Here is a 71,265-nt window from a genome sequence, read left to right as displayed (position 1 = left end):
GAGGTTGCAGGAAAAAAATGCTTTTAAAAGCCTCTGACGATCCCAGCTGAGCTGCACGATCATCAGAGGCTTTTTTTTTTTTTACTTTTAAAAGCATTTTTTTCGGCCGAAGAGGTTGTAGAAAAAATGCTTTTAAAAGTTAAAAAAAAGCCTCTGATGACCGCGTGGCTCAGCTGGGCATGGGGTGGGGGGGGGCAGGGATTTTTGCTACCGGTTCCCTGAACCACCTGCCGCCATCACTACTGGATCGGTAGCGTCATCAAAGAAAAGTCATCAAAGAAACATCATCAAAAAAAAGTCCAGTTGCCTCCTGAAAAAGCACCTTTGGGATGACTGTGAATCTCTACAGACTTTCTTCTGTTTAAGACATGATATTGTAAGAAAGAGGCCTATAAAAGGACAGGGAAGCGGATTTGGGTTCTGGACAGCTGTGCTAGCAACTTTCAGCAATGCTTGATCTAAAATAGGAGTCCTCACCACCACCACTCCCACGGGCTGTGAGCCATTTGGAACTGGGCTGTGGAAGCAGCCAGCAAGCACGTATGCATATCCCCATTTGTGCGAGCAGCGGGCGAGCGCATATGTGCAAGCTCCATTTGTGTGAGCGGTGGGCACACTTGCCTGATGCTCGTGCAAATGGAGCTGCGTGCGCACACGCTTGCCAGCCACTCGCGCGGAATCATCCTCTCTCCCCCAGTGGTGGGATTCAAAATGTTTTACTACCGGTTCTGTGGGCGTGGCTTGGTGGGCGTGGCATGGCTTGGTGGCATGGCTTGGTGGGTGTGGTAGGGGAAGGTTACTGCAAAATCCCCATTTCCTCCCGATCAGCTGGGACTCGGGAGGCAGAGAATAGATGGGGGCGGGGCCAGCCAGAGGTGGTATTTACCGGTTCTCCGAACTACTCAAAATTTCTGCTACTGGTTCTCCAGAACTGGTCAGAACCTGCTGAATACCACCTCTGCTCTCCCCCCACAACCCTCTCGGTCCACAAATCCTGAAAGGTTGGGGAACTCTGATCTAAAACAAATCTTAACTTACAGGTGGTCCCGGAGCTCCTGGTGATCCAGAAAAACCCGGAAGCCCAGACGGTCCCTAAATAGAAGAAGAAATAAAATCAGTTCCAAAGCAGACACTTTCAACTGACATTATATTTAATGATTTATGGAAAGCATCTTTATCTAGTTTACTGACTGGCAGAATGGGAGTTGTGTCTATTTACCGGTATATTTTACTTATTATATCTGAGCAAATTTGGCTTTCACCCCCTTCCCATATATGGTTTAGTAGTAAGGTAGTCCTCGACTTATGACTATATTTGGAACTGGAAAAAATTCATTGTTAAGTGGTGTGGTTGTTAAGTGAGACGTGATATGGCCAGATCTGATTTTGCAATCTTTTTAGCCATGGTCATTAAGCGAGACATCAAATGATAGCAATAGCACTTAAGACTTATATACAGCTTCACAGTGCTTTTACAGCCCTCTCTAAGAGGTTTACAGACTCAGCCTATTGCCCCCAACAATCTGGGTCCTCATTTGACTGACCTCGGACGGATGGAAGGCTGAATCAACCTTGACCCGGTAAGGATTGGACTCCAGACTGTGGGCAGAGTTAGCCTGCAATACTGCATTCTAACCACTGCGCCAACACGGCTCATGATTTATGACCTTCCCTAACAGCATCCCATGCTGTGGTTGTCGGAAGTCAGCCAGGAAGGTCGGAAATAGCAATCATGTGTCCCTGGAACACTGCACCTATCTTAAATACATGCCAATTGCCATGCACCTGAATCGTAATCATATGGTCATGGGGATGCTGCGATGGTCATAAGTGTGATTGTCACTTTGTAACATTGAAAACTCGTTAAATGAATGGTCGTATCTCGAGAACTACCTGTAGCAATTTCCAGTAGTGCAAATAAAAGCTGAATAAATGTAATCTTAGCCTACCAAGAGCCTTGGTGGCGCAGCAGACTAAAGCGCTGTTAAGTAACACCAGCTGCCTGCAATTACTGCAAGTTCAAATCTCACCAGGTTCAAGGTTGACTCAGCCTTCCATCCTTCCGAGGTAGGTAAAATGAGGACCCGGATTGTGGGGGCAATAAGCTGACTTTGTATAAAAAAGAACACCGCTTGTGGGGGCCGAAAGCCCTACTAAGCAGGTATATACAAAAGTATGAAGGCTTAATGCATTGTAAGCTTAATGCATTGTAAGCCGCCCTGAGTCTCCGGAGAAGGGCGGCATATAAATCGAACCAATAAATAAACAATAAATAAACTCTTTTAAAGGACACCACGATCTACAAGCCAGCATATTAAATTATAATTATTTATTAAATGTATAGGCCTCTCGTCTTGCGGTTTGAGGTGACTCTGAAATGTCTCAGCTTTAGTCCAAAGAACCAGCTGCCAGCCTCTAATGGAGGACAATTTTTGGGAAAATTTTTGGTCCTTGGTGCTCTCTGAACTTGGTTGTTTTCTTGCAGATGTTTCAATACCAAACTAGGTAACATCATCAGTGCTAGAAGGAAATGGGGATTGCTGTCTGTTTATATACAGACAAGTGGCTCGCCCTTACTGTAAACACAGCCTAATAACCCAACCACCAAGAGCACTATCACCAACAACTGCATGTAAACAGAGAACCAAATCCTACTGTCTTCTAGCACTGATGATGTTACCTAGTTGGGTAATGAAACGTCTGCCAAAAAACAACCAACTCAGAGACTACCAAGGACCCCACAGTTCAACCTTGAGATACAAATATTCTCTTCTATCGAGATCACAAGCAGTTCTTGGAAGACCTTAAATCTCCATTCTGTATTGTTCAGATGCTCCCCAAATGGCAAGGGGGTAGGAAGAAATTGCATGGTAATAATATCCTAGATGGAAGTTTATCCAGTAATGGGATTCAAATAATTTAACAACCAGCTCGCCTAGGGTCATGTTGGCTGTCATGGGAGGCATGGCTCATCCCCATCCTCCAGCTCCGCCGCACAAGCAGGACAAGCCTCCCGCGACAGCCAACCTGATCCTGGATGAATTGGTTGTTAAATTACCCACCCCTATCAAAGTGGATCCTGGGTGCTGCGCTGCAATGGAGAAACGGGCAATGGAGCAGCCGGCATGAGGGAAGGAGGAGGAACAGGGAGAAGAAAGAGGGAAAGTGGCCTTTTCCTTCCCTCGTGCCGGCTGCTCTGTTGCCTGTTTCTCCATTACAGCACAGCGCAGTGCCCAGGATCCACTTTGATAGCTGGAAGTTGGCAATTTAACAACCGGTTTGCTTGAACTGGTGCGAACCGGCTGAATCCCACCACTGAGTTTATCCCATTATGAAATTCTGTCCTGGATACATCAGAACAAGAAAAAGAAAGAAACTTACCGGTGAGCCTTTCTGTCCCCTTCCTCCTGGAAGACCACTGGAGCCCGGAGATCCCTGATAAAAGGGAGAAGACAAATAAATGTTATTGTTTATTCTTTTCTTTAAAAAAAAAAAGAGGAAAGAACTCCAAACTTGCTCTCCCCCCAAGTTCTTTGTCTGGTCACTCCAGCCTTTAAGGACAGCAGAGAATGGCTTCAGAACTCACTTTGAAGGACCCAAATCCAATCACATTTATTCTTTTTCCTAAAATTTTTTAAAAAATGATTTACCGGTGGCCCTGCCGGTCCTTTGCCCTGAAAACGAAAAGGAAAACACATAGTTAAATTGGCACAATTCTAGAAGAACTGGTCATTTGGAAATCTGCTCCTCCTGCTCATTCTTCTTCCCTTACAGGCAGTCCTTAACTTATAACCATTCACTTAGTGACCGTTCAAAGTTAAAACGGCGCTGAAAAAAGTGACTTAGGACCATTTTTCACACTTTTTAGTTCTAGGTTATAAGAAGCAACGGATGGAAATTAATCAAGGAGAGAAGCAAACTAGAACTCAGGAGAAATTTCCTGACAGTGAGAACAATTAATCAGTGGAACAACTTGCCTCCAGAAGTTGTGAATGCTCCAACACTGGAAGTTTTTAAGAAGAGATTGGATAACCATTTGTCTGAAGTGGTGTAGGGTTTCCTGCCTAAGCAGGGGGTTGGACTAGAAGACCTCCAAGGTCCCTTCCAACTCTTCTATTCTATTCTATTCTATTCTATTCTATTCTATTCTATTCTATTCTATTCTATTCTATTCTATTCTATTCTATTCTATTCTATTCTTAACTATAAGTGGATTTTCACCACAATGGGATTTTTCCCATATAATTTTTTACTAGATTGCTTAATGGGAGAAACAGACATGGATCTCTTCACTTACCGCTGGCCCAACAGATCCCGCTGCTCCTACACTTCCCTAAGAGAGCAAAACACAAAAATTAGTACTCTACGTCTTAAAAAGACTGCTGATACAAGAATAATCCTTCAGCTCTCAGAAGAAAAGTAGGATAGATTAAGAAAAAAATTAATACACACAGAGAAATGGTTGAGGTACATGGAAAGAGATCTTATTTATGCCAGTAAACATAATTGTTGAACTACATGATGCGGCTTTATCAGATCAATATATATGCTGCTGTGTTCACACCGCAACTCCAGACCAGATGCGAACATATCTTATCTTAAAAGAGAAATTTAAAACACACAAAAAAAGCCGTGGTTACAGAAACGTATTTTAACTGGAAAAATCACTCGTAAAAACATTTATACTAGTTCAGTGATGGCTAACCTTTTTGCCATCGCGTGCCAAAAGCAGGGGGAATGCAGGGGGGGAGGTCGCCCATAATTCAATGCGCCTGCACGTGCAATCCCCCCACGCTCCCCACACTTTTGGCATGCATATCACGGTGGGCCCAATAGGCCTGTTTTTTGCCCTCCCCAGGCTCCAGAGGCTGATATTGTCAGGTTTCATTGCTATCTTAAATAAACTTCATTCTCAAACGCAAGGTCTCTAATGAATCTTTTTTTTTTTTTAAGAATAGGAGAACGACATCCCTGAACTCTGTGTGCAGCCAAAACTGGCACCTCCTTCCAAACCCCTCCCTTTCCGTTCCTCAACCCCAATGTCTCATTGGCCATCGTGCAGATCCATCTCTTCGTCCCAAGCACTTTCTTTTCACAGGAATTTCCCCCCTCCCTCTGTCACCCAGGTAACGCTATCTACTGAAGAGCAGGGAACTAGGTAAAAGTTCATCTCAGCATTAAAGCAAAGCTTCTCCCTCTTTCATTCATTCATGTCAGCGCTGAAGGAGATCATAATTTGGAACGCTGACAGATATGAGGTTGGCTCCAAACTTCCCATCCTTTCATAAGGGCCTAAAGACTTGGTTCTGCCAGTTGGCTTGGAGCTCCAATGAGAGAGCAACAGCAGTGGAGATAGTTGATAGATTAACAACAGATCCCACCTTACCCCCACCCTGTTCCCGCCCTTCCCATCTTTTCATTGGGCTGCAGTGTTTGGCTTTTTGTATTAATTTATTTATGTCTTTTCGCTTCATCAACATCTTCATCATTTCAGGCATTGTCTATCTGCTGCAGGATGAAGGTCCCTTCCGCATGTTTCCAACCTGTCCTGAACTTTCTTTTGCCAATTGGGCCAGCCATACTTGCTGATGTCTTCCATCTTGTTTCAAGTGTCAGCCCTGGAGGCCATCTTTTTCTTTGGATCTTCAGGGCTGCCACATTTAGTGCTGTGGGAAACTGGGAGTGGGGATTGCATAGAGTTGAAGAGATATTTAGCCAAAACAACATTCTTTTCTCTGGGAGTCAAGGACGTTCAGCCTGCACCTGGAGTGGCTTGAGTAGGAGGCATCTGCAGTTGGGACGGTGCATTGATTGGGCCATATGATGGACATGTGGGTGCAGGGGAAGGACTTGGACTTTCACTTGGGTGGGGAAAACCTGGAAGCTTTCAGATTCGGGTTTTCCCAGATGTGCTAATATGACATCTCCAATAAAATGGACTTTGAGGAACTTCTAGCCTTGGAGTCTTCTTTCGTTGGGGGTGTTACTTGGAACCCTGACATGAAGTCTCTTTCATGGACGCTTTTGATCAAGTGGGATCCATTCTATGACTGCCTCGGTCCACCTGCCATCAGTTCTTCTTGCTATGTGACCAGCCCATTTCCATTTCAGTTCTTTTACTTTCTTGATGATATTGTATAATTTTGTTTGTTCTCTAATCCATGCGCAGGTCTTTCTATCTTGTCTTGTAATGCCAAGCATGTTTCTTTCCATGGCTCTTTGTGTCACTTGTAGCTTTTGTATCGATTGTGAGGTTAGTGTCCATGTTCCACTGGCATATATTAAGAGCCTTGGTGGCGCAGCAGACTTACCCTGAAGTAAGCTGGGCAGCCACTAAATGTTGAATGAATGAATGAATGAGAGGATTAATGGGAGAAAATGCTTTGAAATGGAGTCAAAACAAGTTTGTGTTTGGGCACACAAAGAATGGCCAAATTATAAGTGACTGATTTCTCCCGTTCAGACTGAATTGATAAAACCACTGGCTGCACCACTGAAGCCATCTTGTTTTCTACCTCAAGTGATTTTTCACATTTCACATCTACTGCAATTTTCCTTGCTTCCTCCCCCTTCTGCTGTATAACCAGGTATTTTTCTTCCTTTCCACCTTACCAAATTCTCGGAGTCTGAATTTCAACTTGGGAGAATATGTTGACATGCTTGCCTTTAATTGTGCACTTGAATATCCATCAAAGTCCATTCAATTTTGCTAATTAAAACCTTTAAGAGTGTGCTTGGGGCACAAAAGCCTATATTGAAACTTGGGGGCTGAATGAAATAGGTGTGCTTTTAGAAAACAACTAAATAAGGACAAATTCCTTATTTGTCTAATCACACTTGGTCAAGTAAAGTATTCAATTCAATTCAGTTCAGTTTAATCCAATTCCATTCAATTTGGATAGCAAAAGTTTGGCATTTATTTAGCAAGACTAGCAATATTTTTATTTATTAAAGCAAGACTAGCAATATTTTTATTTATTAAAGGTGATCTTTTATGTAGAAGTGCATGTACAGGAGGCAAAAAATGGTAATTAGCTCCCACCTACCTTCAAAAATCAGGCTGCAATTGTTTTTAAAGTTCACATCCTTTCACAAATGCCAGGTTATTTTTTTTTCTTTTAAATCATTTTATGTTTTTTCCAGTCTGTGGAATGTCCCCCATGACCTTGGCTGGTTAGAAAATAATTGTTTGTGTTGCTTTCCTTTGTAATAGCTTCTGGAGGAGAACATTTCACTTTCTAACTAGAAAGTTGCTAAACAGGGCTGTCAGTTCTCATAAGAAGTCATCCACCCAATCCTAACCCTTTCTGAGCTCAGTCCCCTAATTTGCAGAAATTTAATTAATGTTCAATCTTCCCCCATGAAAATCCTATTAGGGGATCTTGGGAGAACTGTCAATTAAATAAAAACTAAACAAGTTCCTTCACACAAGTATTTTTTAAACTTGGCATCTTTAAGATGTGTGGACTTCAATTCCCCAAATTATCCCAGAATTGTCCAGTCAGCATATGTGAACTTCAACTCCCAGAATTCCCCAGCCAGCCTTATTTCAACTCCCAAAATTCTCCAGCTGGCATGTGTGAATTTCAACTCGCAGAATTCCCCAGTCGGTTTGTGTGTATTTCAACTCCCAGAATTCCTCAGCCACCCTGGATGAACATCACTCCCAGAATTCCCTAGCCAGCATGGGTGAACTTCAACTCCCAGAATTCCCCAGCCAGCCTGTGTGAACATCAACTCCCAGAATTCTCTAGCCAGCATGCTGACATAGGGAATGCTGGGAGTTGAAGTCCACACCTGTCAAGTTGGAAAAATCTTGTTTCAGATCTTAATAATAACAACAACAATGTGTTTCAATGTGTTCATGCTGGACACAGCTTGGGATAACTCATCCTTAGTTGAAGAGCTGCACAATAATGAGCTTCAGTACCAATAAAATGATTACTTACTCGGTCTCCTGGGGATCCTATTGGTCCAGGCGGGCCATCCGAACCTGTTAAACCCTGAGAATGAATGAGAAGAAGATATTAGAAAGAATATTAGAATGTATTAGAGCAAGGGTCTCCAACCTTGGCAACTTTAAGACTTGTGGACTTCAAGACTTGTGGCAACTTTCAGACTTGTGGACTTCAACTCCCAGAGACTTCAACTCCCAGAGTTCCTCAGCCAGCTTTGTTGGCTGAGGAACTCTGGGAGTTGAAGTCCACAAGTCTTAAAGTTGCCAAGGTTGGAGACCCCTGTATTAGACAGAATAGGAATCGGGAGAAAATTGAAAATAGAAGAACCATCATTCTCCTTAAACCAAAATGTGACCACTTTTTAATGTTTGGATGGAAGACAACAAGAAACTCTTAATGGTCTAAGTCAGATTGAAAACTTGGCAAACCGTTTGTTTGGCACTGATCAGGTGCCACGGTACTTTTGGATCCGGAGATAATAAACACCCCGGTGGATAAAGAAATTTATCTCCTGTGGATGATGGGACGAGGAGACGATAAAACACGGGAAAGCTTGAATACTTACATCTACCCCAGGAAGGCCTGGTAAACCAGCATCCCCTTTCTTCCCAGGTTTCCCTCGTGATCCTTTGAGGCCCTGAAACCAGGTAAATAGACAAGGCATAAGACCACACTTGGAATATTGTGTCCAGTTTTGGTCATCCTGATATAAAAACGGTGTTCAGAGAGACTCTAAAAAGAGTGTGTCAGGGTTCCAAGTAATGCACCCATAGAAAACAAACTCCGAGGCACTTGAGCGCCTCCAAGAATGGTTTATTGGATACATCGTATTGGCACAAACTGGTGAAAGCCGACTCTGAGATTCCCTGCGACTTTCACTTATTGTACTTTTCGTGGGTATAAGACACATTTCCCCCCCCCTAAAAGAGTGGAAATGTTGATGCATCTTATACACCAAATACAGCCATTTTTTGCCTCCCAAAACCCTGCCCCACGCATCCTGTTTTTGCTAAAAACAGGCCCATTTTTAAAAACGGGATGCCTAGAGGGTTTGGGAGACCTGCAGAGTGCTCCTGGGGGCTGGGGAGGGCAAAAACGCAATGCATGAGGGGTTTGGGAAGCCAAAAACAGGCCCGTTTTTCACAAAAATGGGACACACAGAGGGTTTGGGAGGCCTGCAGAATGCTCCTGGGGGCCGGGAAGGGCAAAACCTTGACACACGGAGGCTAAAAACTATTTTTTTTCTTGTTTTCCTGCCACAAAGAAGAGAGGGGTTAACCTATTCTCCAGAGGACCTGAAGGCAGGACAAGAAGCAACGGATGGAAACTAATCAAGGAGAGAAGAACCAACCTAGAACAGGGGTCTCCAAACTTGGCAACTTTAAGACTTGTGGACGTCAACTCCCAGAATTCCTCAGCCAGCAAAGCAAAGCTTCTTCTTGAAAACTGGCTGAGGAATTCTGGGAGTTGACGTCCACAAGTCTTAAAGTTGCCAAGGTTGGAGACTCCTGACCTAGAACTAATGACAAATTTCCTGATGTGAGAACAATTGATCAGTTTGCCTTCAGAAGTTGTGGGTGCTCCATCGCTGGAGGTTTTAAAGAAGAGATTGGACAACCCTTTGACTGAAATGGTATAGGGTTTCCTGCTGGAGCAGGAGGTTGGACTAGAAGACCTCCAAGGTCCCTTCCAACTCTGTTATTCTTGTCAATATAACAATCACAGACTTGTAACAACATGATGACGGAATACCCAGCTTTAATAAGTGATTTACCAACTGGTGTGTGGGCTGCAGGCTCAAATGTTTGGTTGGCTTCTCATTCATTCCCATATCTCTCAATCTTGAAGGTTCTCTAGGTTTAACTCTCTTTCTTCCTTTAGAAGTTCTAAAGTAGTAATAGAAAATGGTCTGGAGATGTTCCTTTACTTCAAAAACTGGCCAGATATTTAGCAGTTTTTCTTGCAGTCCTTTTTGTTTCCATGCTTGGATCTCCTTCCTATCAAAAATTATTTCTGCCTATTTCTTGAAGATCGTCCCAACAAAATAATATTGTCCCAACAGAATAATACTTACTGGTGTTCCTGGCAAACCTGGGGGCCCAGGTTCTCCCTAAACAGGTAAGGAAAAAGAGAGAAATGTTAACAATGAACGGTTGCAGGAACTGGGCATAGCTAGTCTAATGAAGAGAAGGACCAGGGGAAACATAATAGCAGTATTCCAATTTTTGAGGGGCTGCTACAGAGAGGAAGGGGGTCAAGCTATTTTCCAAAACCCCTGAAGGCCAGACAAGGAATAATGGATGGAAACTGATCAAAGAGAAATTCAACCTGGATATAAGGAGAAATTTTCTGACAGTGAGAACAATCAATCAATGGAACAGAAGTTGCTTTTGGAAGTTGTGGGAGCTTCATCACTGGAGGCTTTCAAGAAGAGATTGGACTGCCATCTGTCAGAAATGGTGTAGTGTCTGCTTGGACAGGGGGTTGGACTAGATGACCTACAAGGTCCCTTCCAACCCTGTTAATCTGTATCTCTGTAATGCTGAGGTGGACCCATGTTAAAATAGCAGAAAATAATTATTTTCTCCAAAGTGTGGCGTGTTGTTTTGCTAGAATAAATAAATGTATTACTGTGATTTTTTCCCCCCTCTCCCACAGGGATACAAAAACTTGATGGATGCCAGTTTTCCTAACATTTCATTAATTCACGTTAATGCTGATCACAGGGCGAAACAAGCCTTTTCCAACGAAGCATGTATTTAAACATTCATCTTAGTAATTCGTGATTAAGCTTTTGTTTTTGCCTTAATTTAAGTGAATCGGGGCTTGAATTTGTCTCAGAGAAGCAATTGTGGGCTTTTTATTTTTTCCTCAGGAAGAAGCCTTAATTGACTTTTCTTGGTGCCTCCTCAAGAAAGGTAGACTGAGGTAATCTCATAAAGGAGAAAGGAAGGATTCTAGGCTACGTCGAACTTCATAAAATCCACTGCAAATCATCCAGTTTAGCTGAATGTAGCTGACCGCAGAAACCTTCTATCCTTTTCTCCTTCTAGTCTGAACTTATTTATATTTATTGATTGATTAGCCTATAGGCCATATCAACGTGCAGGTTCAAACACATATTACCAATAAAATTCTAAGCAAACAATTTAAAATGAGCGTAGGGTAAACTACAACACAGTAGTGGCCAAAATTGTGGAAACCTTTTGGGAAATGAGTATTTTCTAAAACTATCTAAAGGCACCACTTTTTTGGGCGTAGGACCAATGGAATCAATGGAAAGATAATTTAATCAAGAATGTAATGCAATAACTTTTATGAAGGATTTGCTATTAGAATAGCAGTTACAGGATAAAGAAGAAAAGTGAAACACGTAGAAAAAAATGAGATATACAAAAATGATCACCATAGAAAAAGCGAGATATACAAAAATGATCACCATGTCAGTTAATACTTAGTTGGGTAACCTTTAGCATGAATTATGGTCTTACAACATCTTCCCATGGAGGGAACCAAGTCTTTTAGTTCTGCAGCTGTGATAATGTGAAACCAAGGTTGAATGATTGCTTCTATTAACTGGGTTTTATTGCTGAGTCGCTTCTGACTAACAAGTTTCTTTAGTCGGCTCCATAGATTTTCAATTGGGTTAAGGTCTGAGCTATTCCCAGGCCATTCCAGCAGTGGAATAGGATTATCTTGAAACTCTCCAAAAAAGTGGTGATATTAGCCATCAAACCTCAAAAATACACTTTTCCCAAAAAGGTTTCCACAATTTTGGCCATCACTGTAGTTATAGGATAAAATACCATTATTTAATACATAAACATGTAAAATAGAATAAAACAACATAAAATTGTATTTCTGTATCACCCCCTGGAATCTACCCCATTCAGGTTCTAGTCTGAACTAACTCTGGCCTCCTTGATACTTACATCAATGCCATCCTTGCCAGGTGACCCTGGAGGTCCCCGCGGTCCAGGCAAGCCTCGTGATCCTGGCCTCTGGAGAGAGGAAAATTGAAGCCTCACATCAGAAGAAAGCTACTGTTTGAACGTAGTGCACGACAAAGCAAAATAGTCAGACTCTTCAAATTCCAATAGAAATTGAAATTCATTGCAACCCCTTCTCCCTCCTTCTGGTGAATTGGGTATTCTTTGGGGCTGTCTCATTTTGGAAATAAACCTCCTGCTTCAAATAGCAATAGCACTTATATACCGCTTCACAGGGCTTTACAGCCCTCTCTAAGCGGTTTACAGAGTCAGTCTATTGCCCCCCCCCCAATAATCTGGGTCCTCATTTTACCAACCTCGGAAAGACATAAGGCTGAGTTAACCTTAAACTGGTCAGAATCGAACTGCTGGCAGTCGGCAGAATGAGCTTGCCATCCTGCATTCTAACCATGGCTCTTTTTAAAATGCTCTGTCCACCTACTACAGGTAGTCCTCAACTTACGACCGCCACGGAGACCAAGGATTTCCATTGCTAAGCAAAGCGGTCGTTAAGGGAACCGTGCCCCATTTTACAACCTTTTTTTTTTTTTTGCCACAGTTAAGTGAATCACATGGTCAATACATGAATCCAGCCTCCTGCATTGACTTTGCTTGGGAAGAGCGCAGATGGAAATCACATCAATCTGGGACACTGCAACCATCATAAATATGTGCCAGTATTTATACGTGCCACCCAAATATTGATCACATGACCATAGGGATGCTGCAATGGTTGTTAAGTGTGAAAAATGATCATAAGTTCCTTTTTTCAGCACCGTTGTAAACTTGGTTACAAACAAACGGTTGTAAGTCGAGGACTATCTATATTCATTTAGTACAGCGTTCTTCACTTGTGGGGGCGGGACGGACATGGCTGTCATTCCCCTATCAAGAGATCTATTTGAACATACTTGAAAGATGCCCAATTGGGAGGATTCAATGCCGCTGTCTTTAGCTTATTTATTTTTATTTATTAAACAGATTTATATAGCCTCCCATCTTGCAGCTTGCAGACAGTGGTTCCAGGCGGCGTACAACATTAAAAACCCAGAGTTAAAAATCCACAGTTTAAACCCCCCCTCGCTCACACCCCATGGAGGCAACAACACAACCAGATACACAACTTATTCCTCTTCGAATGGGGTTCTCAGCAGTGGTGGGTTCCAACCGGCGTTACCACCAGTTCTCTTAGTGCACGCACTTTGCATGTGATCACCATGCGCTTTCTCGCTTCTCTTGCACATGCGCCAAACTTGCGCTCTGCGTAAGCGCATTAGATTTCTGCCTAGCTGAGGCCAGCAATCCACTCTGCCGCACCTATCAGCTGGGCTAAAAAACAACAAATAAAGGTAGGTATAACGCGGGGCAGGCGGGCGGGCCCAGCTCACAGTCATAGAGAACGGTTTGCTGACGTCACATCATCACCACTACCGGCTCGCCCGAACCGGGCCGAACCGGGAGAAACCCACCACTGGTTCTCAGGACTGCTGACAAAACCATGTCTTTGAGGCCTTGCAGACAAGTAACAGAGTTGGAGCTAGTATAATAATAATAATAATAATAATAATAATAATAATAATAATAATAATAATAATAATAATAATAATTTTATTTCTATACCGCCCTTCTCCCGAAGGACTCAGGGCGGTGTACAGCCAATTTAAAAACACAGGACACAACAATGATTAAAAATTAAAATAATTAAATAAAATTGGCGGATTTAAAACCCCAAAAATTAAAATACCCCAATTTAAAAGTATTATATTGATAGCCCTGCCTGGCGGAACAACAGGGTCTTCAGTGCGCAGCAAAACACCCAGAGGTCGGAGATCTTACGTATTTCTGGGGGCAGTTCATTCCACAGGGCTGGGGAAATGATGTTCCAGAGGAAAGGAGCCGCCACAGAGAAGGTCCTTCTTCCCGGGAATTAAGGAATGCCAAACTTCAAAGTATCCTAACCCATTAAAATTTATCTTATTTGCATCTCAGTGCAAATAAGTCCTCGACTTACAACCACAGTGGAGCACAAAATTGCTAACTTTTGCTAACTGAGACAGTTTTTTAAAATAAATTTTATTTGTAAACTGAGACAATTGTTAAATGAGTTTTTCCCCATTTTACGATCTTTCTTGCTACTGTTGTTAAGCGAATCACTGTCGTTGTTAAGTTAGTAACACAGTTGTTAAGTTAGTAACACAGTTGTTAAGTGAACAACTTTATTACAGGGTTGTGGGTACTAGCATATCTTTAATTCCCAATGAATTTCACAGTTCAGTCCGATGGCACTACTTTCTAAATACCGGCAGTGTTTTATTTTCAGCTCTAGGTATGCAGGGGGAAAAAAGATGCTATAAAAGGTTTCTTTATGTGGGGAAAAAAAAACCTTGGTCCCAGAAAGAAACTTTCAACCAATTTGTACCTACAAAGGTTTCATTGTATAGCAGGATTTGCTCACATCTGAGGAGAGATTCCCGATTTCTGAATTTGGCTGCAAAAAGCATTCTGTGCACTTCATTTTGCTAATTAAGAAAGCGATATTTTCTCCATTATTCAGCCACATTAACCTGTTTTAGGTTCTTTTTTAAAATAGATTTTTTAACGTGGTAAATGCCTTGACTTACATTTGCCTCAAATGCACTGCAAGTAGAGAACTAAACTAAATTGTGAATGCAGCTGAAAGTACAGAACTGAGGAAATTTTGTACCTTGTGAAACTTAATCCTTGCACCTGAAGCATTTTTTTTTCCAAACTGACTTTTTGCCTTTTTTTTTAAATCCTCCCTATTTTTTTTTACTAAAGAAGGAAAAAGGGAATTGAAAATATTTTAACTACAATGTGGCTACTGGGTGACAGGGCCTGTGACTTAAAACTTTCTATTATCTGATCCTGATGTGATTTGGAAGCCCAGCTCAGTAAAACTAGTCCAGTTTTTACTCTAAGTTCCCAATTATGAAATTGGCTTAGAAAAATAGTCTCCTTCATATGTTCCTCTATGAAAAGGTCAGGACATACACGGGGATGACAAAGATTAATTGCACATAAGTGAAACCTTCCTTTGGTGTTCTAAAAAAGTCCCAACATTATTTAAAGAAAAAAATTCTCACCCATTTCTGCATGGAATTTGGTTTTAAGTAGCTGGAGACCAATTTTTAGGATAATATTTATTGTCTTATTTTTGTGGAAGTTGTCACCAGAAAATGGATCTTGAGTAAATTATTCCCCAGTGCCAATTAGTTGTATAACTAATTTTATGAGGGATCCTTAGTGCTCTCTGAGCTTGGTTGTTTTTTTGCAGAAGTTTCATTATCAAACTAGATAATGTCCTTGATTAATGCACTGATGATGTTACCTAGTTTGGTAATAAAACATCTGCAGGAAAACAACGAAGATCAGAGAGCACCAAGGACCCCTCATTTCAACTACAAATTGAACTACAAATATTCTTATCAGAACTAAATTTATTTCTGTAAGCTGCCTGGAGTCACTATGAGTGAGTTGGGGTGACCATATAATTTTTTTATTGATAAATAAAAAATAAAAGAGATGTTATAGGTCAGGAGTCAGCAACCTGTGGCTCTGGAGCCACATGTGGCTCTTTCATCCCTCTGCTGTGGCTCCCTGTCACTCAAAATATGTGTCACAACTGCCAATGTGCGACACCCGCCAGCACATGATTTATTGAGCTTTTCAACCCCCGGTAGGCCAACCATGGATAAATCCAAGAAAAGAAAAGTTTCATTTCTGCACGGATATTCAGATAAATTAACCTTAAAATTAAAAGACAAGGAAGACTCAAAATATTTTGAAGTATGGAATAGATGGTATAAGTGGATAAATCAAAAGAAAAAAGGGTAAAGACTAAATTTAGGAAAAATCAAAGGTAACAAATGAGCACTGTAAGGTAGATAGAATAAGAAATAAATAACTGTTTATATATGTATGTATATATGTACACACAGGTACATATATTTAGCTTGTCGGTGGAGTTGTGTATTGTATATGCAATTTTACGATTGAGAAAAATTTGTATAATTTTGTATTTTTAAATTTTTAAATTCAATAAAGTTTGTTTTTTAAAATTAAAAAAAGAAAGAAAGAAAAGTTTCAAAAGAAAAGAGAACGTTTAATTCAACTACATATACTAGTTTTGTGGTTGTTCTAGAAATAGTCAGGCACGGGAAGGGTTTTGTGGCTCCCGGTGTTTTCTTTTCTCTGGGAAACGGGTCCAAATGGCTCTTTGAGTGTTTAAGGTTGCAGATCCCTGTTATAGGTTTATGCAACTTTAGACACATACACACATGAAAAGAAGGAGTGAGGGTGATATGATAGCAATGTTCCAAAATCGAAAGGGCTGCCACAAAGAAGCGGGGGTCAACCTATTCTCTAAAGAATCTGAAGGCAGAAAAAGAAGCAAAGGATGGAAACTAATCAAGGAGAGAACCAATCTAGAACTAAGGAGAAACTTTCTGACAGTTAGAACAATTGGAACAGCTTGCCTCTGGAAGTTGTGAGTGCTCCAACATTGGAGGTTTTGAAGAAGAGATTGGACAACCATTTGTCTGAAATGTTAGAGGGGTTCCTACCTGAGCAGAAAGTTGGACTAGAAGACCTCCTACCTGCCTTCCAATTCTGTTATTCTGTAATATATTAGCAAGGCAGCATCATCATTAATTATTTTAAAGGAGGATATTGGATCCATAAGTATAACAATCATTTTAGCTCTCTCAATGCTATAGGTTTGAAGTTCTGGCCTTCCAAAAGGGAAAGAGACTCTTACCTGAGCAGAAGTGATGGCTAAAAGTTGAGATAAAAATATTCCAAGGAAAAATAAACCAGCCATAGTTGTCTCTGTCCCAGTCCCAAGGCACAAGAGAAGTTTTCTTCTTCCTTCCAAGTTTAATTAACTCCTTCCCCGCTGACCCAATCCACCTTTTCCTTCAGAACAAACCCACCTTCCTTCTAGAGTTTTCGGAAGGACAAGGGGAGACAGATCGATCAACCAGGGGCAGCATTCAGTGAGAGGTGGAAAAAAAAAAAAAACCCAGGTTCTCCAGAAAGGTGGGGGAGAAAGAAGGAGGGGCAGAAGGGCTGGTCCAACTTTAAAGTTGGACATGAGGCATTGCATTCACAGCTCAAGATTTCTTAGAGCGTGCTGTGTGCTTTCAGCTACAGAGCGCAGGAAAAGAGGCCCATTGTACACACAAAAAAGGGCTCGGTTTAGCAGCCGATGTATCTCGTCTATTTGCTCAAGAGAGCCTATTTCCCCTTGCAAAATGTGCTGATCTTTCCTTAGGGTTTTGGGGGACAAATATTAAGCTACGGTCTGGAGAATCTCCTGAACACAGCAGCCCATCAGAGCAGTTAATGGTGGCCAAAAATATCCATGGATATTTTCTAGCCCAATCGCTTGTAGTCTGGAGGTTTGTGGGATGAGGAATAAATTGTCCAAATTGGTAGCAAAAGATTGCGGATACGTCTCTTGTGGGGTGGTGGGGATGATGATAATAATTTTTTGACAAATGGGATACGACACACAACAGATTCTGCAAGGACCCAATGACCTTGTGGCTTTTACCTCCATTTCATGTAAGTATTAGGCAGTGGTGAAATCCAATTTTTTTTTTACTACCGGTTCTGTGGGCGTGGCTTGATGGGCGTGGTGTGGCTTGGTGGGCGTGGCTTGGTGGGCGTGGCAGGGGAAGGATACTGCAAAATCTCCATTCCCACGCCATTCTGGGGCTAGCCAGAGGTGGTATTTGCCAGTTTTCCAATCTACTCAAAATTTCCGCTACCGGTTCTCCGAACTGCTCAAAATGTCCGCTACCGGTTCTCCAGAACCTGTCAGAACCTGCTGGATTTCACCCCTGGTATTAGGGTGTGGTGGAAGGAGTGGTGCGGTGGTCTAGAGGTGGAGCTCTTGCCTCACAATCAGAAGGCTGTGAGTTCGACCCTAGGTAGAGGCAGATATTTCTCTCTCTGGGCACATTGAGAATATATCTGCTGAACAAAACTCCGCATTGGCAACAAGAAGGGCATCCGGCCATTAAAACATTCTGCTAGCTCCATTCAGTTGCCCAGACTCCACCCTGCTAGGGATTATGGGGTCGTTAAATGATGATGATGATTAGGGTGTGGTGGAAGCTCAAAGGGGCGCGGTAGCTTAGTGGTTAAAGATGCTGAGCTTGTCAATTCGAAAGCTGATAGTCCAGGTTCGAGACCCGGGCACTGCGCAACAGGGTGAGCTCCTGTTCCGTTGCTCCAGTTCTTGCAAAGCTAACAGTTCAGAAGCATGTAAATACGAGTAGATAGAGCAGTATGCTTTGGTGGGAAGTAACAGCGTTCCATGCTCTTTGGCGTATTGTCATGGTGGTCACATGATGATGGAAATGTCTTTGGACAGTGCTGGCTAAGAAACAGAAATGAACACCACCCGCTAGAGTTGGATACGACTGGACAGGGGAAACATTTACTTTTACGTCTGATGGAATCTCCAGTTAGACTGGAAGATGGTGTCAAGAGGGAGACAAGCTGTGCTGCTTTATGCAATGCAAGGATTCTAAGCTTGTTAGAATCCTTGCATTGCAGAAAGCGGCACAGGCCTCCCATCCCCTCGAATCCTTATCTTGCCCTTCCCAAGGGAATGCAGTCAGTCTGATGAGATTCATGCAAAATAGTTGAACAGTAAAACTACTATTGAGACTTTCCAGGAATTGTTCTGGTTGCTTTCTCATGAGTCAATCAGTTCTTCCATCTTTGCCGAATGACTGCTAAAGGCAGAAAAGTTGGAGCTGCATGAACCTCTTTGGGGTTATTGTATCAAACACAAAAACAGAGAGGAGATATCTCCTGGGTCCCATAAGGTGGCGTTGTTTATATTGTGGTCCGCCAGCAGCCTGCAGAGCTGGCAGTGGAGTTGGACAGGGAGGAGGCTGGGGAGGAACATAGGCCAGGGCCATCTGGGAGTGATGCACAGACTCTGGAGCCTCCAGAGTCGGACAGCAGAGAGGAAGAGGAACAGGAGGAGCCTGTTCCTAGTGTGTGCATATGCAGAGCTGCCAGAAGGCACAAACAGTTAAAACAAAAGGGGCGACTTGGAAGTAAGGCCTGGAGATGATTGGCTCCTCCCATAAGGCTTAAAAGAGGAGCAAAGGCACGTAGGCGTTTTGCAGGAAAGCAACATTGTTAATTCTGTTTCCAGTCGGCATCTCTGTTTTTCTGGAATCCATGTGGCTTTGCCAAGTAGGTCTTTGGCAGTGTCAAGGGAGATAAAGGTTGGTGATTATCTCGAAGGATTTCTCCCAAAGGACTTTTTGCAACTAATTGGGACTCAGTTGTGAATGGACATAATTCACAGCTGTTGCAATAAAAGAGGTTTTTGGGACTACTTGTGTGTTTAAATGACTCAGGAAGCCTAGGTCACAACATAACCCTCTCTTGCAAAGTAGCAGAGTTAATGGGTGTACTGAGATGTGCTTGTAACATATTCTGGGCCAAAGGGTCTTCAAGGGCAGCCCCATCTAAAATGCATTATAGTAATCCAGCTGTGAAGTGATTAGTACTGTGAGAAGGGCCTCCACATCCAGAAATGGAAGCAAAGTCACGGCTGCCACCTGCTCTTCCAACAGGAGCCGTGGATCCAGAAGGACCAGCAAATTACACTCTCATTCTGTCTGATAAAATATCATCCTATCTAGAACTAAAATGGGAAGGAAAAATCTAGAGTCTATAGATCTAGAGTCCTATGGCTGGCTGGGGAGTTGAAGTCCATATATTTTAAAGTAGTCAAGGTTGACAAACATTGCTACAGCCTTTCACCCAGGGGTGAAATGCTACCAGTTCAGACCGGTTCTGTTGAACCTGTAGCGATGGCGGCGGGTGGTTCAGAGAATCGGTAGCAATGGCGGCGCAAGGCACCACCCACCTGCCCAGACATCGTTACTTCCTGATTTTAACCAGGAAGTAACCTGTTTTTTACCCTCTGCACATGTGCAGAAGGATTTGCGCATGCGCAGAGGGTCCGAGCGTGCATGTGATGCGCGCACACAAAGCGAGAGTCCGCATGTGACACATGCACTTCCGAACACATGCACTGTAGGGAAGGTAAGTAGATTTCACCCCTGCTTTCAGCCCTATATGAATTCCTTCACATGCCTACAGTATTGGTCGAGTTTCTCTGTTCATCCAATTAAGAACCTAGATTATTCATTAAATAACTATGGTGGTGCAGTGGTTAGAATGCAGTATTGCAGGCTGACTCTGCCCACTGTCAGCAGTTCGATCCAGACTGGCTCAAGGTTGACTCAGCCTTCCCTCCTTCCGAGGTCGGTAAAATGAGGACCCAGATTGTTGGGGGGCAATAGGCTGACTCTGTAAACCGCTTAGAGAGGGCTATAAAAGCACTGTGAAGCAGTATAGAAGTCTAAGTGCTATTGCTATCAAAGCTAGGTTCTATAATGCTGACTGTGATAACTGATTATGTGACAGTAAATACCACATAATTCATGACGAAGAAGTCCACAAAACATGCCAGATAATGGCTGATAATTGATCTTCCTTTAGTAAGGTTGATTTGTTTCAACCAAGGAGCCGTTTATTCAGTACATGCTGTGTTATTATCTGAACTGTGGAAGGTTTAAAGATGTAAAACGAGCCCATTCATCCTTTCTGGTAACCCAGATCAATGACAGAGCCCTCCTGTTGCCCCATAATTCTTCCCCTATTACTGGCATAATCTTTTCTTGAGCAGGGTGAAACTAAGAAAAGGATCATGGATGGACTAGAAGTTACTTCCGTCAGCCTAATCAATGCTTAAAACAAGAATAACTCTTGAAGAGGGTCCCATCATGAATGCCAATTGAAGAGATCCTGTATTTTTTGGACCGGCCAGGTGGGTTGGGATTGGGAAACCAAAAGAATTACCGTATTTTTCGGAGTATAAGACGCTCCGGACTATAAGATGCATCTACCTTTTTGGGTGAGGAAAACAAGAAAAAGAAATCTGCCTCTGCCTCCCAGCAATTTTGCCTCGTTGCAGCAAACAGCAAATAGCCTGCTTTACTTTCATTTTCGTTTTCAGCATAGCATGATTAGCACAAGGGGAAAAAAAAAACTGCTCCCAGCAATTTACCTCCTTGCAGCAAGCAGCAGAGGCCCGCACAGCAATAGGCAATGGCAATCACTGCAGCCTGAAACAGCTGAGAGTCGGGAGGCTGATTCAAGGGACAATCAACTTGTGCTAATTAGGCTGTGCTGAAGCTGAAACGGGCTGTTTCTTCTTGCTGCAAGGAGGTAAATTGCTGGGCGGCAGAGGCCAAAGGGAGGGGGCCAGTGGTGGGCAGGGCTACATTCAATGTATAAGACGCACCTAAATTTTCACCCCCTTTTAGGGAGGAAAAAGGTGTGTCTTATACTCCGAAAAATACGGTTGTTTCTCAATTCAGTTTGCATGCAAGGTAGCAGAATCCTAGCAGAGTCATCTATGAAAGGAGTCAAAAAAAAAAGTCAGAGGCAGCTGCCACTGTGCAATCCAAGGCCAGCCCCATTTTGACATGCATTGTATCAAGAGGTGCTATTCAGCCAGTTCTGACTGGCTTTTTGAGTTCAGACAACCTGTAAATACCACCTCTGGTTGGCCCCGGCCTCATCTATTTGCTGCCTCCCGAATCCCAGCTGGTCAGAGTCCCAGCTGATCTGCTGGGTCTTCTTTTATGGCCCTGCTCAGGATAACGGAGCTGGAAAGCAGGTTAGTAGGGTGGGGAGGGAATGGGGATTTTACAGTATCCTTCCTCTGGAGTGGGGTCTGAATGGAGATTTTACACTATATCCTTCCCCTGGAGTGGGGTGGAAATGGGGATTTTACAGTATCCTTCTCCTGAAGTGGGGTGGAAATGGAGATTTTACAGTATCCTTCCCCTGGAGTGGGGTGGAAATGGAGATTTTGCAGTATATCCTTCCCTTGGAGTGGGGTGGAAATGGAGATTTTACAGTATCCTTCCCCTGGAGTGGGGTGGAAATGGAGATTTTACAGTATCCTTCCCCTGGAGTGGGGTGGAAATGGAGATTTTACAGTATCCTTCCCCTGGAGTGGGGTGGAAATGGAGAGTTTACAGTATCCTTCCCCTGGTGCGGGGTGGAAATGGGGATTTTACAGTATCCTTCCCCTGGAGTGGGGTGGAAATGGGGATTTTACAGTATACTTCCCCTGGAGTGGGGTGGAAATGGAGATTTTGCAGTATATCCTTCCCCTGGAGTGGGGTGGAAATGGGGATTTTACAGTATCCTTCCCTTGTCACACCCACCAAGCCACACCACGCCCATCAAGCCACGCCCACAGAACCAGTAGTAAAAAAATTTGAATATCACTATTGCATTGTATGTACAAACACATATACAAACGGGGCAGGGTTTCAAATGCACAGGGCCGGCCCGGAAGCCATCTTGATTTTTTTTTCACCCTTTCCTTGCTGACATCCTTAAACCGAAAGCAACGTTTATCAACCTTGGCAGCCTGAAGATGTGTGGGTTTCAACTCCGAGCATTCTCCAGCCAGCATGAAGGGAGAATTCACCATTATCCAAGGTAGTGAGGTTGCCTGGCAATTGGTAGCACCGCCCTCCTAGAGGGTGACATGATAGGGAGTCTTTCAAAATCCGATACCTTGCCACAAAGAACAGCATCTGAAAGCAGTCCAAGAACAATGGATGGAAACTAATCAAAGAGAGATCCTTTCTTGGAATTGGTGCGCATTTCGGCCTGTCTTGAGTTGGGTGGCCATTTGAATGGTAAGAGTTGGAGAGCAACGATCCCAGGTGGGAATTAGCCTAGACCCGTGATGGCGAACCTATGGCACGCGTGCCACTGGTGGCACGCGGAGCCATATTGGTGGGCACACGAGTGTTGCCGTAGCTCAGCTCCAGAACATATGTGCATGCTGGTCAGCTGATTTTCGGGCCTTCTGGGCCCACCGGAAGTTGGCAAATGGGCTGTTTCCGGCCTCTGGAGGGCTTCCGAGGGTGTGTGGGGAAGGCTGTTTTCGCCCTCCTCAGGCTCCTAAAAAGCCTCTGGAGCCTGGGGAGGGCAAAAAACGGGCCCACTGGGCCATCGCATGCCAAAAGCAGGGGGACATGGGGGGAATCACACGTGCTTGCGTGGGGGGGCAGGGTGCATAGAATTATGGGTGTGAGCACGCATGTGCGCAACCACCCCGCACTCCCCCCGCTTTTGGCACTCGATGGCAAAAAGGTTAGCCATCATTGGCCCAGACTCACTAGGTAAACACAAGAGTGCTAGATCTGACACCAGCTGCCCCTTGAAATGCCTTTGAGCCTTATCTAGTCTTTCCCAGGCAAAAGCTGCTAGTGTGGGGACGGAATGGGACTTTTCGCCTCGGTCTCTTCCCCTTGCCTGTTTCACCTTCTGGTTTTTGCCTCTGTGTTATTAGCCACAACCTTTTCTCCTCGGCTGACCCGCCCCCCAGTCTTTCGCCCCGGCATATCCGCCCCGGCCTCTACGTCCCAGTCCCTTTGCCGGGGCCCATTTGTCAAAGTAGATTTCACACCGGGCTTTTAGCCTCCCAGGACAATTTGTAGCCAGCCAATCGGTGCAGGGGCTCAGGGGCTTTGGGAATGGAAAAGCGGGGGCTGCAGTTCAGAGGGAGGCTCAGGAGGGCCAACAACACCCCCCCCCCTTGTCCAAAGTGCCTGAGACAAGGGCTGGTTCGCATTGCCACGAACTGCTCGCCTGTCAGTTCGGAGCCTCCCGAGGCTGCCGAGAACAGCGCGGGGAGGGGGGGGACTGTAAAGGATGAGGGATCCATCACCCCAAATGGGAAGAGAAGAGCGGGGGGGGGGGGGAGAGAAAGAAAAAGAAAGAAAATAAAGGAGAGCGAAAAAGAGAAAAAGAAAAAGAAAGAAAAAGAAAGAAAGAAAGAAAGAAAGAAAGAAAGAAAGAAAGAAAGAAAGAAAGAAAGAAAGAAAGAAAAAAAGACAGACAGATCCCTCCCCCCCTTGTCCAAAGTGCCTGAGACAAGGGCTGATTCGCATCTCTTTACCACAGAAAGGAATCTTCTGTGGGGAAGATTCCTGTATTATAGGCAGGGAACAAGACTGAACTTTACATGTATGGATCTGGTTGTTTGCGTCTAATAGGTAGGGTGGATGGGTGCGTGGATGGGTAAGGAGGGAGAGACAGGTAGGTAAGTAGATACAAATAGTCCTCAGCTTACAAACGTCGTTAAGCAACCACTTGAAGTTACAATAGCACTGAAAAAACTGACTTATGACCAGTTCCCACACTTAAGGAGCATCACTAATTCTTGAGGTCATATGATTGCGATTCGGGTGATTCACAACTAGCATATATTTATAGGGGTTGTAACACCCTCAGGACTACGTATTCATCATTTGCAACCTTCCTAGCCCGCTTCCAACAAGCAAAGCCAATGGGGGAAGCCAGGTTCACTTAATGACTCAGTGATTCGCTTAATGACCACAGCAAAAAAGGTGATAAAATGAGGTGGTTACATGACTTACATAGCGACATCATGGCTTAGTGATAGGTCTGGTCCCAATTATGGTCATAAATTGAGGACTACTGTTAGATAGATGAAAACTAGCTTACACCATTGCCTTTGGTTCTGTATAAAATAGTAATCTTATTGCTTTGGCATAGGGTCTGTTTTTGTAACTGGTTTTATTTTGTAGCTGGCAACCCTCAGGACTACCAGATTAAGATTCACAGATCCAATCAATGGCCTCTTATGTTTTTGGGGAAAAGGCTCAAAAGCCTGAGCCCTTTTAGCATGCACTATGACGCCAAATTTAATGTCATTCCTTCTAACTGCCTTCTCTGCTCCATTTGGGTTATAATGAATGAAATTTGGCTCCTGGTTTCTATCATCCTCCCTTTTTACAACTCTGTAATCCTTTAATTTGGGGTAGAGTCAAAACGACTGGATGGAACTGAGCGTTTACTTGCTGGATGCCCTTCCTGACACTACGCAGAGTTCACAGCAGACATTTTTTTTTTCTTCATGCCCTAGCAGAGAAACATCTGCTACTACCTAGGTTTGAACTCTCAACCTACTGAGTGGAAGGCAAGTGTATTCATCACTTAGCCACTACTAAACTGCCGCTCTACTTCTGCTTTCTATCATGATCCATATTAACTTAGTTTGTCTACTTAAATGCAATTTTCTCATTTCGTGTTACTTTCCGGAAAGCTTTTATGCTAACTCGCGCCTTTAGAAAAATGCCTGGGCTTCTGGGTTTCTTCTAAAGTGTTGACAGTGATCTAGGTGGGAAAGTAAAACTTCCTAGTGCTTTGGGTCAACGTGTTCCATTCTTCTAAAACACATGTTGATTTTTTCCTTTATATGTACCAGGTTAATCATAAGCTCAGATGTCAAGGTCAAGGATGCAAGAATTAAACTCCACAGATTTTAGTAATGCCAGTCTTTGAGGTGGTGAAAAATACAGTAGCTCTAAATTCGCAAGTGGGACCAGAACTTCTGTTGCTAAGCGATGCAGTTGTTAGGTGAGTCACACCCAGTCTTACAAATTTTTTTGCGGTGAACTGGTGTTAAAGTGAATCACAAGGTCCTTAAGCAAATCCAGCTTTCCCCATCGACTTTGCTTGTTTGAAGCTGCTTTGAGGTTGGCAGGTAGCAATCCTTGTGACGCTCGGGCAGTGGTAGAATGCTGCTGTTTTAACGATCAGCTTGGTAAGCGAGCGCTTCATGCTGAAAATGGAGCATTTAGAAGCTCAGCTGCTTACCTTCCAAGTCAGCAATGGTAAGAACAATGAGGGAGGTGGAATAAGCTGTGCTACATGGTTGAGATAAGCTAGAAAGCAGGAAATAAAGGACAGGATAGGGCGGGTGGGTGGGGCCAGATGATCATCGGAGCTACCGGTTTGCCCGAACCGGCTGAATTGCCAAGTGAAAGAATTGTGATCACTTGACCATGGGAATGCTACATTCCGTTTAAGTGTGAGGAGTGATCGTAAGGCACTTTTTTCGGCACGATTATAACTTCGAATGGTCACTAAAAGTTTGTAAAGTCTACCTGTATAGAATCTTGGAAACTATCGGAATTTCCAATCCTCATCTATTTGTGGATTGATAAAGTAGAGATTCCTTGAGTGATTTGAAATGCTTCTTTCCAAATTTCTCTGCACCTGGGATAAATTCATGAGATAAAACATCAATAGATTTGGCTGCCATCTCTTGATTAAATCTCTTTTATTCCTTTCCTACCTATCAGGCGTGAAAGACCCAGGGCCATTTGTAAAAGTTCAATTAAACTGATTTATTGCTAGAAGTCTATGCACAGGAATCTTCTCAACTAACAGTTGGTACCTGCATAGAGTATCTAATGACACTCAAAGGGGGTTGGACTTAGTTCTCTTGTGGCTATGTAGGGATCCTAGGCTGAGTCCCCTTTTCACTCCATCTCCAGGTTCTACCATTTTTCCTCACATCAACCTCTCATAAAGGTAAAGGTTCCCCTCGCACATATGTGATAGTCGTTCCCGACTCTAGAGGGCAGTGCTCATCTCAGTTTCAAAGCCGAAGAGCCAGCGCTGTCTAAAGACATCTCCATGGTCGTGTGGCCGGCATGACTAAACGCCAAAGGCGCACGGAACGCTGTTCTCTTCCCACCAAAGGTGGTCCCTATTTTTCTACTTGCATTTTTTACGTGCTTTCGAACTGCTAGGTTGGCAGAAGCTGGGACAAGTAACGGGAGCTCACCCCATTACGCGGCACTAGGGATTCGAACTGCTGAACTGCCGACCTTTTGATCGACAAGCTCAGCGTCTTAGCCACTGAGCTACCGTGTCCCTGTATCTCTCATAGGAACTCCATAAAGATTAATACGAGGCTATCGATACAATAAGAGAAGAAACAAATTAAGTTCAATTTTAGTCAATATTTACAAGCTTTTTGCCTGTGTTTTCAGAAGTCTGTGCCACCAGTCCTCAAGCACCACTGGGAATAGTTAAGATACAGGTATAGGCATTGCTGAACTTACGTTTCATTTAGTGACCGTTCAATAGCTTTGAAAAAGCGACTGATGTCCTGTTTTCACACTTATGACCGTTGCGGCATCCCTATAGTCATGTGATCAAAATTCAGGCATTTGGCAACTGGCTCATATTCCTGATGAGTGCAGTGTCCCAAGGGTCATGCGATTTATTATTTGTTAGTCCGATTTATATGCCGCCCTTCTCCGTAGACTCAGGGCGGCTTACAATGCATTATAGCAATAGCCTGCATACTTTTTTTGTATATACCTGCTTATTAGGGCTTTCGGGCCCCCCTAAGCGGTGTTGTTCTATACAAAGTTGGCTTATTGCCCCCACAATCCGGGTCCTCAATTTATCTACCTCAAAAGGATGGAAGGCTGAGCCAACCTTGAGCCTGGTGAGATTCGAACTTGCACTAATTGCAGGCAGCTGGCAGCTAAGTGCTAGCACTTAACAGCACTTTAGTCCGCTGCACCATGGAGGCTCCCCCTTTTGCGACCTTCTGTGAAGCAAAGTCAACGGGGAAGCCGGATTCACTTACCGTGTTACTAACCTAATAACTGCAATGACTCACTTAACAACCGTGGCAAGAAAGGTTATAAAACGAGGCAAAATTCGCTTAACCACTGTCCCGCTTAGCCACAGAAGTTTTGGGCTCAATTGTGGTTGTGATTCGAGGACTACCTGTAATGCTCTGGGTCCCTATTCCAGAGTGGCTGACATACACAGAACTATGGAAGACCGTTTAATTCGGGGGTCTCCAACCTTGGCAACTTTACGACTTGGGGACTCCAACTCCCAGAATTCCTCAGCCAGTCCCCAAGTCTTAAAGTTGCCAAGGTTGGAGACCCCTGGTTTAATTCATTCCTTCCCCCTTCCTTAACAAGAATCCAGAAACGTCACCTCCAAAAGTTAAAGATCTTTATTTAACAAACACAAACTTAATTTAGCAAATAACATTCTGGTGGCTCATCTAGCAAACCCTAGAAAACACCCCTGTAAGGTGGCATATACCTTGTACTGAGAACAGGTGAGTGTTTTCTGTTAAAAAAGAACACAGCTCTCTGGCAATTAATTAAAAGATAAAAGACTTCTAGAAATCGGATAATCAGATACGCAAGTTACCAACCAAGCCTGGTAACTTGTCATCCCAAAGATTTACCCTTAGGTGTCAACTACCGTGTTTCCCCGAAAATAAGACCCTGTCTTATATTTTTTTTTTGAACCCCGAAATAAGCACTTGGCCTTATTTTCGGGGAGGTTTTATTATTTTGGGGCGTGTGGAGGAAGACGGGACTCTTCTTGCCGTCTTACATAATTTCCAGCTCTGTCTCCCTAACCCTAACTAGAGGAAATGGCAGGGACTGGCTGTGCATGTGCCTAAATATTTTCTGGGAGGGCTTATTTTCTGGGAAACACAGTAGGTGTCATGTTTATAAAAACCTGGCGATACCAAACCACAAACCAAGCAACGGGTTATTTTGATCTGCTTCTGAAAAAATACATCCCGTTTTGACCTAATATTTCTAGGATGGCTTCATCCAATCTGAGTACTGACTACTCTTCTTCTGGCCCAGCCGTGCTGTTTTCATGTTCCTTTATTTTGGAGATTTCATTCCCTTCTAGGGAACCATCAGAAGTTTCTTCAAAGTCCTGCTCTTTCCATTCTGCATTGTTTCTTACACCCCTTTCATGAGCTGTTGTGGGTTCAGACAAGTATGGGACCTCACTTTCTGTTGGAGCTTCTTGTTCATTCACTTTCTCCAGCAGACAGCCATCTCCAGGGAGGTCATTCTTGTTGGAATCAACCAACACATCCACCCCTCCAGCCTTGTGTCCTGTCAGAGTGTCTACAGAAGGATCAGCCGCCATTTTGGTTTCTTCTTGGCAGACAAGATCTTTCTCCTTAACATCGTGAGTACTACAGCTTGCTCCTTGTTCCTCAGATGGGATCACCTCACAGTCCACTTCTGAAGATCCACCTTTGGGTACAATGTCTACTTTCCGTTTCTTGATCACCGTATCAAGGGATTCAATCTCCTTCCCATCTGGGAAGTCCTCATTGCTGCCTTCAGGGGCCAAGATGCTAATTTCCTCCTTCGTAATTACCACCTCGCCAAGATTATGGGAGATCCTCTCAATATCATTGGGGCTTTTAGAGGCCCCAGGGATTTCTCCACTTAATCTGCTCAGCTCCAACTTCCTCTTCTTGGATTCCTTGAGGTTTTCTCCCTCAGCTTCCCCTGTGCACTCATCAGCATCGTCCTGTCTTTCCAATGGACAATCGGAAGGTACTTGGACTCCTTTGCTGTCTTCCTTCTCTGCCTTGGCTAGCGTCACCAATGCAAGTTGAGTTTGGTTTGTGTTTTTGGAAGTCTTACATTCATCCGCAGGCTCCATCTGAGGTTCTACAACCTCCCCATCTTGTAACAGGTCACCATCTTCTACAGAGTTGGTTCTCTTCCCAATACCTTGGTCCTGCACAGAATTACTGTCTGAAAGGTTTAACGTGGCACTAATGCTGGACACAGGCTGCTCCATGTGGTTATGTTGTATTGTTGTATCTAAATCATGGTGATCAACACAACTCTCTTCTGACAACCCACGTTTCTCTTTTTCCAGAGTTTCTCTAGCTTCCTCCTGCCCAGGTTTTTCTGTAAGTCTCTGAAGGTTATTTTGGGGGGACTCAACACCGTCCTTCTCCACAACCTCTCCTTCTTCTTCCTTAGCCTGTTCTTGCTCTTCTGGGTTACTCAGAAGTTTGAGGGACCGAAGTTTGAACCGCCGGAGTTTCTTGTGAGGGCCCCAGACAAATTCATGCTTCGGCTTGAAGTGTTGCCAGGCAAAATAGACCAACTCCCTTCGTTTGGGTTTGTTTCGGATGGTGAACATGAAGTAGTCTAAGACACTTCTCAGCACCCGAGGTAGCACCTGGTGGACCAGCGTCTCTGACAGGAAGAACTTCACCAGCTGCACTTGGTAGTTCTCATAGCCCATCTCGCCCAAGCATTTCAGGATGCGAGTGATCCGTAAATTGTTATGGCTGTACCTGAACAACAACAACAAAAAATTGTGTGACAAAATGTGGAGGGGAAAAGAAGAGGACAATTAAATACAATTGAGACATTGTACTACAGACAGTTCTCAACTTACGAACAGTTGCTTAGCAACTCTTCAAAATTATGTGGGAGAAAAAAAAGAGGACAATTAAGTACATTTGAGACATTAAAAATAGAATTTAAAATCTGTAATACAGGTGGGCCTCGTCTTATGACCAGTTGCTTAGCAACCATTCGAAGTTATTTTTTGGGGGGGGGGAAGAGAAGGACAATTAAGTACAACTGAAGGCTAAAACATATGAAGAATGGTTGCAGGAATTGGGTCTAGTTTAATGAAAAGAAGGACTAGGGGAGACATTATAGCAGTGTTCCAATATCTCAGGGGTTGCCACAAAGAAGAGGGAGTCAAGCTATTCTCCAAAGCACCTGAGGGCAGGACAAGAAGCAATGGATGGAAACTAATCAAGGAGAGAAGCAACCTAGAACTAAGGAGAAATTTCCTGAGAGAAGAATTCATCAATGGAACGATTTGCCTCCAGAAGTTGCTCCAACACTGGAGGTTTTTAAGAAGAGATTGGACAACCATTTGTTTGAAATGGCATAGTGTCTCTTGCGTAAGTGGAAGCTGGACTAGAAGATCTCCAAGGTCCCTTCTAACCTTATTACAGGAGTGTGACTTGATGTTGTCCTAACTAACCTAACCTAACCAAACTCAGGATGGGATGCTTTGAGCTAGACACTTTTTCACACAAGAGCTACAGCCTGAAGGTTTCACAAAGAACCACTTCCAAAGGATTGCTTATTATATCCAAGGGAGTTTATGCTTGTATGAAATGAGAATTTACTCATCAGGTGATCATGGTCTGATCGAAGAGAATTTTTGTAGCTCAGGGTTGAACAGTGGGGTCCTTGGTGAAGGGGTGAAATGCTCCTGGTTCGGGCAAACCAGTAGCGATGGTGGCACGAGGCTCCACCCACCTGCCTGGTCGCCGTTACTTTGCTTTAACTTTGTTTTTTACCCTTTGGGCATGCGCAGAAAGGGTCTGTGCGTGCACTTCTGAACCAGTTGGGAAGGTAAGTAGATTTCACCCCTGCCTTGGTGCTCTCTGAGTTGTTGATTTTCGTGTAGACATTGCATTACCCAACTAGGTAACTTCACCAGGGCTGGAAGGGAGTGGAACTGATACTCAAACAAATCAGCCATCAATAGGCACATAAAATATCAGAATATTCATGACTGGGAAGACACGGTAACAAGGTTAGCCAATGAATAGGCATAGCAACTAAATCAGCCAATTGGGAGCTCAGACAGACTGGAGCCAGGGCGTGTCTTAGTCTGCAGCTTCTGATTCTGTGCAGAGAAAAGAGAAACTAAAAGCAGTGTGTGTGTGTGTGTGTGTGTGTGTGTGTGTGTGTGTGTGTTAAGCTCTGAGCTGTGAAGCTGCGTGTGTGAAGTTGTCTGCTGATCTGAGCTGAAATTAAACTGTGAATCTGCTGTTGGTATTGTCAATTTACTTCATGTGTTATTATGAATATAAAGAAGTTAATGAATCCAGCTGATTCAGTTATCTGTGTGTGCTTCTGGATTTAATTTTTGCAAGAAACTCTGACATAAAACAACATCTACATGTCACTCAAAAGAGACAATGAAAGCCCCATAGGAAAGAAAAAATCTAAAACACCTCCTTACCAGCAATTGATACCCATATGAGCATGAGCTGTCGAGACTAACACTGGACCAAAAATGAAGCAAGCAATACACAAATCAAAACAAATACTAATGCAGAAAAATGATCCAATAGCAAATAAGAGCCTAATCAAGGAACCGCCAAGGACACTCCCACCAACATTGATACAATGTAAAAACAAGAGCAAAACCCACTCCCTTCTAGCACTGATGACGTTACCTAGTTGGGTGATGAAACGTCTGCAAGAAAACAACCAAGCTCAGTGAGCCCCAAGGACCCCGAAATCAAAGCATATGCTGACCATTGGGTTCAATTCAGGGGTGAAATGTCAAATTTGTTACTACCGGTTTTGTGGGCGTGGTTTGGTGGGGGGGGTAATGTGACTGGGTGGGCGTGGCCAACTTTTTTTTTTTTTTTTAACTTTTCAAAGCATTTTTTCTAATGCTTTGAAAAGCCTCTGCCGATCAGGCAACTCAGCTGGGATCTTCAGAGAGGCTTTTTAAAAAATACCTCTCTGCTGATCAGGAAACAGCTGGGATTGTCAGTGACTTTTCAAAGCATTTTTTTTACCACCTCTTCGGCCAAGAGGTTGCAGAAAAAAATGCTTTGAAAAGCCTCTGATGATCCCAGCTGAGCCGCGCGATCATCAGAGGCTTTTTTTTTTTTTTACTTTTAAAAGCATTTTTTCATCGGAAGAGGTTGTAGAAAAAATGCTTTTAAAAGTTAAAAAAAAAAGCTTCTGATGATCCTGCGGCTCAGCTGGCATGGTGGGGGGGGCGGGCGCAGGGATTTTTGCTACCGGTTCTCCGAACCACCTGCCGCCATTGCTACCGGACCAGGAGATCCGGTCCGAACCGGGAGCATTTCACCCCTGATTCAATTCATATACAGCAATTCTGATAAGGTGCCAGTTATGAAGTTCACCAACCAAGCATGTGGGTGAAAGCAGGCCAAGAGATAATCTCTGAAGAAACTCACCGGTTGAGATTCCCGAATCGCTCGCACCAGTTTTCCGCTTTACTCAATTCTCCCGTTTCCTCATCGATTAAGTTGATGCCGTAAAATTTCAACATGAGTTTATAAGCCCGGACGAACCTCTCCATGACTTCTTTAGATTTTTTGAAGGCCTGAGATGTCAAAGGAGATATCAAATATCAAAATCACACCCCAGTGCATTTAGGCATGTAAGAAAATATCATTTCAAATATCGAGCAATACCAATACCATAGCAATTAGACTTATATACCGCTTTACAGCCCTCTCTAAGCAGTTTATAGAGTCAGCCTATTGCCCCCAACCATCTGGGCCTTCATTTTACCCACCTCGGAAGGTTGGAAGGGTGAGTTAACCTTGAGCCTGGTGAGATTTGAACTGCCAAATTGCAGGCAGTCGGCAGTCAGCAGAAGGAGCTTGCAGTACTGCATTCTACCACTGCGCCACCATGTCTCTACCCCATCATCTACCCCAATTCTATCTTGCTATTTCATCTCATTTTTGCTATTTGGCATTATATTTCTAGTTTAATTGGGTGGATGTAACGTTTAATGGCATAACTGCCAATTAATGTTTGCGATAAACCTTTATTCTAAAGTATTGCAATATAAAAAGCACTAACTGGAATCTCCTTTGCAGGTGGTCCTCGAGTTACAACAATCCATTTAGTGACTGTTTGAAGTTACTATGGCACTGACAAAAGTGACTTATGACCATTTTTCACACTTATCCCGGGGTCATATGGTCTCCTTTCGCAATCTTCTGACAAGCAAAGTCAACGGGGAAGTCAGATTCACTTAACAACCCTGTTCCTGACTTAACAACTGCAGTGATCCACTTAACAACGGTGGCAAGAAAGGTTGTAAAATGGGGCAAAACTCACTTAACCAAAGTTTCACTCAGCAACAGAAATTTTAGGCTCAATTGTGGTCGTAAGTCAAGGACTACCTATATTGCTTCATTCAGGGAAAGAACGGATCAAAAAATTGTGAAGGAAGGAAGGAAATGTTCGGCCATAAAATATTCTGGTCCTGTTGACTGACCCAATTGGATCCTGGAAAAAAAGCTTCTCCTAAACACTCAGCCTAAATCATAGCCTAGTCCCGTGATGGCAAACTTATGGCACGCATGCCAGCCATATCGGTTGGCATGCGAACATTGTCCTAGTTCAGTTCTGGCACGCATATGCCTGCCAGCCAGCCAGCTGATTTTCAGGCCTTCTGGGCCCACCAGAAGTCGGGAAACAGGCTGTTTCTGGTCTCCGGAGGGCGTCCGGGGGTGGGGGAGAAGGCCGTTTTAGCCCTCCCCAGGTTCCTAGAAAGGCTCTGGAGCCTGGGGACAGCAAAAAACAGGCCTATTGGGCCATTGCGTGCCAAAAGTGGAGGGAGCGGGGGAGGGGGGCACGCATGCATGCACGCTGCGGGCAGGACACACTGAATTATGGGTGTGGGCATGCGTGTGCGTCCCCCCCGTGCTCCCCCCGCTTTTGGCATGTGACGGCAAAAAGGTTTGCCATCACTGTCCTAGTCCCTCGCTCCTTTACATTTTAAAAATCGGTAACACGTATTAATGACTTCCAAAATGTGATGCTCTCAGCTGGGCTAAATACTGTGCATGCAATCAGACGAAGCATCAACACTTCAATTTCATGGATGAGATGGCGTAGGAGGCTAATGCCTCCTACTAAGGCAGCATTTAACATCCAGCTGCCTGCAATTACTGCGAGTTCAATTCACACCAGGCTCAAGGTCGACTCAGCCTTCCATCCTTTCTAAGGTGGGTAAAATGAGGACCCGGTTTGTGGGGGCAATAAGCTGACTTCGTATAAAAATATACAAAAGTATGAAGGCTATTGCTTAACGTATTGTAAGCCGCCCTGAGTCTCCGGAGAAGGGTGGCATATAAAAATAAATAAATAAATAAATTTAAAAAAAAATGAGAAAAGATCTTCCTACCTCAATTTCTTGGCACGTGAGCCGTTTGGCATGAAAATTCATCCCTTGTTCACGCAAAGGAAACAGCCTGGAAGGAACAAAACATTTGCCGCTCAGATATTTTTTTAAAAAAATATCAGAAACAAACACTTGTTTTAAAGATGTTGAGACTCTAGAAAGAGTGCAGAGAAGAGCAACAAAGATGATTAGGGGACTGAAGGCTAAAACATATGAAGAACATTTGCAGGAACCGGGTATGTCTAGTTTAATGAAAAGAAGGACTAGGGGAGACATGATAGCAGTCTTCCAATATCTCAGGGGCTGCCATAAAGAAGAGGGAGTCTAGTCCAACCCCATGCTGGAGCAGGAGACATATACCATTCCAGTCAAACGTAAGACTGAAATTCAGACATTTCACTTGCACTTCAGCACAGAAGTGATTAACAATTGGGCACTTAAAAGCCAGCATGTATTTACAATGGTTGCAGTATCCCAGGGATATGTGATTGCAGTTTGCAAGCTTCCTGTCCGGCTTCAACAGGGGAAGCCAGATTCACTTAACAACCATGCAATTCACTTACGAACTGTGGCAAAAAAGATTGTAAAATTGGTCTGCGACTCAATTAGCAACCGCCTTGTTAGCAAATTCTGGTCGTAAGTCGAGGTGTACCTTTAGCTCAGAGGTGAAATGCTCCCGGTTCGGAACGGATCGCCCGATCCGGTAGCAATGGAGGCAGGTGGTTCGGAGAACCGGTAGCAAAAATCCCTGCCCCCCCTCCACGCCCAGCTGAGCCGCACAATCATCAGAGGCTTTTTTTTTTTAACTTTTAAAAGTATTTTTTCTACAACTACGGCCGAAAAAATGCTTTTAAAAGTAAAAAAAAAAAAAAAAAAAAAGCCTCTGATGATTGCGCTGCTCATCAAAGGCATTTAAAAGAAAAAAAAGCCTTGTTTTCTTTTAAATGCTCTGACGATCCCAGCTGAGTTTTAAAAAAGCCTCTGCCGATCAGCTGGGATCGTCAGAGCCTTTTGAAAACATTTTTTTACAACCTCTTAGCCGAAGAGGTTATAGAAAAAATGATTTTAAAAGAAAAAAAAAAAGCCACGCCCACCTAGTCACATTACTCCCCCCACTAAGCCACGCCCACAGAACCGGTAGTAAGAAATTTTAGATTTCACCCCTGCTTTAGCTGGGAAAACTTACACGTCATACAAGCTATGTGCCAGTTTCTAGCAATTTTTTTTATTTCTAAGACCTTTTCTGGATCCCATTATGTATTTAAACGAAAGTACATAATTTTACCACTGAATATATGAATGGTTTTCTTCCAAAACACTGTAGTTATCTTGCCACGTCTCAAGGAGATCTTCGATGTGCAGACCTTGAAAGAAACAGGAAAAGAAAAAGGCACTGATTATGAATGACTGTGGAGGAGGAGGAAGGAGTAGAGAAGTTGAGATGAGTTACAAAATGGGGAATATGGGGAGTCCTCAACTTACAACCGCAACTGAACCCACCAAGCAAGACACTTGAGTTTTCCCCCCTTTTTTTAACGATCTTTCTTGCCACCGTTGTTAAATGAATCCCTGCAGCGGTTATCTCAATAACATAATTATTAAGCGAATCTGGTTTCCCTATGCACTTTGCTTGTCAGAAGGTCACAAAATGACCCCCAGGACTCTGCAACCATCATAACTATGAGCATCCGAATTTTGATGACGTGAGCATGGGGGTGTTGCAATGGTCGTAAGTGTGAGAACTGGTCATCAGTCATTTTTTTCAGTGCCATGGTAACTTTGAACCATCCCTGAATGAATGGTTGTTAAGTCAAAGACTAACTTGTAAGACATGAAAAAGCATGATTTTTTCTTCGACTGATGGAGAACTCTGATTTTGGCAGCCGTTCAAGGCAGATCAGGTCAAAAAGCAAATTCTACTGGGGAGAAATGGGCATTTTAAGGGCTCCAGGCTATGTATGGCCCTTTGGCTCCCTCTCTGGCTGGCCTGCATGGATTGCTTTTACTTTGAAGGCAAACCACTATTTCTTTTTTTCAATTTACATATATGCAGGTGTGCATTCCTACACACCTTCGTAGCCTTATTGGTTCGGACCTTCATAACAATCCCGGTTGGGAAAATTAATTGCCCACCTCTGTTACAGCGATTCCAGAAATGGCACTTTATTGTAGCATGGTGAAATCCTATCCAAATTTCTGTCTTGACACCAAGCAAAATCAAGGTGAGATTATCTTGAGTTTCTTTCTCACGCTCGCTTCTGTTCTGACCTAGGCTTCCCAAGAGCATGAAGGAGACTCCTTGTCCTGACAAAAAACCCTTTTTATTAAGTTACTGTGAATTCCTCTCATTCACATCCAGGAACGTCTTTCAAGGGAGAATTTGTAGTCACAGACCTTATCTGGCTTGGAGAGCTGCCAGGCCCATATCTTCAAAACTTGGCAAGGAGTCTCGAGAGAGTCAGAAACCAATTAGTCGAACTAATTGTCTCCTGCAACCTCCACTCCCCTTTCGCTCCTCTTTTATTCCCTCTGGGAGGGGCCATTCATCGTCCACCTGTGGCCTTACTCCCAAGTCAACCCTTGTTCTTTAGCTGTTCCCTTCGTCTGGCAACTCTGCACATGCACACATCGGGAACAGGCTCCAGCTGTTCGTCTGCCTCACTGATGTCTGACTCAAAAGGCAGCTGATAACTGGCATATGGCTCTGGCCTCCTCTCTGCCTCCGATGCAGAGCCCTCATCAGAGCCTTCCCCAGACTCCAGGACTGGCCCATGTTCCTCCCCAACCTCCTCACTGTCTAAATCTGCTACCAGCTCTGCTGGCTCTTGGGGGGCCACAACAATTGTGAATCTAAGTCGAGGACCACTTGTATAAGAGAAATTCAAATAAGATCTTGGTTTTACAACTCTCGGTATGGAATTTACCACAGAAGCCTTGCCAGGCCTAATTTCCCCATAGAAGTTCAATGCTTCCTCTGAGTAAGGGTAAATTGAGCCTGGGAATTTGGCTTACTGCAATTATTTTCTATTGCTGCCATGCTGACTTTCGGAGGCCAAATGAGATTTAAAAATCTTTTTGCAAAACTCACTTGAACCACAAACACTCGGAGGGAACACTGTCAGGTGCAATTATTTCTACTAATCATTTGTTTTCCAGTTACAGAAAGAAAGTTATGCGCATGAATCTGCAGGTGTGAAAAAGGGAAAGAAAATTATGTTCTGAATTCTATCTCTGGGTCAAGTGATCCTCGACTTACAACCCCAATTAGAGCAAAATTTATTTTGCTAAGCGAGACAGTTGTTAAGTGAATTTTGCCCCATTTTCCTGACCTTTCTTGCTATCGTTGTTAAGTGAATCACTGCAGTTATTATGTTAGTAACACGGTTGTTAAGCGAATCTGGCTTCCCCATTGTCTTTGCTTCTCAGAAGGTCATAAATACAGACCAGTTGCCAAGCGTCCAACTGTTGATCAGATGGACCGTGGGAATGCTGCCACAATTGTTAAGTATGAAAACAGTCATAAGTCATTTTTTTCAGTGCTGTTGTATCTTTGCACAGTCACAATACAAACTGTTTTAAGTCAAGAGGAGAGGAAGGAAAGTGTTGTGGCCCGCCAGCAGAGCTGGCAGCAGATTCGGACAGTGAGGAGGTTGGGGAGGAACATGGGCCAGTCCTGGAGTCTGGGGAAGGCTCTGATGAGGGCTCTGCGTCAGAGGCAGAGAGGGGGCCGTATGCCAGTTATCAGCTGCCTTCGGAGTCAAACATCAGTGAGGCAGATGAACAGCTGGAACCTGTTCCCAGTGTGCACATGCGCAGAGTTGCCCGACAAAGGGAACAGCTAAAGAACAAGGGTCGACTTGGGAGTAAGGCCACAGGTGGACAATGAATGGACCCTCCCAGAGGGAATAAAAGAGAAGCGAGTGGAGTTTGCAGAAGACAATAAGTTCGCCTAATTGGTTTGTGACTCTCTCCGATTTGAAGATATTGGCCTGGCAGCTCTCCAAACCAGATAAGGTCTGTGACTGTAAATTCTCTTTTGAAAGACTTTGCTGAAGGTGAATGAGAGGAATAAAAGGGGTTTTGTTGGGACCAGGATTCTGCTTAATGCTTTTGGGGAAGCCTAGGTCAGAACAGAAAGGAGGGAAGCAAGCAAGAAAGGAAGGGGAGAGAAGAAAAGAAGGAACAGACGGGAAAAAGAGAAGGAAGGAAGGAAGGAAGGAAGCAAGCATGCAAGGAAAGCCTTTAACTAAATGCAATGTATTGCCATGTCAAAAGCCAACAGGAAGACCCAATTATGATCCTCACCCTTCCCCTTAGACAACCAAGCCATTTCAAAAGCCTTACCCCGGGGCAAAAAACTAATCTCATTTTTGTAAAAGCTCAGATTCCACATGTCTTCCTCACTGACCTCAGTTTCTTCCAATCCCTGGAAGATAAAAGAGAGAGAGGGAGGGAGAGATGGAAGGGAGATGACAAGGGGTATTATTAATCCACTCACAACTAAACCCAGGACCAGGCGTCCTTAAGGACTATTTCCACCCGTAACCCTTTGCTGTCCCATTCTTAACAAGTTACTCCTTTTATGTAGCCCAAATGTTTTAATGTTTATGGCCTCCCAACTTGAATAACTGCAATTCAGGGTGGTGTGTAAGCAGGGGAAAATCAGGTCAAAAACAACAAAAATTAACAGGCATTTTAACCCAAATTTCTATTACACCCCTCTAGGTAGAAACTCAATCAATGTAACCATAATGCGCAGAAAATCTTACCGGGTAATGACGCCTATATTTCTGCATATCTCTGGCTGCGTCCCAGTTACGCCTATTTATGCTCTAATTAAAAAAAGAGACAACAAAAGAGATTTATTTTTAAAGTCTAAATCTTACATAAGGCCTCTTTGCCAAACCACTGCAAAAGAAAGTGTGACTGGTTATAATTTCCTTTGATTATAGTGACATTCTGCCTTCTCGCTTTTCCTCTAGAAGTTGAATATAGTGAAAATATTGTTTCCCTTCTAATTTTATTGCCACATGCTGAGTTGAGACAAACTCTTCTTTATTTTGGTTTAGGAAAATACTCAAAAATCTACCTTGTATTTTAGATCATTTAAAGGGACTGACTACTTTTCTTATTCTTTCTTATCAGTCTCTCTCTCTCTCCATCCATCATCTATCTATCTATCTATCTATCTATCTATCTATCTATCTATCTATCTATCTATCATCTACCTACCTACCTACCTATCAACCTACCTACCTACCTTCCTATCTAAACTTTTTGTAAAATATCCAGAATCATTGGAACTGAGGAACATTGAAATCAGTACTTTTTTGTAGAATAGGGACTACAAACTTGGCAACTTTTGGTCTTCAACTGCTAGAATTCCTCAGCCCGCCATCCTGGCTGGGGAATTCTGGGAATTGAACCCCACAAGTCTTAAAGTTGCCAAGTTTGGAGACCCCTGGTGTAGAATTGTGTCTGGGCTAACCTACCAATCAGATGGCACAATTTGGAACTGCCTGGCAAGCAAACAAACCTGATTTAGACTTCACTTCAGTGATAAATCAGATTCTTGAGTCTCCCTCTCACTGTGATGGTGAACCTATGGCACGCATGCCACAGGTAGCACGCGGAGCCATATCGGTGGCCATGTGAGCTCAGCTCTGGCGTGCATGTGCGCGCTAGCCAGCTAATTATTGGGCCTTCTGGACCCACCGGAAGTCGGGAAACAGGCTGTTTCTGGCCTGGGGGGGGAGGGGAGGCTGTTTTCGCCCTCCCGAGGCTCCTAGAAAGCCTCTGGAGCCTGGGGAGGGCAAAAAACGGGACCACTGTGTGCCAAAAGCGTGGGGAAAGTGAGGGGAAAGGTCGCGCACGCATGCGCTGGGCCCCCCCATAGAATTATGGGTGTGGGCATGCGCACGCGCGACCCCCCGCACTTTTGCCATGCAATGGCAAAAAGGTTAGCCATCACTGTCCTATCAGGTGTGCATAAAAGTACACACACTTTCACACTCTCACATCAACCCATAACATCAGTCAATATGCTTGAGTCATATTGATCGGGCAGTTCAATTCCAAGGCTCCTGGGCCATGCCAGATTTCTAGATAAGAGTAGCCTGGGTGAAGAGACACTGAACAATGCACACATAGCAATTTCATGATCTTTGGAGTCTGTACTTTATGCTCTATAGCAGTGTTTCTCAACTTTGGCATTTTGAAGATGTATGGACTTCCTGGGCTCCAAGATCACTGCAGATGGGGACTGCAGCCAAGAAATTAAAAGATGCTTGCTCCTGGGGAGGAAAGCTATGGCAAATCTAGACAGCATATTAAAAAGCAGAGACATCACCCTGCCAACAAAAGTGCATATAGTCAAGGCTATGGTTTTCCCAGTTGCAATGGATGGCTGTGAAAGTTGGACCATAAGAAAGGCTGAGCACCAAAGAATGGAGGCCTTTGAACTCTGGTGCTGGAGAAGACTCCTGCGAGTCCCTTGGACTGCAAGATGATCAAACTGGTCAGTCCTAGAGGAGATCAACCCTGACTGCTCTTGAAGGCCAGATCCTGAAGAGGAAACTCAAAGACTTTGGCCACCTAATGAGAAGGAAGGACTCACTGGAGAAGAGCCTAATGCTGGGAACGATTGAGGGCAAAAGAAGAATGGGATGACAGAGAATGAACTGGCTGGATGGAGTCACTGAAGCAGTCGGCCGTGAGCTTAAATGGACTCCAGAGGATGGTAGAGGACAGGAAGGCCTGGAGGAACGTTGTCCACGGGATTGTGATGGGTCAGACACGACTTTGCAACTAACAACAACATGGACTTCAACTCCCAGAATTCCCCAGCCAGAGTTGAAGTCCACACATCTTCTAATTGCTAAGGTTGAAAAATACTGCTCTACATATATTTTGTATATTTTTACACGCTTGGTTGTGGGAGAAATATTTTGGATATTCAAAAACCAAGGGCGAGCCAACGTATCCAGAAAGACTCCACGTTTGATCAAAATATGACCTCTTTTGCATGCACCGGCCAACAAATGACCTCTTTTAGCGCTCACGATGAATAATGGACTTAATGAACGATATGATGGATACTCAGCCTAATGTCATATGCATTGTTTTGCAAAAGCATTAGACGCCCGCCAGCTGGTTTTCATCAATCTTTGTACAGGATGTACAGAAACTACGGAATGTAGTTTCAAGTTTAGCAAACAATGCAGGGAGAACTTGAACTGTTTGAGGGCAGTTTTGATAATAGAAGGTCTTGTCATAATTCTTGCTACTTTTATTCATCGGTCATAGTGTGATCCTCCCCCCCGTCACATCGTTGTTTTAGTCCATCTTAGCCAAGTGTGGCATTTACACGCACTGTGTGCTCAAAAACCAATATATATGTCATTAATCTGAATATTTATCATATGCTTCATTTAGCCATCATATGCTCTAAAAGAGTTCATTTGTTGGAAAAGGCTGCAAAGAGGTTATACTGGTAGTCCTTGATTTACAACTATTCATTTAACAACTGTTCGATGTTACATTAGCACTGAAAACAGCGACTGACAACCAGTCCTTACACTTACGACCGTTGCAACATTCCCATGATCACGTGAGCATAATTCAGGCACTTGGCAAATCCACCTGTACAGGTAATCCTTGACGTACGACCACAACTGTGCCCAAAATTTCTGTTGTTAAACGAGACATTTGTTAATTGAGTTTTATCCCATCTTATGACCCCCATCTTACGATTTAAGAACAGCATTCTTAAGTGAACCACTGCAGCTGTTAAATTACTAACAAGGTGGTTAAGTGAACCTGGCTTTGGTTGTCAGAAGGTCGCAAAAAGGGATCACATGACCCCGGGACACTGCGACCATCATAAATACGATCCAGTTGCCAAGTGTCAAAAAAAACTTTTTTTAGAAGTTTTTTCTTTTTTCTTTTATACATCTCATTTCGTGAATGTTTTGATTCGTGGGCTTCATACATTTCAATATAAATTTCAATAAACGTAACAATATTTTTCTTAATAGTTGCAATCCATTTTCATTTTTAATTTAACTAACGTATCGTTTCTACTGTCACCTTTCAACTCTAAACCTCCTCATAATTCTATCATACTTCATATCATCTTAATATCTATTTTTACTATTTTCCCCCTCATATTTCTACTTCTATTTTAGCCCTCTTTTTTCCCCCTTTCCCTTATCATTCTAATAATCAAAGACATGAACTTTCCTTTCTTCATTATTCAATATTCCAATATATCAGTGACGGCTAACGTTTTTGCCATCGCATGCCAGGAAGTGGGGGGGCGGGGGAGGTTCGCACACTGGCGTGCCCACACCCATAATTCTATGTGTCCCGCCCTGCGCATGTGCACGCAACCCCCCCTCCCCCCCACTCGTGACACGTGATGGCCCGGTAGGCCCGTTTTTCTTTCTCACCTGGCTCCAGATCCTCTTTATGCATATGGGAAGGGCGAAAACAGCCTGCCTCATCCCCTCTGAGGCCTGAAACGGCCCATTTCTCAACTCCCGGTTGGACAGGAAGTGACTTTTTTGCTGTTCCCAGCCTCCAGAGACTCCTAGAGAGACTCCTAGAGAGTCTCTGGAAGCTGGGGACAACAAAAAAGTCACTTCCTGTCCGACCGGGAGTTGGGAAATGGGCCGTTTCAAGCCTCCGAGGGGGGTGGGGAAGGCTGTTTTTACCCTCTCCAGATGCATAGAGAGGATCTGGAGCCAGGTGAGAAAGAAAAAAGGGCCTTCCCCACCCCACCACAGGCCCTCCGGAGGCAGGAAACGGCCTGTTTCCCTACTTCTGGTGGGGCCAGAAGGCCCGAAAATCAGCTGGCTGGCGCACGCATGCGCGCCAGAGCTGAGCTGGCATGCCCACTGATATGGCTACGCGTGCCACCTGTGGCACGTGTGCCATAGGTTCGCTATCACTGCAATATATCAATCATAATCTTTCTCTAGTTTTTCTTTAGTAATCACATTTTTTTTGTATATAATGTCTCCTCTAATCCTTCATTTCTTATATTCAGTATGTTACTACATTCCTAACATATATTCAATTTTTTAAAAGTCTCTTTTATCTCCAAGTGCCCGAATTTTAATCATGTGACCAGGGGGATGCTGCAACGGTCGTGTGAAAAAAGACAAACTTTTTTTGCAGGCGCCGCTGTAACTTAGAACGGTCACTAAACGAACTGTTGTAAATTGAAGACTACCTGTATTCCAACCAACCGTGTATTCTTTCTGGTTTTGCTCACCTTTAGGTTTCTGAATACGAGAAGTAAACTTCCAATGACCAGCATGACTGATTAAAAATCATGCCTCTCCTGTCCCCAAAGATAATTTTCCTACCTTCCATTTTTTAACTCCTCCTGTTGAAAGGCCTGGTCTTCGCCACTCCTGAAGCGAAAACATACTTTTAAAAATAATCATAGACTAGAACAGAATAAATAGAATAGAATAGAAATAAGGAATAGAATAAGAATAGAATAGCAAAGGTTCCCCTCGCACATATGTGCTAGTTGTTCCTGACTCTAGGGGGCGGTGCTCATCTCCGTTTCAAAGCCAAAAAGCCAGCGCTGTCTGAAGAAATCTCCATGGTCATGTGGCCGGCATGACTAAACGCCAAAAGCGCATGAAACGCCAATGGAACCTTCCCACCAAAGGTGGTCCCTATTTTTCTACTTGCATTTTTTACATGCTTTCGAACTGCTAGGTTGGCAGAAGCTGGGACAAGTCACGGGAGCTCACCCTGTTACGCGGCACTAGGGATTTGAACCCCTGAATTGCTGACCTTTCGATCGACAAGCTCAGCGTCTTAGCCACTGAGCCACCGCATCCCTTAAAAATAGAACAGAATAAATAGAATAGAAATAAGAAGTAGAATAGAATAAAAACTGAATAAGAATAGGACTAGAAAAGAAATAAGGAATAGAATAAGAATAAGAATAGAAATAGGAATAGAATAGAATTCTTTATTGGCCCAAGGAATTTGTCTTCAGTGCATAAGCTCTCAGTGAATATAAAAGCCATAAGTGATAAATCATTATCATAATCATCCTAAAAATAAGATACAGCATCCCAGAGAGGCCAAAAACGCAGGAGACCCTGTGATTTTTCTCAACTTAATTCTTACAGGATAGCATTTCAAACCTTTTACCCAGGAGCGGTAAACCGGTTCAGATTACAGCTTTCTGACTCATAAAATATGCCGGGGATCATATTCGGTTTCGTTTCTTCACTCATCATGCAAAACTAAGTTCTGTTTCTCCTTGCTAGATTTTTTTTTTCAAGTTTTACTTTCCATTTCCCTAACCTAGAGTAAACAGAACCTGAATTTTCTTCCTGAATCTTACATCTTTGCATGAAAAGAGACAAAATTGTCTGAAACAGAAAGGAAAAAAATAAAATATAAACTTATTTGCAGGGATTATCATCATTATATTTTTGACTGCCAACTAGTTTTAGAACTACTATTGACTGTTCTTTTGAATTGTTCCTAAACATGGTGAGAAATGCTGTACAGGCAGTCCTCGACTTATGACCAGAATGGAGTCCCAAATTTCCATTGCTAAGTGAGTTTTGGCCCATTTTCCTAAGTGAGACATTTATTAAGTCAGTTTTGCCCCATGTTACAACCTTTCTTGCCACAATTGTTAAAATCTATCTATCTATCTATCTATCTATCTATCTATCTATCTATCTATCTATCTATTTATTATATTTCTATACCGCCTTTGTCCCATAGGACTCAAGGCGGTGTATAGTCAAGAAAAATATAGATACACAAACATCATAAAATTGCTAATTAAAATTATTACTTAGTTTGGTCAATTAAATAAAACCCAGAATTAGATAACATTTTAAAAAATCATTCACATGTTCATATGTTTAGTCCCGCCTGTTGGAACATCAGGGTTTTGAGGGCACGGCGGAAAGCACGGAGATCAGGGATATTCCGTATCTCAGGGGGCAGTTCATTCCAAAGGGTTGGAGCCCTCACAGAGAAGGCCCTCCCCCTGGGAGTCGCCAGTCGGCATAATTTGACTGACGGTACCCTGGGTAGTCCCTCCCTGTGAGAACGAACTGGTCGGTGGGAGGCTATTGATGGCAAAAGACAGTATCCAGGTCCTAAGCCATGGAGCGCTTTAAAGGTGATAACTAACACCTTGAATCGCACCCGGAAGACCACCGGGAGCCAGTGCAGCTCGCGTAGGAGAGGTGTTACATGGGCGCAACGAGCTGCGCCCATAATCACCTGCGCGGCTACATTCTGGACCAGTTGGAGCCTCCGGGTCCTTTTCAAGGGGAGCCCCATGTAGAGAGCATTACAGTAGTCCATACAGAATCATCGCAGTTGTTAAATTAGTAACATGTTTGTTAAGTGAATTCGGCTTCCCCATGGAAATTGCTTGTGAGAAAGTTGGATCATGGGGTTGTTGCTACAAGGATCGTGTGAAAAATGGTCATGGGGGAGGCAGTTTTCGCCCTCCCCAGGGTCCTAGAAAGCCTCTGGAGCTTGGGGAGGGTGAAAAACGGGCCTTCCGGGCCCACCGTGCCAAAAGCGTGGGAGCGTGGGGGGGTCATGAACGCATGGGGGGGGGAGCATTGAATTATGGATGTGGGCATGCATGCACACAAACCCCCACTTTTGGCATGCGACGGTAAAAAGGTTAGCCATCACTGGTATAGGCTTTCCTGCCTGAGCAGGGGGTTGGACTAGAGGACCTCCAAGGTCCCTTCCAACTCTGTGATTCTATTCTATTAGTACTGGATATTGGCCTACAAGCTTTGATAAAGTTTTATCATGAATCTTTGGCTTTGCAGAGAAAAAAAGTTTAGTCCTCCACATCAAACAGATGTTTTGGCTCTATCAACAAATCAAATCTTTAAAACATAAAAACAGGATATAAATTTTAAAAAGAGGCAAGGATGATGAAGATGTAACGTTAAAAGTTAATTAAAAGATTGGCGGGGGGCTTTCAGGTCTCTAACTAGCCCCATAATCATCTCACTTTTCTATGTATGCATTTCTCCATCCCTTTGCCAAAAAGCTTCTATAGTTATATTTTGGGAATATGGAATGTTTGTATCCAGTTGTCTAGTTCAACAAAATGTGGTCCTCGACTTATGACCACAACTGAGTCCAAAATTTCCATTGCTGAGCAAGTCGGTTGCTAAGTGATTTTGCCCCATTTTAGGACCTTTCTTGCCACAGTTGTTAACTGAATCAGTGCAGTTATTAAGGTAGTAATGTTGCTCGTCGGAAGGTTGCCAAAGGACACTGCAACTGTCATAAGTATGAGTCAATTGCCAAGCTAATCATGTGATCATGGGGATGCTGCAACGGACGTGTGAAAAACGGCCCCAAGTCATTTTTTAACGCTGTTGTAACTTCAAATGGTCACTAAAGGGACTGTTGTAAGTCGAGGACTGCCTGTATATCTAACTGTCCGGATCAGTGCATTCTACACCAGCTGAAGCACTCAGCTCCCCTTCAAGGGCAGCCCCACGGACAGCGCATTACAGTACAGGCAATCCTCGACTTACAACAGCTCACTTAGTGACCGCTCGAAGTTACAACGGCGCCGAAAACCCTGACCCATTTTCACACTGTGGCAGCATCCCCATGGTCACACGATCCAAAACTCATAACGCTTGGCCAACGACTCATATTTATGACCGCTGCAGGGTCCCAAGGTCACATGATCCCCTTTGGCAAGCAAAGTCAAGTGGGGGGGGGGGGGGAGAAGCCGGATTCGCTTAACAACCGGCTGACTCCCTTAACAACTGCAGCGATCCCCTTGGGGAGAGCGAGGGAGGTTGAAGAAGGGAGCCCAAATCCTGTGAAGCACCATCTCGCTTAGCAACAGAAATGTTGGGCTCGATTGCGGCCGTAAATCGCGGACTACCCGCGAGTTCAAATCCAGAGGCGACTAAGGGGCACGGAACGCCTGGCTGGCTGAGGTTCCCAACTTAGGATCGGGCGCAACTGGAGCGCAACGCCCGTAAACTGCGATCGCCTCCTGCTCTTTTCTTTTGTTCCCCGAGGAATCTCTCACCTGGCTGTTGGAGGCCCACTTGGGGCTGCCCGACGCCCACCAGCTGTGCTTTTCTCGGGCTTTGGCTTCTTCCAGGTTAGCGGCTTGAGAAGCCGTTTCCCGTGTCTTCTTCTTCTTCTTCTTTTCCCGCTTCCCTCCTTCCTCCTCCTCCTCCTCTTCCTCCTCTTCCCAAGTGGAATCGTACACCCAAAGCCCTCCCGCTCCATCTTCTTCTTCTCCTTCCTCCTCTTCCTCTTCTTCCTCTTCCTCCCCTTCGCCGGCTTGCTCTTCTTTCTCCTTCCCCGATCCCATCCAAGCCGCCATGGCTCCGCGGAAGCTGACTTGGCCTCTCGATGGGCAACGGGAGGAAAGGAAAGCGAAAGAGACGAGCGGCCAAAAAAGGGGAAAAAAAAAAAAAGCGAGCAGGAAGACGACGGCGAGATCAAAGCGAAAGGCACGTGGGGAAGAGGAAAAAAAAAAAAAACCGAGGAGGATGGGGCAGCGCGAGAGAGAGCCGGCCTCCAACCCAAACCGCAAGCCGGAGTCGCTTCTTGCACGCTGATTGGCTGGCCCGGCGTTCCTTCCGAACGTTGGGAAATCTTCTGCGTTCCAGAATGGAATGCTCGGAACCCGGAGGGGGGGGTGGCTGGAAAGGGGAGGGGGAGGAGGGGGGAAGAGAAGGAGGCGACCGGTTAATCCGCTCTGCTTCCCACCCGAGGCGCTGATTGACAAGAGACCGCCCCCACCTTCTGCCCCCACCCCCGGGGGAGGGGAGGGGCGGCTCTCCTTCCTTGTTAACGCTTCGCCGAACCACCCGGACACGCAATACTGTATTCACACGACGACATCCTCCTGCGGGGCAAACGAAACGAATGCATTCTCTTTTGACTGTAATGAGTGGCGCCAACTGGGCTGGAGAGGCTCAACTGTCAGAAATGGTGTAGGGTCTCCTGCTTGTGGGGGGGGCGGGGCAAGAGGGTTGGACTAGATGACCTAAAAGGTCCCCTTCCAACTCTGTTAAACTGTATCTAACTCTGCCTGCGTGGCTCTTCCTTCCTTCCTTCCTTCCTTCCTTCCTTCCTTCCTTCCTTCCTTCCTTCCTTCCTTCCTTCCTTCCTTCCTTCCTTCCTTCCTTCCTTCCTTCCTTCCTTCTTTCTTTCTTTCTTTCTTTCTTTCTTTCTTTCTTTCTTTCTTTCTTTTCTTTCTTCTGCCCTATCTCCGAAAGGACTCAGGGCCAGGGTGGATAAAAATCAATGATTTTTTAAAAAAAAATCAAAAAAATCAGATTTTTTTAATTTAAATTGGATTTTTTTGATTTAAATCGGATTTTTTTGATTTTTATCGAATTTATTTTAATAAAAAACTTTTGGGGTAAAAATCTATCGTAAGATAGTTTTCTATTTAAGATACATAAATAATTTAGTTTATTCAGCATGAAATGGAGCTCACTTATGTAGCATGAGGCTGTATATTCTGCAACACTGGGACTATCGGTGAGTCAACAGTGGGTCAAAGGAGTAGCAGAGATGACAGTTGCTCTTTAAAAATTATGATTTAAATCGAGTTGATTTAAATCAAGCCTTTTTACTAGTGATTTAAATCATGATTTAAATTGTGATTTAAATCAACTCGATTTAAATCAAATCCACCCTGCTCAGGGCAGCTCGCAACAATAAAAACAAGCAAAAACAATATTAAAAATACCCAATAGGATTTATAAAAGACCGTTAAAATCCCCTTTAAAAACCCCTTCAGTCCAAACCAGCCAGATGAAATAACCTGGCGGAAAGGTCACGGCGGAAAGAGCGAAGGTTAGGGGCCACCCGGAGCTCCAGGGGGAGCTGATTCCACAAGGTAGGTGCGCCCACAGAGAAGGCCCGCTCCCTAGGGGTCGCCAGCCGACATTGTCTGGCCGACGGCACCCCAAGGAGGCCCTCCCTGTGGGAATGCACCGGGCGATGGGGAGCTGTCGCTGGCCGCAGATGGTCTGCCAGATACCCCGGGCCTAAGCCATGTAGGGTTTATAGGTAATTACCAGCACCTTGAATCTCACCCGGAGGGCAACCGGTAGCCAATGCAGGTCACACAGGAGAGGTGTAACATGAGAGTGTCGGGACACCCCCATTACTACCCGCGCGGCCGCATTCTGCACCAGCTGAAGCCTCCGAGTGGTCTTCACGGGCAGCCCCATGTAGAGAGCATTGCAGTAGTCGATCCGGGAGGCGACGAGAGCATGGGTGACTGTGTAGGGCATCACGGTCCAGATAGGGGCGCAACTGGCGCACCAGACGAATCTGGGCAAATGCCCCCCTGGTCACAGTCATAACATGAGCTTTATCTTAGGTGTGGGGGGGCGGGTTGGACTAGATGACCTACAAGGTCCCTTCCAACTCTGTTAATCTGTATCTAACTCTGCCTGCGTGGCCGCTTTATCTTAGGTGTGTTGGGTAAAAACTAGCCTGTTTCCCCCAAAATAAGACATCCCCTGATAATAAGCCCGATGGCTCTCTCTCTCTCCCCCCCTCCCTCTTTCTCTCTCTCTCCCTCCCCCCTCCCTCTTTCTCTCTCTCAGCAACTGGATTGTTTTTTCTTTGAAGACGTTTCGCTTCTCATCCAAGAGGTTTCTTCAACTCTGACTGGAAGATGGGGAACGGAAGGATTTATGCTCCTTGCAGAGTCCTTGAGGCCACCTGGAGGTTTATCTGTGTCCTCAGGGTCTCACCTGAATAGTGCAAATGGGTGTGGAGGAGCCTTCTTGGAACTTCTAAAAGGACCATGTTGTAGACTGGAGATAGATGATATCATTTCCCCCTCCCCTCCTTTTTGAGAGAGGGCTGTTCAATTTTGACATAGATGGCCTCTTGGACCCCACTTTCAAACCATCTGTCCAAACTGTGGACTTTGCTGTCTTCAAAAGAGTGGCCTTTGTCTTTGAAATGCAGATGGACTGCTGAATCTTGTCCTGATTTGTTTGTTCTCCTATGTTGGGCCATGCGTTTATGAAGTGGTTGTTTTGTTTCCCCAATGTACAGATCCTTCCATTCTACAGATCAAAGTAATCCTTGACTTAACAACCATTCAGTGATTGTTCAAACAGCACTTTTCACACTTATGACCGTTGCAGCATCCCCATGGTCACGTGATCAAAATTTGGATGCTTGGCAACTAGTTCATATTTATAACGGTTGCAATGTCCCGGGATCATGTGATCCCCTTTTGTGATCTTCTGAAGAGCAAAGTCAATGGGGAATCCAGTTTCCCATGATGCTAACTTAACAAATGGAATGATTCACTTAACTTCTGTGGTAAGAAAAGTCGTAAAATGGGACGAATTCGCTAAACAAATGTTGCACTCAGCAACATAAATTTTGGCCTCGATTGTGGTCATAACTCCAGGACTACCTATATGTGAGGAGATTGCAACTACAGGTATATCTATTGTTTCCGAGCCAAAGAATAAGAAAATGGCACAAAGTACAGATAGTCCTCGACTTACAACGGTTCATTTAATGACCGTTCAAAGTTACAATGGCACTGAAAAAAGTGATTTATGACCGTTGCAGCATCCCCATGGCCACGTGATCAAAATTCAGCTGCCTGGCAACTGACTCATATTTATGACCGTTGCAGTAACTCAGGGTCATGTGACCCCCTTTTGCAACCTTCTGACAAGCAAAGCCAGTGGGGGAAGCCAGATTTACAACCCCGTTACTAACTGAACAGCTGCAGTGATTCACAAATGTGGCAAGACAAGTCGTAAAATGGGGCAAAACTCACTTAACCCTCTTGATTAGCAACAGGAATTTGGGGCTCAATTGTGGTCGTAGGTTAAGGACTACCTGTACTTAATTTTATAGCAGAAAAACTAGTCTGAATAATATTGCAAACCTTTTTTTTAACTCTATACATTTAATAGTCTATATATTTAATACTCTATACATTTAAAGGGACACGGTGGCTCAGTGGCTGAGATGCTGAGCTTGTCGATCAGAAAAGTCGGCAGTTCAGAAGTTTGCATCCCTAGTGCCACGTAACTGGGTGAGCTCCTGTTACTTATCCCAGCTTCTGCCAACCTAGCAGTTCAAAAGCAGGTAAAAATATGCAAATAGAAAAATAGGGACCACCTTTGCTGGGAAGGTAACAGCGTTCTGTGTGCTTTTGGCGTTGAGTCATGCCAACCACATGACCACGGAGACAACTTCAGACAGCTCTGGCTCTTCGGTTTTGAAATGGAGATGAGCACCGCCCCCTAGAGTCGGGAACGACTAGCACATATGTGCGAGGGGAATCTTTACCTTTACATTTAATAGCTCTTTAGGGTTGCAATCCCACTTGGTGGGTATACATATGAAAGATTTCTATTTTACAAAGTTCGTTTACTTTTCTGAATTTCTGATGCCATTCCCATAGTAAGATTTGGGTTATTAGGCTGAGCGTGTTTTATTTTTGGCTATTTTTGTTCAAAATAGGCCCATAAGGCTTACAGGTCGACATACGACCACAATTGAGCCCAAAATTTCTCTTGCTAAGTGAGACAAGTGTTAAATGAGTTTTGCCCTGTTTCATGACCTAAGTCGGTAACACCTTTGTTACTCATTGGTTCTGCTTGTCATAAGATCGCAAAAGATGATCTTAGAAAAAAACCCTGGGACATTGCAACTGTCGTAAATATGAGCCAGTTGCCAAGCATCCGAATTTTGATTACGTGACAACGGAGATGCTGCAGTGATCGTAAGTATGAAAAACAGCCATAAAGTCACTTTTTTTCGGTGCCTTTTGTAAGTTTGGTTGCTAAATGAAAAGTTGCATTTACCTGTACAAATTTGCTGTTTTTAGTTGATCCTGGTAAAAGATATGTTGTGGGTTTTTTTTTTCTGGAATAGTGAGGTTGTACTTACGTAAACAGGGCTTCAGCACAACTCAAGAAAAAGTTCAGCTTTGGTACATGTAGTAAATTAATTTCCTTACACTTAATTACACTGATTGCACTGTGATAATGCGAGTCGCTTTGAACTTGCAAGGTGGGCCACAAATTAGGTAATATTTTTTTTCTTAAAAATAAAATGACATGTAATTAAGTGCACTAATGATTGCATTGTTATTAACTCAGAGGTTAATTATGTTAACCTTACATTAGTTATCGGCAGGTGTTTGTGTTGTAACATTTTGGGTAATCTTGGTTTCTTTAATTAATCCGTGCTTCAATGTATGGTGCCAATTCAGAAAAATCAATTTACTTTATAACTAAGTCAGGTGCATTGAATTTACAGAGCTAATAAAAAATGTTTAGTAACTGTCCGGCTAAGGATGATGAGCAAGAAAGGAGGACATTGTAGGAGACGAAGCGAAGAAGGTGGAATGAAATGCATCATCAGTTTGGAATTCTCTAAACTGCCAGAAGAGACCTAAGTTCCCTCCACCCCCACCCCCCAAATCTGTTAACTCTTACCTAGTGCCAATTTGCCTTGACCGTTGATAGATCAGATTCTTATATATAAGTAGCATTGAACAAACTCATAGTGCTTTTGAGCTCTATCCCGGCTCCTGATTTCTTGTACCTGACAGACACATGCCATTGTACTACAATGCAAACTCTATATTTGTTTCCCGATGTTAGATGTGCAAATGTTAAGGCATGGGGGTTTGGATTTCTGGTGCCATGATACACATCATCTAACCCACTTAGGCATTTTGGCTCTGTGGATCAGGGGTGCTATTCAGCAGGTTCTGGAGAACCGGTAGCGGAAATTTTGAGTAGTTCGGAGAACCAGCAAATACCACCTCTGGCTGGACCCAGAGTGGGGTGGGAGTGGAGATTTTGCAATATCCTTCCCCTGGAGTGGCGTGGAAATGGGGATTTTGCAGTATCCTTCCCCTGCCACACCCACCAAGCCACGCTCACAGAACCGGTAGTAAAAAAAATTGAATTCCACCACTGCTGTGGATGCAAATGAATGCAGTTCCTCAAGATTCAAAAGCCACAAGATTTTAGAGATAACTTATTTAGCCCATTTCTAAAGGCCATCCACCACTCTGGGAGAGATTAAAACAAATACTATGGTCAGTTAAGAACACAGATAATCCTCGATTTATGACTGGTTGCTTCGTGAATGTTTGAAATTACAACCTACCTGGAAAAAGGGACTAATGAACTACTTCCAAATTTCTAATAGTCACCCACTTCTCACAGTCACATGTCTGCATTTCAGGCTCAATTACAGTCGTAGGTCGAAAACTAGAACTGTGTTGCATTGATGAGCAATCAACAGAGGCCTAGAGGGTGGAGAAAAAAAATCACTGGCAGCTTGCAAGAATTAAAGCTGACCATAAATTGAGCTATTCTTAGAACTCGGTGAAACAAACCTGACTTCATGTAGGCTTGTAAGATCAAAGGGGTTGGAATGAAACACAAAATGGACTGGAACCCATTTTATCGAACAGCAGAAATTTATTCAAACAGAATGTTGAATGTTACCCTAACTGTTACTGTTTTTCTTACAAAAGGTGTTTTCTAAATCCCATCCTCCCTCCCCACCCCCCAATTCAGAGAAGGAAATTTTACTATCGGATCCTACAGAAACACTAAGAGAGTTTGACTTTTAACACCTGTGCGTATAAACTCAGCACATTTTCAAGTAAAAACCTAAACTTACTTCCAAAATAGCTTAAATAGCAAAATTACCCGAACCTCTATTTAAGAATTTCTGCAAAAAAATACTTTTTCTTTAAAAACCATCAGTAAATTAAATAATAAAAAAAAACTGCATACATATATACAAATGTACAGGGAATTCACTCTCCTGCTACCAGGCAACATGCCTGACTGATCCCAGGATGTATAAACTCAGTTGCTTTTGACAAGTTCCGATTCCGGTTATCAAAAATTGTGCCAAGGTGAGCCAACCCCAGTTCAAAACACAGAAGTCTCTAAAAATTTAAATTAAAAAAAAAAACGATGCTCCTTGATTCCCACAGATCCAGTTGTTGAGACTAAGTATGTCGTTGATAGCAAAAAATAAATGTCAGACTTGTTTGGCATTTGCTGTAAAGCCTCCCTCTCTTCCTAAAATTTGGAGGACAAAGCTACCATTTGCTTCCTTTTAGAGGGGTGATGACTAGTTTATCTCACTTTGTCTCCCCCGTTCAACACTGATGGGCTAGCTAGGACCTACAGTTTTCCCCCTGTTCAGACTTCAGGGTACGCTCCAGAGTTGTTCTGCCATCTTTTATGTCCTGCGCCTTTTGGTTGCGCTGGGACTGGAGGGGTTGCTGTTTGCATTTAAGACCTTCTCCGTGACTCTGTTCCGCTTTCTCTTGTCTCCTCCTTCTTTGGATCCAGACTCCGAGGAACTTCTTTCCTTCTCTTTGCTGCTGAGTTTTTCGGTGGCCTTTGTCAGGTTCCCAAGAGAAGCATATACTGAAACACAATGATGAGACCGTAATTTAAGCAACTTCTCCGTTCCCAAAAAAGAGCATGGCTGCAATGAATTTATACTGTAAGCATTTCTTTCCATACGTGATTGTTCTTTTTATAAGAAATATAAATTAATAAAATCTTATCTATGTAGCTTAAAAGCGAGTCATTCTATCCACAATTTCAAACGATCAATCAGAGTAGAGCTGGAAGGGACTTTGAGGGTCTTGTAGTCCAACCCCCTGCTCAAGCAGGACACCCTATACCAGTGATGGCGAACCTTTTTGGCACCGAGTGCCGAAACTGGAACGTGCGTGCTGTGCGTGCGTGCGTGCGTGCGTGCGTGCCAGAGTGCTGGAAACCCAAAGCCCAGCTGGCCGGTGTGCACATGCCTGTTTTTTGGCTTTTTTTTGGCCGAAAAAACTGTCTGAAAACACCCCAAAAAAACACCCTGAAAATGCCCTGAAAAGCACCCTGGTTTTTGGCCGTTTTTCAGGCTGTTTTCCGGAGCTCTGGTGCCCACAAAGACCAGCTGGCCAGCACACGTGTGCACTGGAAACCAGAAGAGCATCTGGTGACGGTGCACATGCCCACAGACAGGGCTCTGTGTGCCACTTCTGGCATGCGTGCCATAGGTTCACCATCACGGCCCTATACTATTTCAGACAAATGGTTGTCTAATCTCTTCTTAAAACCCTCCAGCGATTAAGCCCCTACAATTTGTGAAGTTAAACTGTTCTACTGGTTAATTGTTCTCACTGTCAGGAAGTTTCTCCTTAATTCCAGGTTGCTTCTCTCCTTGATTAGTTTCCATCCATCCGGTTTTATCCAATTCTTCATGGACCCAAATGGTCAGTTTTGTATCTAATTAACTAGAGGTAGACCTCGAGATACAAAGTGTAATGGAGCCGGCCCGTTACGGTCATATCTTGTAATGAGTCTTTGAATGGTTTGATCATGTGACTGGCCCAGTTTGACCACTTCTGTGGCAGTTGTTAAGCAAATCCTCGTGGCTGTTAAGCAAACCAATGGTTCGCTATGGGCATGGTTTTGCTGAAAAATTGGGAAAGCTGGTTTTTAGCCAAATCGCCCTAAAATGTGGTCCCATGACTGTAAGATACTGCAAACGGTCATAAATACAGCCCTGTGGCTGAGTGCCTGACGTATGGCCACATGACCACACAGGAAGCCTGACCATTGGAACTTTGAGTCAGTGGTGAAATCTAAAATTTGATACTACCGGTTCTGTGGGCGTGGCTTGGTGGGAGGGGTAATGTGACTGGGTGGGCGTGGCCAACTTTTTTTTTTTACTTTTAAAACCAGGTTGTTAAAGAGGTTGTTAAAAAATGCTTTCAAAAGGCTCTGACGATCCCAGCTGAGTTGCCTAATCAGCAGAGGCTTTTTTAAAAAGCCTCTGCCGATCAGGCAGCTCAGTTTGGATCGTCAGAGGCATTTAAAAGAAAAAAAAGGGTTTTTTTCTTTTAAAAGCCTTTGACGATCCCAGCTGAGCCCCGCGATCATCAGAGGCTTTTTTTTTAACTTTTAAAAGCATTTTTTCAGCCAAAGGGGTTGTAGAAAAAATGCTTTTAAAAGTAAAAAAAAAAAAAAAAGCCTCTGATGATTGTGTGGCTCAGCTGGGCATGGGGAGGGGGCAGGGATTTTTGCTACCGGTTCTCCGAACCACCCGCCTCCATCGCTACCAGATCCGGTCCAAACCGGGAGCATTTCACCCCTGCTTTGAGTCTATAACGAGATCTCATGAATAGAGATAAGAGTTTGAGGAATTCTGGGAGCTGAAGTCCACATATCTTAAGTTTAACAGAATAAGAGTTGGAAGGGACCTTGGAGATTTTCTACTCCAACCTCCTGCTCAAGCAGGAGACCATATACCATTTCAGACAAACAGTTGTCCAATCTCTTGCTACGTTGCCAAGGTTGAAAAGCATTTCCCACCTGTTAACAATGCATGATCTCTTTCAACTCTTCTAAAACATTCTACCTTCTAAAACAATTTTTTTTATGACCTGCACATGTGAGAACTAGTAAGGGCTAACCCTATCTTACTGAAGACTTGTCTTTCATATATCAAAATACCTTCTTCGGCAGCTGAGTGCGCTTCCATCTCTTCCTTTATTTCTTCCTTCACATCGTCTTCAATCATCACTTTACCTATGTGAAGAATGAGAAGCAGATCAGTGGGAAAGTAGGGTATTTCTATGTCTTTCTTCCTTCAGTTGATCTTGATAAGATCGCCAAAGTATGTTTTGGGGCAACAGGATTTTTCACTGCCAGCTCCTGCTGCCACCAAGAGCCCTCCAAATCAGCTAAAACTTTTTTTTTTTTTTTTTTGAAGTATGGGCTGGAGAAAAAACAAAAGAAAACCCATTGCTCCCCAAACAAAGAAGCAGGAAATGAGCAATAATTTCAGGGCAGAAAGTGGTAGAAAATAATATTTTTTTCAGTTTACATTCGACTAGTACTGTCCTAAAAGCTCTTTTTTGTTTGGAGCAAAAAGAGAGGTCCTTCCTATTCCATGTCTAAAACGGATGGCATTACGACTTAAATCCAACTTTATAGTTTTGGCAGATTTCTCCATGCTCTTGAAGTTGTTGCCTCTTCCCACATTTCAATAGCTTTCAAAGCACATTTTTCTATCCAAAAAAAGCATTGAAAGGAACATCAGATTTAGTCTAATCAATCCAGTGGTGAAATGTAAAATTTGTTACTATCGGTTCTGTGGGCGTGGCTTGGTGGTGATGTTAACGTGACTGGGTGGGCGTGGCCAACTTTTTTTTTTTTACTTTTAAAATATTTATTCTACAACCTCTTCCGCCGAAGAGTTGTAGAAAAAATGGTTTTAAAAGCCTCTGATGATCCCAGCTGAGCCGTCCGATCATCAGAGGCTTTATTTTTTTTTTACTTTTAAAAGCATTTTTTCAGCTGAAGAGGTTGTAGAAAAAAATGCTTTTAAAAATAAAACAAAAAACCCCTGATGATTGTGCGACTCAGCTGGGCATGGGGGGGGGGGGAGGGATTTTTGCTACCAGTTCCCCGAACCACCTACCACCATCGCTACCGGATCGGGTGATCCGGTCTGAACCAGGAGCATTTCACCCCTGAATCAATCCCTTCCCACCAAAAATGAATAGCATCCTCCAAGATGGAGATTTGCTTCCTTCCTTCCTTCCTTCCTGAAAACATGAGCGATGCTCTGCTTTCAGGACAGAATTTAATAGCCTTCCTTAACTCCCTAGCATGGCCACTGCTAAAAATTCTGGCAACTGAAGTCCAGACATCTGGAAGGCTCCAAAGATAGCTCAGGTTTACAAAGTTCTCCAAATTTTCTGGAAACAAAAAAGCATAGGTTTAGGAAGCCACTTCATCTTGGTTTGGAAGCTTTACCTGTGCTATCGTCGGGGCTCCATTTTGGAGGAGAGCAGAAAACAGCTTCCAAAAACAAGTCGCGGTGTCTTTGTAAACCTGTGCTGTTTTGGACAACTTTCAGAAAGACACCACAGCTTGCTTTGAAAATCATGGTTGTAAGATGAGGACTACCTCATGCCGAATTCTGTCCGTTTGAAGATCATATCAATGTATCCTCCAGTGTAATGGCTTAGCTGCAATTCTATACAGACTTTTACTGTAATATTTTGTTTGCAAGAAATGTACCGTCCATCCAATTGCCTCACCTTCTTTTACTTCTTGAATAATTTCTTCAGGGAGGATGAAGTTTTTTTCTGAGTTGGGGAAAGGAAGAATCTCCGACTCATGCTTAAAAAGAAAAACAAAATTAATTAAACTGATTTTGCCAACCTTTAGATTTTTCCAAATAAACATAAACAAAGTAAGATTTTGCAATTAGGGCATAATATTTTGAAAGAGCTCTTGTTTTGTTTCTAGCTCTTCCTTTTTTCTTTTTTTTTCCTGACCTCTAAACTCGTTTAGCTTATAAAATCAACACTTCTCACTTCTAGGTTTTTAAGCTTGTATGTGTTGATGTCTGATTCAGCATGTATATTATTTTATTCTCTTGTGTATTTTTATTGTATAACTGCACTGTATGCTATCATTAATCATACTGTATATAATTTAATTATTCTGCATGGTATTGCTGTTGCCTATGATACCTAAGATCAACAAGATTTCCTTTAAAAAATGAAAATATACACTAAGACTGCAATCGTTACAATTTGTGCATCTTTCTCACATATGATATAATCCCTAAGTGGGTGTTACAGATATATGGCATGTGCATAAGAAAGATAGCAACTAGAACTAAACCACCATTGCCTTCTCAGATTAATTTTAGATCTTGTGATGTCTTTTCAATTCTTAATTTCCAAGCATTTTATCTGATCACAGTATTTCAATACCTACAGAGCTTTTTGTAGGCACAATATGGGTTTCCAGGAAAGGTATTTAACAAGCAAGGACGAAAGGATAAAGGGGTGCATGATATAAAAAATTTCATTATATATTGTATCAACCCTAACCAATTCACTGCAGGACGAAGGTCTCTTTATTGGGCCATAATCTACCTGGGTTGTCCAATGAGGGTGAACAGACAGATGTTTTTTGATTTCCCAATCTAGTGACTAGCCCCAAGTGATCCAGCCTGCTTGCGTGTCAAAGGGATGACTAGAATCTGGCTCTCCCTATCTATAATTCAACCCCTGAACGGCACTGGTTCTTATACCTATATCTAACATCTAGCTCAAAGATGGTGAATCTATGGCACACACCTTAAAGGTGACATGTTTTGAGTGACACACCAGTGTTTAAAGGTAAAGGTAAAGGTTCCCCTCGCACATATGTGTTAGTTGTTCCCATCATCTCAGTTTCAAAGCCGAAGAGCCAGCACTGTCCGAAGACATCTCCATGGTCATGTGGCCGGCATGATTTAATGCCAAAGGCGCACGGAACGCTGTTACCTTCCCACCAAAGGTGGTCCCTACTTTTCTACTTGCATTTTTTACGTGCTTTCAAACTGCTAGGTTGGCAGAAGCTGGGACAAGTCATGGGAGCTCACCCCCTTACGTGGCACTAGGGATTCGAACCGATGAACTGCTGACCTTTCGATCGACAAGCTCAGCATCTTAGCCACTGAGCCACCGTGTCCCTGACACACCAGTGTTTACCAACACCCAACTATTCTTGAAAGGACACCCGGTTCTCTAGTGATTTTTGGAGGCTGAGCAAGAATGGGATATGATCTTGTGCAGCCTTTGGAGCCACTGAAAATGAGTTTGTTTTACTTGTATTTCATTTTTGTGATGATATGACATTTATTTACATAATACATAGCACCACACATGATTGGACTGTAATTTTTTTTAAAAAAAGAAGAATGGTTTCTCTTTCCTTGGACGGGTTATCATGTCAACAGAGTAAAGTTTGGCATTTTCCAAATTTTTGACACACGGAGCCCAAAAGGTTCATCATTATTGATTGAGCGTGTATTTCCAAGAGGGTTCTCTGTACCCAACATGATTTCTTGGGTATTATGATCAGCCTCACAGTCAGAGGTTCCAAAGACTGAGAAATAGCTCATGTGGAATATTTTTGTCTGCACGCAACTGCATCTCTGATGCAAAAGGGAGCATGAGGGATGGAAAGACCACACAACAATGGCTTCCCCTCTGAAAGAACAAACTATCATCATTTCTCCACCTGACTTGGGTTGCAGAACAGGCACTTTCTATGGCCAGTCCTCACTGCTGTAAATCAGCAGAGGCACCGACCTCTGTTTTTCACCTGTCAACACTTACCAGTGCCTGCATGTCATACATCGTGCTCAAGTGATCCCAGATAACTTTGGAAGAAATTTGCCTCCCAATATTCTGACTAAATTTATCTCGGATACAGATCATGTGAAAATGGCGATTCACACCTGAAGGGGAAAGAAAGAGTGAGAACAGTGGAAGGGGGGAGAAAAAAAACAGTGGAAGGGGGAAGAAAAAAAAGCTAACACAAAAAGAAAACCTTCTGCGTGTCACACTCAAGTTCTGATGGCTTATGCAGTGTTTCTGAACCTTGACAATTTATAAGTTGTGTGGACTTCAACTCCCAGAATTCCCTACCCAGCATGGGGAATTCTGGGAATTCAACACACATCTTAAAGTTGCCATGGTTGAGAAACACTGATTTAATGGGCACATCCATGATTCTCTTTGGAAATGATATAGAAGCAGTTTAATTTTTTTTTTAAATTTTTTTTTTTTTTTTTAATTTGATTTATATGCCGCCCTTCTCCGGAGACTCAGGGCGGCTTACAATGTGCTCAGCAATAGCCTTCATACTTTTGTATATTTTATACAAAGTCAGCTTATTGCCCCCACAAACTGGGTCCTCATTTAACCTACCTTAGAAAGGATGGAAGGCTGAGTCAACCTTGAGCCTTGGAGAGATTCGAACCAGCAGTAAATTGCAGGCAGCTGTGTTAATAACAGGGTGCTTTAAACCACTGTAGTACCAAGGCTCTAGTCTAGTCTACATGATTGGCATTCCTTGGAAGTGTCTAATTCAGGGTAGTCCTTAAATTATGACCACAACTGAGCCCAAAATTTCTGTTGCTAAGCAAGATCATTAAGTGACTTTTGCCCCATTTGATGATTTTCCTTGCCACAGCTGTTAAGTGAATCACTGCAGTAATTATATTAGTAACATGGTTATTAAGTGAATCTGACTTCCCCTTTGACTTTGCTTGTCAGAAAGTTGCAAAAGGTGATCACATGATCCCAGGACATTGCAAGCATCATAAATAAGAGTCAGTTGTCAAGCCATTGTGACCATGGGGATGCTGCAACAGTCATAAATATGAAAAATGATCATAAGTCAACAATCACAAGCTGTTGCAAGTTCCAATGGTCACTAAATGAACCAGAATTGCTCCTATTCAGCTTCCAAGTCCAGGCAAGGTGCCTGCTGAGGCCACAAGTTACTTTATAAATACTGCAATACAAACCTCTTCCCCCCTCTCAAGATATCTAGTTTAAAAATTTACAACACCACAGTGGATCAAGAATACAACTGGCCAAATAGATTATACACCAAATAGATTTGGCTGCAGGGAGTAAGAGGTGCACTGGGGACAGTTAAGTAGGGAAACTTTTGCAAAAATGGCATGCTTTATCCACCAAGGACAAATGGATATGTGGGGCAAAGGAGGGTTAACAAATTCAGCCATTTTTGCCTCTGTGAACTTATTCACAAAGTACCAGATCACACTACTTATGTCAAGCTTAATATGGAGAGAAAAAAAACAACAACAACAACCCTCCAGGTTGCAATCAAGGAAAGCAAAACCTGTTGGGGAAAAAAAATCATGCACAAATAATTTAGATTCCAAGGTCTTCTTGGCCAAACTTCTACTCTCTTGTAAAGGGCCACCATATAATCACGATGGAATAAATGGGAAAACTACGTAAAATAACCCAAATACAATCTGATTCTGCTTGCAAGATCTTAAGCACTATTTTGGGGTTTGTGAATATTTTTTTAAATATTTTTTTTTTTAATTTTCTTTTAATACAAAACATTCCATCATTCATTAAACAGTGTGTCGTCTGGGTACACATTTTTTGTGTCATAACAAGTAAAGCTTACCACCATATCTTTTCTTTTATGTACACTGAGAGCATATGCACCAAGACAAATTCCTTGTGTGTCCAATCACACTTGGCCAATGAAAAAATTCTATTCTGTTCTGTTCATATTCATATTCATATCCATATCCGTATCTAAGGGGTTTGTGAATTTTTGAGGGAACAGGTCTGGTTTTAAGCTCCAGGTCTGTTTTCATTAAAAAACCAGGGCTCCAACCTCCAATACTTTCCATTATTATTGACTTTCCTCTCAATTTCATCTAAAAAAGAAAAGCTTCTTCCACTGGAGACTCCTCAATTTTTGAGGGAATCTCCGGAAGTGAGCTCTAAAAAGCAAGAATATAGAAGCCCTTCTCTCCTTCTAATCTAGTCCATTGAGCCTGGGCTCTCCTGGTGGTCTCCAATCCAATAATAACCAATAATAATAATAATAAATCAGAACCACCTCAGCTACTTAAGATTTCCAAAGACAGCTGGCCACCCTGGAATTTATCCCGGAAGGAAACAACAACAACAACAACAAAAAAGATGCTTTTATTTTCGGGCCAAATACCCCTTTTCACCCCTACGGCCTGAAAAATTAAATCTTGCTGCCCTCCAGCCCGAAAAGGCCGTGTTAACGGCAATCCAAGCCGGTTTGGAAAGGAAGTGCCGGGCCGAAAGTGGAAGGCCCAGACCCCGCGCTGCCGTTAAGAATCCCGCCCGCCTCCTCGCGCCTCACCTCGGCTGGCGCCCCTTACGCGAGGCCGAGGCTCGACCTGCGGCCTGCTTCTATCTATCTCTCCTCCCCCCCCCCCCTTTCCCCTCAAAAGCACTCACCGACGGGCTTGTGGCCCAGCATGGCGTGAAAGAGGCACACTTCCACTTCGGGGCTCCACACCACCGGCACGGGCAGCAGCGGCGGGGGCGGCGGCGGCGGAGGAGCCGCCGACGTGGCTGCCATCGCGGCCGAAGCGATAGCAGCCGCCGCAGCCGCTGCGTCCTCTGACGATGCTTGAGACCCGGGCTCCATGACGGCCGGAGTAGGCCCAGGGCCCAGGCCAGAGCAGGGGGGCTTCACCTCCGCCGCCCCGGCCGAGCTCTCCGCTTCGCCCATGGCCGCCGCCGAGGCCCGTGCGGAGGCCCAGCGCCCTCTGGCGACCGCGCCGGGCTGCACCGTCAATGGCCGAGGAGCAGCTCTTAGCATCTCTCTTTAGCTGTCCCTAAAGTGCTTTTTCCCCCCCCACAAGACAAGAGGCAACTGGACTTTCTGGTGTGGGAAGCCAACCCCCCCCCCCCCACTCCCCACTCCTAGAAGAATGAAATATTTTGAGGAATATTAAAAAAAGAAAGGCAGGATAAAATATTTCCCCTAAAAGGGAAATAAAAAATCTTAACCCTTGCATCCTGGACATAAACTGTTTCAATTCCTACCCTCAAAACTATGCTATAGAGCACTGCACACCAGAATAAATAGACACAAGGACAGTTTTTTCCCCCAACGCCATCACTCTGCTAAACAAATAATTCCCTCATCACTGTCAAACTATTTACTAAATCTGCACTACTATTAATCTCATCGTTCCTATCACCCATCTCCTCCCATTTATGACTGTATGACTGTAACCTTGTTGCTGGTATCCGTACGATTTATATTGACTGTTTCCTAATATGATTTGATTGCTTATTTGTACCCTATGACTATTGAAGGGAAACAATAATAAGGATTTAATAAATAATACTAGAATATGTTATACTGGTATACTAGAATTAGTAGAAACTTGTTATTCTGTAACCATTAGGTTCCTGTAATACATATATAGCCTTTGTATTTGTATAACACACATATATTGTACGTATATGTATATATATATATACATGTATTGTATTGTATTGTGTATATATATATATATATATATATATATATATATATATATATATACATACATATATGTATACAATATATATACATATATTGTATTGTATAATACACATATATTTATATCTAACACAAATATGTCTTTGTATTTGTATCACATACATTATGCCTTTATATTTGTATCTCCTGTAACAAACATATTCTGTTATTAGGCCTCTGTAATATATCTGGTATTTGTCAAACATATCTTCCTACCATTTGATCTGAACCCATATCAATATTCTTCCTGTTTTTCTTGTGCCATCTAAGAGCATGGTACGTATCTCAGTTGGAACTGCAGACATCATCCGAGGGATAATTTATACTTCAGCCCTAATTTACACCTTTGATATGTATAAACTCGTTCCTTGCAGAACCAGGGGGCCAAATGAGCAATTGGGAGAACAAAGGAATGCTCAAGGAAGAGATAATGCTAATTGGGAGGCTTCTATTCCTTTGCAGGGCAACAAGGAATACACAAACCTAAACTAGGAGACCAGAATTGGGTACTAAGCTGATGTTTCTGAGGGTATAAAAAGGACACCATACCTTCCCCAAGGTGTGGCTATCTCCTCACATGCATTGTATCTGTATGTTCAGGATATAGTCCCACCCAGTATTTTGTTTCTGGCCATAAATAAAATCTGCTTCTTTTTGCAAGCCTTGTCTTGAGTCTCTCTCTTTGGCATTCTGGTGACTCAAGTGTATTTTGGGACCTTACACTATCATTAAGTGTTGTACCTTATGATTCTTGACCAATGTATCTTTTCTTTTATGTACACTGAGAGCGTATGGACCAAGACAAATTCCTCCAATCACTTTTGGCCAATAAAGAATTCCTATTCTATTCTATTCTATTCTATTCTATTCTATTCTATTCTATTCTATTCTATTCTATTCTATTCTATTCTATTCTATTCTATTCAGGGAGACAGAAACTCAGATCCCCAGCTACCTGCCCCCAAAGCAGAAGCTGAGCTGGGGCTCTGAGTTTCCGTCTCCCTTAGATTTTTTAAATTTCTCTTTTAGGGGAAATATTTTATCCTTCCCTTTTTCTTTTTTTTTTAAATATTCCTCAAAATACTTCGTTCTTCAAGGAGGGGGGTGGTTTGGCTTCCCACCCTGGTTTCTTCTTTGAAGACATTTCGCTTCTCATCCAAGAAGCTTCTTCACCTCTGACTGGATGGTGGGGAATGGAAGGATTTATTTTCCTTATAGACAGCTGGTCATTTGCATCCTTTTAAGCCTGGAGTCTTGTCTGTGTCCTCAGGGTCACCCAAGGACAGGTAGTACATGAGTTACGACCACAACTGAGCCCAAAATTTATGTTGCTAAATGAAACATTTGTTAAGTGAGTTCTGCCCCATTTTACGACCGTTCTTTCCACAGTTGTTAAGAGAATCATTGCAGTTGTTAAGTTAGTAACACAGTTGTTAAGCGAGTCTGGCTTCCCCATTGTTTTTGCCTGTCAGAAGGACGTAAAAAGGGATCACATGACCCCGGGACACTGCAACCGTCATAAGTATGAATCAATTGCCAAGCATCTGAATTTTGAGCAGGTGATCATGAGGATGCTGCCCCGGTTGTAAGTGTGAAAAACGATCATAAGTTCTTTTTTTCAGTGCCGTTGTAACTTCGAACGGTCACTAAATGAACTACCTGTAGTGCAAATGGGTGTGGAGCCTTCTTGGAACCGCTGAAAGGACTATGTTGTAGACTGGAGATAGATGATTCCAGAGAGGGCTGTTCAATTTTGATATAGATGACCTCTTTGAGCCCTCTTCCAAACCAGCTGTCCTCTCTGTCTAAAATATGGACTTTCCCGTCTTCAAAGGAATGGCCTTTGTCCTTTAAATGTAGATGGGCATTAAAAAAAAATTAAAATAATTTATCTAAACAGAAACTATTACCATTATAGGGCAAGTTTTAAGGTTTAATTACTGGAGGTTTTCAAGAAGAAATTGGACAGCCATTTGTCCAGAAAAGTATGGGGATACGGTTTTTTTTTTATTGCAATAAACATTATGACATGAGGAAGATGTCAAAATGGAAGATGACAGTATTGGTTCATCACATAGTCAGCCAGATGATCAGACTGAATATGGCATGTTTATCCAGCTACTGAGTCCAAGGACCTGGGATAGGCAGATGTTGATGCTTGATGGTGTTTAAGATATCATCACAGGATGTAAACTGTTCCAAGTAAGGCTGCTTTTTTCAATTGACTGATGTACTGTTATTATTAATTCCAGAATAACAATAATGTTGTCTTCCATTAATATTAGCTATGGGGTCAATTAGATTAGACAGATTTCCACATCTGGAATATTTGTTTATTTAATATAGCATTTTTGTTAAATATAGATGGGAAAGCTTATAACTATTGTTATACCCAGTATGTAAAGAAAAGAGAACCTATTACCGTCTTTCTTTCTTTCTTTCTTTCTTTCTTTCTTTCTTTCTTTCTTTCTTTCTTTCTTTCTTTCTTTCTTTCTTTCTTTCTTTCTTTCTTTCTTTCTTTCTCTTTTCCCCTTTCTTCCTTCCTTCCCTCTTTCTTTCTTTCCTTTCTTTCTCTTTCCCTCTTCCTTCCTTCTTTCCTTCCTTCTTTCTTTCTTTCTTTCTTTCTTTCTTTCTTTCTCTCTCTCTCCCCCTCTTTCTTCCTTCCTTCCTTCCTTCCCTCCCTCCCTCCCTCTTTCTTTCTTTCTTTCTTTCTTTCTTTCTTTCTTTCTTTCTTTCTTTCTTTCTTTCTTTCTTTCTTTCCCTCCCTCCCTCCCTCCCTCCCTCCCTCCCTCCCTCCCTCCCTCCCTCCTTCCTTCCTTCCTTCCTTCCTTCCTTCCTTCCTTCCTTCCTTCCTTCCTTCCTTCCTTCCTTCTCTCTTTCCTTTCCATCCAACCAGGGTGGATTCTTTGTTTAATGTTAGACCTATTTGATATTTTTTTCTTTTTCCTTTTTTTGTACACAAGACTGTTTTTTCTTTCTTTTCGTTGTTAGTGTTGGATGTTCATTTTTCTGTTTTGTATTTTATTTCTGTTCATTAAAAACAATATGTTAAAAAATATTGCTATGTTCCATGTTTATATGCAGGTATTCTGATACAGAAGCCTAAATTAATTCTTCATTTAGAACGTTGGAAGTTTGATTTTATTTGTTTTGCAAAGTTTATAAACCACCTCAAGTTTTCTTTCCAGGCGAAAGTACTATGTATTATAAGTGTTTATAATGAAAGTTGAGTGGATATTATCCATGAAACATCCCTATTCTTTCATTTTGATTTAGATTTATAATGGTGGAACCGCATCTGCCTTGTTGTGGAGATTAACTGTTCCTGTAGTTTGTTATTAATTTGAAATCTTAATCCCTCACTTGACATTAAATTAAATAACAACACATTATACACTAATACCAGAGATACCAAATTTCAGGGCAGTAAAATGAACTTATTAAGTAAAAAGGAAAAGGAAAGCATGTTGGGAAAACCATCCCTTTGTATCGGAAAGTGAATTGAACCTTAAAACCTGCCCTATTACAGTGACAGTTTCTGTTTAAATAAATTACCGTATTTTATTTATTGAGCTTTGGGCGAATTAGGGAAATGAAAGAAATTGCCTGGTATAAGACACCTAAACTAAGAAAAATCTTTGCTTTTCCATCTGACATTCATCATCTTTTTGATGTTCAAAACTTCTGAAAGTTAAGAAAACCGATTGGCTGAAATTGTTACAGGTAGTCCTCGTCTTACAACTATTCATTTAGTGACTGTTCAAAGTTACAAAGGCACTGAAAAAAATGATTTATGACATACAACCGTTGCAGCACCTCTGTGGTCATGTGATCAAACTTCAGACGCTTGGCAACTACTTCATACTTATGACCGTTGCAGTCTTTTACAACCTTCTGACAAGCAAACTCAACGGGGAAGGCCAGATTCTATTAACCATCGTGTTCCTAACTTAACAATTTCAGGGATTCACTTTACAATTGTGGCAAGCAAGGTTGTAAAAGGGAGCAATAACTCGCTTAACAGTCTTGCTTTAGCAATGGCTGTCTTGCTTCCCTATTGACTTTGCTTGTCCGAAGGTCGCAAAAGGGGATTGCATGACCCTTGGGACACTGCAAACATAATTAATATGAACCAGTTGCCAAGCACTAAAATTTTGATCACATGACCATGGGGGGGGGTGCTGCAACAGCATAAATGTTGAAAATAGTCATTTTTTGCAGTGCTGCTGTAACTTCAAATGGTCACTAAATGAACGGTTGTAAGTCAAGGTTTACCTGTATTTGCTGCTGATCCTCCTACCTTTTCCAGCATCAGAGCCATCTCTAGAGTCCAGGGTCTTTGGACTGATTAACTGATTGGTTACTTATGTGTTACTAAGTTAGTATCAGCTCTTAGTGACTGCACAATAGATTTTCTCCAAGTCTATCTGTGGGACCGGAAGTCAGCAAACGGGCCGTTTCTGGCTTCTGGAGGACCTCCGGGGGTTAGGGGGTGGGGAAGGCCGTTTTCACCCTCCCCAGGCTCCTAGAAAGAGGGGAGCCTGGGGAGGGCGAAAAAACGGGCCCACTGGGCCATTGTGTGTTAAAAGTGGGGGGAGCGTGGGGGGTGGGTTGCATGCGCATGCACGGGGCGGGGTGCATTGAATTATGGGTGTGGGCGACCCCCTCTGTACTCCCCCCGCTTTTGGCAAAAAGATTAGCCATCACTGGTGTAGGGTCTCCTGCTTGGACAGGGGGCTGGACTAGATGACCTACAAGGTCCCTTCCAACTCTGTTAATCTGAGTCATCCTCCTTTTTTTCTCTTTCTTTCCATCTTTGCCAGGAGCAGAACTTTCATGCTCCAAGTTGGTTAGCAGATTGCAGAAGGTGAAAATACTTGTTTTCTTCATGGAAATATCAATCCGACCTAAACCTCATTTTAGACCAAAACGTTACTGCCTTGGAATTTCCAATCTTTCGCTACTCTTTCAACCCCCTAATTCAGGGGGAAAAAAAAAAATCAGATAATTTTAATTTTAGCTTGTTGCTGGTTGCATCTTGAACAGATAAATTCAACCTCTTTTTTTGGCAGTTTTATCTAATCAGGAAATATTGTGTTCTAATCTCAGTTATGAAGTTAGTTATGAAGCTAAGTAATATTAACAGTGCTTCGGATGACCTCAAGTCATCGTTGTCTAGGATGTACGATGAGTGACAATGCATCAGACTGTCCTCATTAGATGCTCAAAAGATAAACTTATCAGTCAAATTGTCTTATTACTGTGCTGCACTCTGAAGCATTTAATGAGGTAGGAGAAACCATCGCCTAATTATGTTATTAACAGTAATGATCATTTTAAAAAAATGATGAACCCTTTGACTGAATAGGTCATGATGTTCTAGCTGTCAGTTGCATAAACCAGATCTGAATTACAAAGATGTGCTTAGAGCTGATGGAAGAAATTTTAAAATGGAATAGAATAGAGCTGGAAGGGACCTTGGAGGTCTTCTAGTCCAGCCCCCTGCTCAAATAGGAGATCCTATACCATTTCAGACAAATGACTGTCTAGTCTCTTTGTTCTGCCCCAGCTACGGACCCCAAAGAACGCAGCACACACAAAGTCTGTACAAACCTTAGTTTACTAAATTAAATTTATTTATTTATTTATATTTAAATTTATATACTGCCCTTCTCCCGAAGAACTCAGGGCGGTGAACAGCCAAAGGTAAAAAACATAGAATACAGAAATTTAAAAGCAATTTAAAATATATTGAACAATTTGGCCCAACAATCAGTCTTTTTCAAACAAAGGCTGTTAATTAACTTTCTTAACAGTCTACAAGAATCCAAAGAATAAATAATCGTAATCTTACTATGGTTGGCAGAAAGCCCAGACGCAATTTGCAGGAAACTGATAAGAGTACTAAGATCAAGACGCGAAGGAGAGTAAATGAAGTTGTTCCCTGCAAATTGCCTCAGTCGTCGTCCTTCCTTAAATAGGCTAAGGGAGTGGCTAATTAGCCCCAAGCCTTACTCTCGAGGAGACCTCCTCCTGAGGAGACACTCCTGCCTTTTGGCAGCTCTGTGCGCCCGTGCATCGAGAAGAGGCTCCTCCTCTTCTTCCTCTTCACCTAAGGGAGCTTCTGGACGTTCTGAAGGCCCTGGCACCACATCTTCTCCAGCCTCCTCACTGTCCGACTCGAGCGCCAGCTGCACAGGCTGCTGGCGCAGCACCACACCAGCCTCCTTGCTGTTGGAATCAGCTACTAGCTGCACAGGCCGCTGACGGGCCACAACACTCTACTTAAAAACCTTCAGCAAGGAAGCCCCTACAACAGGGGTGTCAAACTGGTGGCCGGATGCGTCACGCATAGGCCACGCCCACCCCAGCTCCACGAAGACAAAAAACATCGTGATATGTCATGTGACATCAACATGACACGGTAGGTTTGACTGGTTAATTGTCCTCACTGTTAGGAAGTTTCTCCTTAATTCCAGTTTGCTTTTCTCTTTGATCAATTTCCAACCATTGTTTCTTGTTCTGCCGTCTTGTGCTTTGGAGAATAATTTGACTCCCCCTCTTCTGTGTGGCAGCCTCTCAAATTCTGGAATACTGCTATCATGTCACCCCTAATTCTTCATTTCT

The 71,265-nt window shown here is 43.2% G+C and overlaps 2 protein-coding genes and 1 long non-coding RNA gene across 5 annotated transcripts; all 3 read right to left on the bottom strand.

Moving 5' to 3' along the window:
- Nucleotides 1–3,385: 3,385 nt before the first annotated feature.
- On the bottom strand, nt 3,386–4,323 carry LOC139314790 (uncharacterized). The gene is made up of 3 exons (XR_011600220.1): nt 4,298–4,323; nt 3,651–3,674; nt 3,386–3,435 (listed from the first exon to the last, which is right to left on the bottom strand). It is a non-coding gene; the product is annotated as an uncharacterized lncRNA (long non-coding RNA).
- Nucleotides 4,324–27,878: 23,555 nt separating this feature from the next.
- On the bottom strand, nt 27,879–48,238 carry OGFR (opioid growth factor receptor). 2 transcript variants are annotated; one of them, XM_070941792.1, is made up of 8 exons: nt 47,745–48,238; nt 44,035–44,082; nt 39,433–39,495; nt 39,008–39,089; nt 35,949–36,027; nt 34,667–34,733; nt 32,697–32,845; nt 27,879–30,020 (listed from the first exon to the last, which is right to left on the bottom strand). In XM_070941792.1, exons 1-8 carry the CDS (start codon nt 48,045–48,047, stop codon nt 28,529–28,531), a joined length of 2,283 nt encoding a protein of 760 aa, XP_070797893.1. In that variant the 5' UTR covers nt 48,048–48,238; the 3' UTR covers nt 27,879–28,528. The 2 variants fall into 2 exon arrangements, with proteins under 2 accessions (XP_070797893.1, XP_070797894.1); XM_070941793.1 differs by lacking the exon at nt 44,035–44,082 and having other exon boundaries at nt 47,745–48,236.
- Nucleotides 48,239–53,788: 5,550 nt separating this feature from the next.
- Nucleotides 53,789–63,957, bottom strand: MRGBP (MRG domain binding protein). 2 transcript variants are annotated; one of them, XR_011600187.1, is made up of 6 exons: nt 63,561–63,837; nt 60,906–61,027; nt 58,827–58,908; nt 57,232–57,306; nt 54,896–55,140; nt 53,789–53,996 (listed from the first exon to the last, which is right to left on the bottom strand). XR_011600187.1 is itself a non-coding variant. In XM_070940126.1 (5 exons), the coding sequence occupies exons 1-5, from the start codon at nt 63,925–63,927 to the stop codon at nt 54,950–54,952; spliced, it is 837 nt and encodes a 278-aa protein (XP_070796227.1). In that variant the 5' UTR covers nt 63,928–63,957; the 3' UTR covers nt 54,152–54,949. The 2 variants fall into 2 exon arrangements, 1 of the variants encoding a protein (XP_070796227.1); XM_070940126.1 differs by lacking the exon at nt 53,789–53,996 and having other exon boundaries at nt 54,152–55,140; nt 63,561–63,957.
- Nucleotides 63,958–71,265: the final 7,308 nt, after the last annotated feature.

This window comes from Pituophis catenifer, unplaced genomic scaffold (genome assembly GCF_029215685.1).
Source record: "Pituophis catenifer annectens isolate HBS135680 unplaced genomic scaffold, rPitCat1.0.hap2 SCAF_3, whole genome shotgun sequence".
NCBI classification, from domain to species: domain Eukaryota; kingdom Metazoa; phylum Chordata; class Lepidosauria; order Squamata; family Colubridae; genus Pituophis; species Pituophis catenifer.
The sequence above is the reverse complement of the archived record's forward strand: the minus strand, read 5'-3'. Positions and strand labels throughout refer to the sequence as shown.

Coding starts and splice junctions, on each gene's coding strand:
- OGFR (XM_070941792.1), bottom strand. CDS start 48,047: ATGGCGGCTTGGATGGGATCGGGGAAGGAGAAAGAAGAGCAAGCCGGC. Junction 39,090..39,432: donor AATATAGGCGTCATTACCCG/GTAAGATTTTCT, acceptor TTTATCTTCCAG/GGATTGGAAGAAACTGAGGT. Junction 36,028..39,007: donor GATTAGTTTTTTGCCCCGGG/GTAAGGCTTTTG, acceptor GTTTCTTTCAAG/GTCTGCACATCGAAGATCTC.
- MRGBP (XM_070940126.1), bottom strand. CDS start 63,927: ATGCTAAGAGCTGCTCCTCGGCCATTGACGGTGCAGCCCGGCGCGGTC. Junction 58,909..60,905: donor TGTATGACATGCAGGCACTG/GTAAGTGTTGAC, acceptor TTTCTTTTTAAG/CATGAGTCGGAGATTCTTCC. Junction 55,141..57,231: donor GCACTCAGCTGCCGAAGAAG/GTATTTTGATAT, acceptor ATTGTGTTTCAG/TATATGCTTCTCTTGGGAAC.